General features: G+C 47.4%; 1 protein-coding gene across 2 annotated transcripts; it reads right to left on the bottom strand.

Annotated features, from left to right (window-relative positions):
- Positions 1–21735: 21735 nt before the first annotated feature.
- On the bottom strand, positions 21736–41345 carry LOC134966719 (cryptochrome-1-like). 2 transcript variants are annotated; one of them, XM_063943687.1, is made up of 11 exons: positions 41251–41345; positions 28730–28966; positions 28085–28279; positions 27884–28002; positions 27098–27252; positions 26673–26813; positions 25790–25957; positions 24557–24697; positions 24023–24174; positions 23690–23925; positions 21736–22250 (listed from the first exon to the last, which is right to left on the bottom strand). In XM_063943687.1, exons 2-11 carry the CDS (start codon positions 28942–28944, stop codon positions 22195–22197), a joined length of 1578 nt encoding a protein of 525 aa, XP_063799757.1. In that variant the 5' UTR covers positions 28945–28966; positions 41251–41345; the 3' UTR covers positions 21736–22194. The 2 variants fall into 2 exon arrangements, with proteins under 2 accessions (XP_063799757.1, XP_063799756.1); XM_063943686.1 differs by lacking the exon at positions 41251–41345 and adding an exon at positions 40842–40929.
- Between the last annotated feature and the right edge of the window lie 25888 nt (positions 41346–67233).

Raw genomic sequence — 67233 nt, 5'->3', positions numbered from 1 at the left:
GCTGGCCGGCGGTCGGGCTCCCGGCGACCAGCATCCCGGCGCCGGGAGCCCGACCGCCGGCTTACCGACAGCTTGGCGAGCGCAAATGAGCCCCTTGCGGGCTCGCCACGCTACGGGCACGGTGGCGCGCTACGCGCGCCACACTATTTTATTCTCCCTCTATGGGGGTCGTGGACCCCCGCGAGGGAAAATAATTGTCGGTATGCCGGCTGTCGGGCTCCCGGCGCCGGTATACTGAGCGCCGGGAGCCCGACCGCCGGCAAACAGAAGACCACCCCTTTTTTTCCCCAACTGTGAAGAACCCTTTCCTACATTGTGTACGGAATTTTCTCTCCTCCAGCCTTAGCGAGTGCCCACGTGTCCTATACAGTTTTTTTTTTTTTTTAATGAACAAATCCCCTGATAACACCTTGTATTGTCTCTTTACATATTTAAAGATATTAATAATGTCTCCTCTTAGATGCCTCTTTTCTAGAGTATACATATTCAACCTAGTAAGTCTTTCTTTGCAATCCAGTGCCTCTAGCCCTTTAATCAATTTAGTAGCTCGCCTTTGAACTCTTTCAGTTTCCCAGATACCTTTTTTTATAATGCGGTGCTCAAAACTGAACACAATATTCCAGGTGCGGACGTACCAATGATTTATATAGCGGCAGGATTACACTCTTCGGTCCTTGCCTCAATTCCCCGTTTTATGCACGCTAGCACCTTACTTGCCTTCTTTGTTGCACTTTGACATTGTATACTGTTGCTAAGCTTATTATCTATGAGTACCCCTAAGTCTTTTTCCACTAATGTTACCCCTAGATTTTCCCCAGTTAATGTGTAGGATGCAAGTTTATTCTGTGTCCCAAAATGCATAACTTTGCATTTTTCTATATTAAACCTCATTTTCCACTTGGTTGCCCAAATTTCAAGTTTAAATAAGTCATTCTGTAGAGACTCCACATTGATTTCCGAATGAATTACCCTACACAGTTTAGTATCATCAGCAACGATTGACACTGTGCTTTCCAGGCCTGTTCCTGGACTACGATTTGGAATAGTAACCTGTGCCCAGCGGTAGCGGAGAGAGACACCTTGCTCGAAGTTAGCTCACCATGCGAGGAGACACGGTGCACTAATTGGGGTTCCAGGTCATTTTACGAAGAAAACGTCACAAAAAATATGTAGAAAAACTCATGTTGACCCTTTCCATATCAACCTAATGACCGTGTCGACCTAGACACGGTCTTACCCTATAATCCACACCCCTCCAACCAGCTTGATGTTCCTATAACTACTGTTGCAAATATTATGAACAAATTTAGAGTCCATGAGACTGTAGCCAACCTCACAGGACGTGGCCGCAAGAGGTCCTCCACCAGGATACTGATTCAAAATACACAGCTAAAAGCAGCCAAGGAGAAGTAAGAACAGAACATTGGAATATTCTGAAGTGGCTTCTGTAAGCCATGACCTGAGTCTTATGGACCATCTATGGAAAGAGTCTCATTGAGTGTTGGATCAAAGATCTAATGTAAAGCCTGAATTCTATTAAATATGGAAAAAACAATGCTGGATTTCAATTCAATTTGTAACTTCCAAGTTATTGCAGTGAAAAACATGAGATCTTCTGTTTCTCTGACGTCCTAAGTGGATGCTGGGGACTCCGTAAGGACCATGGGGAATAGCGGCTCCGCAGGAGACTGGGCACAAAAGTAAAAGCTTTAGGACTACCTGGTGTGCACTGGCTCCTCCCCCCATGACCCTCCTCCAAGCCTCAGTTAGATTTTTGTGCCCGAACGAGAAGGGTGCACACTAGGTGGCTCTCCTGAGCTGCTTAGTGAAAAGTTTAAGTTAGGTTTTTTATTTTCAGTGAGTCCTGCTGGCAACAGGCTCACTGCATCAAGGGACTAAGGGGAGAAGAAGCAAACTCACCTGCGTGCAGAGTGGATTGGGCTTCTTAGGCTACTGGACATTAGCTCCAGAGGGATCGATCACAGGCCCAGCCATGGATGGGTCCCAGAGCCGTGCCGCCGGCCCCCTTACAGAGCCAGAAGACAGAAGAGGTCCGGAAAATCGGCGGCAGAAGACGTCCTGTCTTCAACAAGGTAGCGCACAGCACTGCAGCTGTGCGCCATTGCTCTCAGCACACTTCACACTCCGGTCACTGAGGGTGCAGGGCGCTGGGGGGGGGCGCCCTGAGACGCAATAGAAACACCTTGGATGGCAAAAAATGCATCACATATAGCTCCTGGGCTATATGGATGAATTTAACCCCTGCCAGAATTCACAGAAAAACGGGAGATAGGCTCCGCCCCCTTCTCGGCGGCCTTATCTCCTCAGCACACTGGCGCCATTTTCCCTCACAGCTCCGTTGGAGGGAAGCTCCCTGGCTCTCCCCTGCAGTCACTACACTACAGAAAGGGTTAAAAGAGAGAGGGGGGCACTAATTACGCGCAGTATTAAAAATACAGCAGCTATAAGGGGAAAAACACTTATATAAGGTTATCCCTGTATATATATATATATAGCGCTCTGGTGTGTGCTGGCAAATCCCCCTCTGTCTCCCCAAAGGGCTAGTGGGGTCCTGTCCTCTATCAGAGCATTCCCTGTGTGTGTGCTGTGTGTCGGTACGTTTGTGTCGACATGTATGAGGAGAAAAAAGATGTGGAGACGGAGCAGATTGCCTGTAATAGTGATGTCACCCCCTAGGGGGTCGACACCTGAGTGGATGAACTGTTGGAAGGAATACGTGACAGTGTCAGCTCTGTATAAAAGACAGTGGTTGACATGAGACAGCCGGCTACTCAGCTTGCGCTTGTCCAGACGTCTCATAGGCCGTCAGGGGCTCTAAAGCGCCCGTTACCTCAGATGGCAGATATAGACGCCGACACGGATACTGACTCCAGTGTCGACGGTGAAGAGACAAATGTGACTTCCAGTAGGGCCACACGTTACATGATTGAGGCAATGGAAAATGTTTTACACATTTCTGATAATACGAGTACCAATCAAAAAGGGGTATTATGTTCGGTGAGGAAAAACTACCTGTAGTTTTCCTGAATCTAAGAATTTAAATGAGGTGTGTGATGATGCGTGGGTTTCCCCCGATAACAACTGATAATTTCTAAAATGTTATTGGCATTATATCCTTTCCCGCCAGAGGTTAGGGTGCGTTGGGGAAACACCCCCTAGGGTGGTTAAAGCGCTCACACGCTTGTAAGAACAAGGGCTCTACCCTCTCCTGAGATGGCCGCCCTTAAGGATCCTGCTGATAGAAAGCAGGAGGGTATCCTAAAATGTATTTACACACATACTGGTGTTATACTGCGACCAGCAATCGCCTCAGCCTGGATGTGCAGTGCTGGGTTGGCGTGGTCGGATTCCCTGACTGAAAATATTGATACCCTAGATAGGGACAGTATATTTTTGCCTATAGAGCATTTAAAAGATGCATTTCTATATATGCGTGACGCACAGCGGAATATTTGCCGACTGGCATCAAGTCTAAGTGAGTTGTCCATTTCTGCCAGTAGAGGGTTATGGACACGACTGTGGTCAGGTGATGCGGATTCCAAACGGCATTTGGAAGTATTGCCTTATTAAGGGGAGGAGTTATTTGGGGTCGGTCTTTCAGACCTGGTGGCCACGGCAACAGCTGGGAAATCCACGTTTGTACCCCAGGTCGCCTCTCAACATAAGAAGACGCTGTATTATCAGGCGCAGTCTTTAAGCGGGCAAAAGGTTCCTCATTTCTGCCCCGTGACAGAGGGAGAGGAAAAAGACTGCAGAAATCAGCCAGTTCCCAGGAACAGAAGCCTTCTCCCGCCTCTGCCAAGCCATCAGTATGACGCTGGGGCTTTACAAGCAGAATCAGGCACGATGGGGGCCCGTCTCAATGAATTTCAGCGCGCAGTGGGCTCACTCGCAAGTAGACCCCTGGATCCTTCAGGTGATATCTCAGGGGTACAGATTGAAATTCGAGACGTCTCCCCCTCGCCGTTTCCTAAAGTCGGCTTTACCGATGTCTCCCTCTGACAGGGAGGCAGTTTTGGAAGCCATTCACAAGCTGTATTCCCAGCAGGTGATAATCAAGGTACCCCTCCTGCAACAGGAAACGGGGTATTATTCCACACTGTTGTGGTACCGAAGCCGGACGGCTCGGTGAGACCGATTTTAAATCTAAAATCTTGAACACTTACATACGGAGGTTCAAATTCAAGATCGAGTCACTCAGAGCAGTGATTGCGAACTTGGAAGAAGGGGACTACATGATGTCTCGGGACATCAAGGATGCTTACCTTCATGTCCCAATTTACCCTTCTCACCAAGGGTACCTCAGGTTTGTGGTACAGAACTGTCACTATCAGTTTCAGACGCTGCCGTAGGGATGGTCCACGGCACCCTGGGTCTTTACCAAGGTAAGGGCCGAAAAGATGATACTCCTTCGAAGGAAGGGAATTTTAGTTATCCCTTACTTGGACGATTCCCTGATAAGGGTAAGATCCAGGGAACAGTTGGAGGTCGGTGTAGCACTATCTCATGTAGTGTTGCGGCAGCACGATTGGATTCTCAATATTCCAAAATCGCAGCTGATTCCGACGACTCGTCTTCTGTTCCTAGGGAGGATCCTGGACACAGTCCAGAAAAAGGTGTTTCTCCCGGAGGAGAAAGTCAGGGAGTTATCCGAGCTAGTCGGGAACCTATAACCGAGCCAAGTCTCAGTACATCAATGAAAGGGTTCTGGGAAAAATGGTGGCTTCCTACGAAGCAATCCCATTAGGCAGATTCCACGCAAGAACTTTCCAGTGGGACCTGCTGGACAAATGGTCCGGGTCGCATCTTCAGATGCATCAGCGGATAACCCTGTCTCCAAGGACAAGGGTGTCTCTCCTGTGGTGGTTGCAGAGTGCTCATCTTCTAGAGGGCCGCAGATTCGACATTCAGGACTGGGTCCTGGTGACCACGGATGCCAGCCTGCGAGGCTGGGGAGCAGTCACACAGGGAAGGATTTTCCAGGGCTTATGGTCAAGCCTGGAGACATCACTTCACATAAATATCCTGAAGCTAAGGGCCATTTACAATGCTCTAAGCTCAGCAAGATCTCTGCTTCAAGGTCACCCGGAGTTGATCCATTCGGACAACATCACGGCAGTCACCCACGTAAACAGACAGGGTGGCACAAGAAGCAGGAGGGCAATGGCAGAAGCTGCAAGGATTCTTCGCTGGGCGGAAAATCATGTGATAGCACTGTCAGCAGTATTCATTCCGGGAGTGGACAACTGGGAAGCAGACTTCCTCAGCAGACACGACCTCCACCCGGGAGAGTGGGGACTTCACCCAGAAGTCTTCCACATGTTTATAAAACTCGACAAGTATTGCGCCAGGTCAAGGGACCCTCAGGCAATAGCGGTAGACGCTCTGGTAACACAGTGGGTGTACCAGTCAGTGTATGTGTTCCTTCCTCTGCCTCTCATACCCAAGGTATTGAAAATTATAAGATGGAGAGGAGTAAGCACTATATTCGTGGCTCCGGATTGGCCAAGAAGGACTTGGTAACCGGAACTTCAAGAGATGCTCACGGAGGATCTGTGGCCTCTACCTCTAAGAAGGGACCTGCTCCAGCAAGGACCCTGTCTGTTCCAAGACTTACCGCGGCTGCGTTTGACGGCATGGCGGTTGAACGCCGGATCCTGAAGGAGAAAGGCATTCCGGATGAAATCATTCCTATCCTGATCAAAGCCAGGAAGGATATAACCGCAAAACATTATCACCGCATTTGGCGAAAATATGTTGCGTGGTGCGAGGCCAGTAAGGCCCCGACGGAGGAATTTTCAACTAGGTCGATTCCTACATTTCCTGCAAACAGGAGTGTCTATGGGCCTGAAATTGGGGTCCATTAAGGTTCAAATTTCGGCCCTGTCAATTTTCTTCTAAAAAGAACTAGCTTCAGTACCTGAAGTTCAGATGTTTGTAAAAGGGGTACTGTATATACAGCCTCCTTTTGTGCCTCCAGTGGCACTTTGGGATCTCAATGTAGTTTTTGGGTTCCAAAAGTCACATTGGTTTGAACCACTTAAATATGTGGAGTTAAAATATCTCACATGGAAAGTGGTCATGCTGTTGGCCCTGGCCTGGGCCAGGTGCGTGTCAGAATTGGCGGCTTTATCCTGTAAAAGCCCTCATCTGATTTTCCATTCGGACAGGGCGGAATTGAGGACTCGTCCTCAGTTTCTCCCTAAGGTGGTTTTCAGCGTTTCACCTGAATCAACCTATGGTGGTGCCTGCGGCTACTAGGGACTTGGAGGACTCCAAGTTGCTAGACGTTGTCAGGGCCCTGGAAATATAGGTTTCCAGGACGGCTGGAGTCAGAAAATCTGACTCGTTGTTTATTCTGTATGCACCCAACAAGCTGGGTGCTCCTGCTTCTAAGCAGACTATTGCTCGTTGGATTTGTAGTACAATTCAGCTTGCACATTCTGTGGCAGGCCTGCCACAGCCAAAAATCTGTAAATGCCCACTCCACAAGGAAGGTGGGCTCATCTTGGGCGGCTGCCCGAGGGGTCTCGGCTTTACAACTTTGCCGAGCAGCTACTTGGTCAGGAGCAAATACGTTTGTAAAATTCTACAAATTTGATACCCTGGCTGAGGAGGACCTGGAGTTCTCTCATTGGTGCTGCAGAGTCATCCGCACTCTCCCGCCCGTTTGGGAGCTTTGGTATAATCCCCATGGTCCTTACGGAGTCCCCAGCATCCACTTAGGACATCAGAGAAAATAAGAATTTACTTACCGATAATTCTATTTCTCGTAGTCCGTAGTGGATGCTGGGCGCCCATCCCAAGTGCGGATTGTCTGCAATACTTGTACATAGTTATTGTTAACTAAATCGGGTTATTGTTGTAGTGAGCCATCTTTTCTAGAGGCTCCTCTGTTATCATGCTGTTAACTGGGTGCAGATCACAAGTTGTACGGTGTGATTGGTGTGGCTGGTATGAGTCTTACCCGGGATTCATGAATCCTTCCTTATTGTGTACGCTCGTCCGGGCACAGTATCCTAACTGAGGCTTGGAGGAGGGTCATGGGGGGAGGAGCCAGTGCACACCAGGTAGTCCTAAAGCTTTTACTTTTGTGCCCAGTCTCCTACGGAGCCGCTATTCCCCATGGTCCTTACGGAGTCCCCAGCATCCACTACGGACTACGAGAAATAGAATTATCGGTAAGTAAATTCTTATTTTTTCATACAAGGGTACCAACAAATTAGTCCTGGTCTGTGTGTCCGTTCAGTACCTTCACCCATCAAGGCTGCGGTCTCACCAACCCCTTGGAGTGTTGCGTCTAGATGTAAGTCTGACTGTTGTCATTCTGCTGGACCCTGGACCTAGAACTTCGTTTTACATTTTAATCCCTTTAGTGGACTACAGGTTGGAGGCTTTAATCTGTTTTTAGCAGGAGCATATAACGCAATGACAGATTCTGGCATGAGCAGAAGTAGATGGCCAAGTAATTGTGGTACCTTATTTCTCAGAGGTGGAAAACGTAACAGCTGGGTTGGAGAAGAACCACATATGAGGCAGCTGAAGCAACCTCATGTCATGGAGTCAACATGAGGCAGCACTGTGGCGTAATGTTCAGCCTTGCTGTCACAGGTCTGGGGACCTGGGTTCAATTCCAAGCAGTGCCTTATCTGTGTGGCGTTTGTATGTTCACCCTGTGTTGTTGCAGGTTTCCACCCACACTCTAAAAACATACTAGCACGTTAAACTGCTCCTAACAACAAACAAAAAATAAGAATTTACTTACCAATAATTCTATTTCTCGTAGTCCGTAGTGGATGCTGGGAACTCCGTAAGGACCATGGGGAATAGCGGCTCCGCAGGAGACTGGGCACAAAAGTAAAAGCTTTAGGACTACCTGGTGTGCACTGGCTCCTCCCCCTATGACCCTCCTCCAAGCCTCAGTTAGGATACTGTGCCCGGACGAGCGTACACAATAAGGAAGGATTTTGAATCCCGGGTAAGACTCATACCAGCCACACCGTACAACCTGTGATCTGAACCCAGTTAACAGCATGATAACAGCGGAGCCTCTGAAAAGATGGCTCACAACAACAAAAACCCGATTTTTGTAACAATAACTATGTACAAGTATTGCAGACAATCCGCACTTGGGATGGGCGCCCAGCATCCACTACGGACTACGAGAAATAGAATTATCGGTAAGTAAATTCTTATTTTCTCTGACGTCCTAGTGCAGGCCTGGCCAACCTGTGGCTCTCCAGATGTAGTGAAACTACACATCCCAGCATGCCCTGCCACAATTTTATCATTCCCTAATAGCAAAACTGTGGCAAGGCATGATGGGACTTGTAGTTTCACAACAGCTGGAGAGCCACAGGTTGGCCAGGCCTGTCCTAGTGGATGCTGGGAACTCCGTAAGGACCATGGGGATTATACCAAAGCTCCCAAACGGGCGGGAGAGTGCGGATGACTCTGCAGCACCGAATGAGAGAACTCCAGGTCCTCCTCAGCCAGGGTATCAAATTTGTAGAATTTAGCAAACGTGTTTGCCCCTGACCAAGTAGCTGCTCGGCAAAGTTGTAAAGCCGAGACCCCTCGGGCAGCCGCCCAAGATGAGCCCACCTTCCTTGTGGAATGGGCTTTTACAGATTTTGGCTGTGGCAGGCCTGCCACAGAATGTGCAAGCTGAATTGTACTACAAATCCAACGAGCAATAGTCTGCTTAGAAGCAGGAGCACCCAGCTTGTTGGGTGCATACAGGATAAACAGCGAGTCAGATTTTCTGACTCCAGCCGTCCTGGAAACATATTTTCAGGGCCCTGACTACGTCCAGCAACTTGGAGTCCTCCAAGTCCCTAGTAGCCGCAGGTACCACAATAGGCTGGTTCAAGTGAAACGCTGAAACCACCTTAAGGAGAAATTGAGGACGAGTCCTCAATTCTGCCCTGTCCGTATGAAAAATTAGGTAAGGGCTTTTATAGGATAAAGCCGCCAATTCTGAGACACGCCTGGCTGAAGCCAGGGCTAACAGCATTACCACTTTCCATGTGAGATATTTTAAGTCCACAGTGGTGAGTGGTTCAAACCAATGTGATTTTAGGAACCCCAAAACTACATTGAGATCCCAAGGTGCCACTGGAGGCACAAAAGGAGGCTGTATATGCAGTACCCCCTTGACAAACGTCTGAACTTCAGGAACTGAAGCCAGTTCTTTCTGGAAGAAAATCGACAGGGCCGAAATTTGAACCTTAATGGACCCTAATTTTAGGCCCATAGACAGTCCTGTTTGCAGGAAATGCAGGAAACGACCCAGTTGAAATTCCTCTGTAGGGGCCTTCCTGGCCTCACACCACGCAACATATTTACGCCAAATACGGTGATAATGTTGCACGGTTACATCCTTCCTGGCTTTGATCAGGGTAGGGATGACTTCATCCGGAATGCCTTTTTCCTTCAGGATCCGGCGTTCAACCGCCATGCCGCCAAACGCAGCCGCGGTAAGTCTTGGAACAGACAGGGTCCCTGCTGGAGCAGGTCCTTTCTTAGAGGTAGAGGCCACGGGTCCTCCGTGAGCATCTCTTGAAGTTCCGGGTACCAAGTCCTTCTTGGCCAATCCGGAGCCACGAGTATAGTCCTTACTCCTCTCCTTCTTATGATTCTCAGTACCTTGGGTATGAGAGGCAGAGGAGGGAACACATACACTGACTGGTACACCCACGGTGTTACCAGAGCGTCCACAGCTATTGCCTGAGGGTCCCTTGACCTGGCACAATATCTGTCTAGTTTTTTGTTGAGGCGGGACGCCATCATGTCCACCTTTTGGTTTTTCCCAACGGTTCACAATCATGTGGAAGACTTCTGGGTGAAGTCCCCACTCCCCCGGGTGGAGGTCGTGTCTGCTGAGGAAGTCTGCTTCCCAGTTGTCCACTCCCGGAATAAACACTGCTGACAGTGCTATCACATGATTTTCCGCCCAGCGAAGAATCCTTGCAACTTCTGCCATTGCCCTCCTGCTTCTTGTGCCGCCCTGTCTGTTTACGTGGGCGACTGCCGTGATGTTGTCCGACTGGATCAACACCGGCTGACCCTGAAGCAGAGGCCTTGCTTGACTTAGGGCATTGTAAATGGCCCTTAGTTCCAGGATATTTATGTGAAATGACGTTTCCATGCTTGACCACAAGCCCTGGAAATTTCTTCCCTGTGTGACTGCTCCCCAGCCTCTCAGGCTGGCATCCGTGGTCACCAGGACCCAGTCCTGAATGCCGAATCTGCGGCCCTCTAGAAGATGAGCACTCTGCAACCACCACAGGAGAGACACCCTTGTCCTTGGAGACAGGGTTATCCGCTGATGCATCTGAAGATGCGACCCGGACCATTTGTCCAGCAGATCCCACTGAAAAGTTCTTGCGTGGAATCTGCCGAATGGAATCGCTTCGTAAGAAGCCACCATTTTTCCCAGGACCCTTGTGCATTGATGCACTGACACTTGGCCTGGTTTTAGGAGGTTCCTGACTAGCTCGGATAACTCCCTGGCTTTCTCCTCCGGGAGAAACACCTTTTTCTGGACTGTGTCCAGAATCATCCCTAGGAACAGCAGACGTGTCGTCGGAATCAGCTGCGATTTTGGAATATTTAGAATCCACCCGTGCTGTCGTAGTACTACTTGAGATAGTGCTACTCCGACCTCTAACTGTTCCCTGGACCTCGCCCTTATCAGGAGATCGTCCAAGTAAGGGATAATTAAGACGCCTTTTCTTCGAAGAAGAATCATCATTTCGGCCATTACCTTGGTAAAGACCCGGGGTGCCGTGGACAATCCAAACGGCAGCGTCTGAAACTGATAGTGACAGTTCTGTACCACAAACCTGAGGTACCCTTGGTGAGAAGGGCAAATTGGGACATGGAGGTAAGCATCCTTGATGTCCAGAGACACCATATAGTCCCCTTCTTCCAGGTTCGCTATCACTGCTCTGAGTGACTCCATCTTGAATTTGAACCTTTGTATGTAAGTGTTCAAGGATTTCAGATTTAAAATAGGTCTCACCGAGCCGTCCGGCTTCGGTACCACAAACAGCGTGGAATAATACCCCTTTCCCTGTTGTAGGAGGGGTACCTTGATTATCACCTGCTGGGAATACAGCTTGAGAATGGCTTCCAATACCGCCTCCCTGTCGGAGGGAGACGTTGGTAAAGCAGACTTCAGGAACCGGCGAGGGGGAGACGTCTCGAATTCCAATTTGTACCCCTGAGATACTACCTGCAGGATCCAGGGGTCCACTTGCGAGTGAGCCCACTGCGCGCTGAAATTCTTGAGACGACCCCCCACCGTACCTGAGTCCGCTTGTAAGGCCCCAGCGTCATGCTGAGGACTTGGCAGAAGCGGGGGAGGGCTTCTGTTCCTGGGAAGAGGCTGCCTGCTGCAGTCTTTTTCCCCTTCCTCTGCCCCGGGGCAGAAATGAGTGGCCTTTTGCCCGCTTGCCCTTATGGGGACGAAAGGACTGAGCCTGAAAAGACGGTGTCTTTTTCTGCTGAGAGGTGACCTGGGGTAAAAAGGTGGATTTCCCAGCCGTTGCCGTGGCCACCAGGTCCGATAGACCGACCCCAAATAACTCCTCCCCTTTATACGGCAATACTTCCATATGCCGTTTGGAATCTGCATCACCTGACCACTGTCGCGTCCATAACCCTCTTCTGGCAGAAATGGACAGCGCACTTACTCTTGATGCCAGAGTGCAAATATCCCTCTGTGCATCTCGCATATATAGAAATGCATCCTTTTAAATGCTCTATAGTCAATAATATACTGTCCCTGTCCAGGGTATCAATATTTTCAGTTAGGGAATCCGACCAAGCCACCCCAGCACTGCACATCCAGGCTGAGGCGATTGCTGGTCGCAGTATAACACCAGTATGTGTGTATATACTTTTTAGGATATTTTCCAGCTTCCTATCAGCTGGCTCCTTGAGGGCGGCCGTATCAGGAGACGGTAACGCCACTTGCTTTGATAAGCGTGTGAGCGCCTTATCTACCCTAGGGGGTGTTTCCCAACGCGCCCTAACCTCTGGCGGGAAAGGGTATAATGCCAATAATTTTTTAGAAATTAGCAGTTTTTTATCGGGGGAAACCCACGCTTCATCACACACCTCATTTAATTCATCTGATTCAGGAAAAACTACGGGTAGTTTTTTCACACCCCACATAATACCCTTCTTTGTGGTACTTGTAGTATCAGAAATGTTCAAAACCTCCTTCATTGCCGTGATCATGTAACGTGTGGCCCTACTGGATATCACGTTTGTTTCCTCACCGTCGACACTGGAGTCAGTGTCCGTGTCTGGGTCTATGTCGACCATCTGAGGTAACGGGCGCTTTAGAGCCCCTGACGGTGTTTGAGACGCCTGGACAGGTACTAACTGATTTTCCGGCTGTCTCATGTCGTCAAGTCTTTTGTAAAGTGCTGACGCTATCACGTAATTCCTTCCATAAGACCATCCAGTCAGGTGTCGACTCCCTAGGGGGTGACATCACTATTACAGGCAATTGCTCCGCCTCCATACCATTTTCCTCCTCATACATGTCGACACAAACGTACCGACACACAGCACACACACAGGGAATGCTCTGATAGAGGACAGGACCCCACTAGCCCTTTGGGGAGACAGAGGGAGAGTTTGCCAGCAAACACCAGAGCGCTATATATATACAGGGATAACCTTATATAAGTGTTTTCCCTTATATAGCTGCTGTATTGATTAATCTGCCAAATTAGTGCCCCCCCTCTCTTGTTTTACCCTGTTTCTGTAGTGCAGGACTGCAGGGGAGAGTCAGGGAGACGTCCTTCCAGCGGAGCTGTGAGGGAAAATGGCGCTTGTGTGCTGAGGAGATAGGCTCCGCCCCCTTCTCGGCGGCCTTTCTCCCGCTTTTTTAAGGAAAACTGGCAGGGGTTAAATGCATCCATATAGCCCAGGAGCTATATGTGATGTATTTTTAGCCATCTAAGGTGTTTTTATTGCGTCTCAGGGCGCCCCCCCCCCAGCGCCCTGCACCCTCAGTGACCGGAGTGTGAAGTGTGCTGAGAGCAATGGCGCACAGCTGCGGTGCTGTGCGCTACCTTATTGAAGACAGGACGTCTTCTGCCGCCGATTTCCCGGACCTCTTCTGTCTTCTGGCTCTGTAAGGGGGCCGGCGGCGCGGCTCTGGGACCCATCCATGGCTGGGCCTGTGATCGTCCCTCTGGAGCTAATGTCCAGTAGCCTAAGAAGCCCAATCCACTCTGCACGCAGGTGAGTTCGCTTCTTCTCCCCTTAGTCCCTCGGTGCAGTGAACCTGTTGCCAGCAGGACTCACTGAAAATAAAAAACCTATACTTAAACTTTTTCATTAAGCAGCTCAGGAGAGCCACCTAGTGTGCACCCTTCTCGTTCGGGCACAAAAATCTAACTGAGGCTTGGAGGAGGGTCATAGGGGGAGGAGCCAGTGCACACCAGGTAGTCCTAAAGCTTTTACTTTTGTGCCCAGTCTCCTGCGGAGCCGCTATTCCCCATGGTCCTTACGGAGTTCCCAGCATCCACTAGGACGTCAGAGAAAATTGTGGTAGAGAATATAGATTGTAAGCTCCACCAGGGTAGGCACTGATGCGAATGACTATTCTCTGTAAATGGTTGTGGTTTGGTACTAAGAAACCCTAGCCAAGGGTGCAGAGGCCATGTAGGTTTCGGAGGCAGTGTTGCCCATTCTTAGGCACTCCATCTTTCTCTGCTACACAACCTTAGGACCCAAACTTGGTCCTCTGAGTCAGACCTGTCAACAGAAGTCTTGGGTACACGTTTTTGGGTTCCATCCCGCACCGGTATATACAAAGGTATGATACAGTTGGGTCCAATTACATCTACCCTACGTGCACGTTAAACAGCCCTACTAGTCACACCATGCCGTGGCGTATCTCTGTGGCGATGAGCGTCTTTACATGCAACTTTTTTCCATTAAAATGCATCTTATTTGCATTGCTATGTGCATAGGACGTACAAATAGTTTATGCTGATTAAATAATGTGGCATTCCTATATTGTGTGTGTGTGTGACAGCGGCCGTATCTTCATACGAAATGGTACATTAGTGTATCATAGAAATCACTGTATCGTAGCATGTAATCTGCAGATACAGTCGCACACAGAATATAGGCATGCTGTATTTCATTTTAATCAGCAGAAGCTGCTTGTGCGTCTCATTTGCACAGCAATGCGAATAAAACGCATTTTTGGCAAAAACGTTCAACGCTAAAGGAGTTGCACGGGACCTGTCAGCTCACTTACACCCGGCATCTCCCGCTTCATGGTGTATTGAGGCAAGATGTCCACATACTCTGATGGAGAATCTGCCCCTATCATGTAGCTGGTGCAAGTGTGGATGGTGCAACCAGACGCTCAGTCCACAAATAGACATACGTATATACACCGGAAAAGGGCCACACAGTCACACACGAACGTACACTGGGGAAGGGCCACAGCAGTTTTTGCAAAACGCAAAAAATTGCAGACATGTGCCCAGCAAAAGGCGCAGACATGGACCCTGCTTCGCGCAACTTCGAACAAAGTGTCAAATACATCCTATAAAATAACACAAGACGTCACTAAGAAAAACCCAGAGCAACGTTATTGTCCATAGCAACCAGATAGAAATCCTGCAGAAACACCACAAAGCCACACCGAACGCTCAGTGCGACCGTCTTTAGTCCTCGCTGGCTCTCGGCTTGTGGTGAAGGGTTGGGGATGGGTATTTATTTAGTGAGCGGTCTACTAAAGGTGGAGTTCCCCCTTTTCCCACACAGGGGATGGTGTTATTTTGGGAGCTGACCCGCAGCCATCAGTTGGGCACATTTTCTATTTGTCCGGCCACTGGTATGAAGGCGATGGGTACGTATCGCAGTACTAAGGAAAGAATTTAAATGATGGCCCTTTTGCAAACTTCTACAGAATTGTGCTCTGAAACCTCGGTACTGAAATTAGATGTTTATTCTCATTCAATAAACCGGATGGATATAAACAGAATATATTTTGCTTACAGCTGTAACAAACAAGATTTGGTGTAAAGAGGTAGAAAAGACACAAAAAGTCAGTGACAGAAACCCATCACCACAGTCAGGTACATGAACCGCCCACCCCAGCAATCCATTCAGTGTAACGCATTCTCCTGCAACATATATAGTATTTCTGCAGCAGGTTACATTGGTTTCCACAGGGAAACATCGGGGTGTAGAGTGGATCTTGATCCAGAGGCACCAACAGGCTAAAGCTTTAGGCTGTCCCAGGATGCATTGGGGCCTCCTCTATAACCCCGCCTCCAGGCACTGAGAGCTCAGTTTCGAGTTGGTGCCTGCGGCAGCAGGTCGCTGAACAGGAGGGCTGCACTGGGCGGCCCTGAAAAAGCTTTCTAATGAAGATTTCTAACTTCTCTGGGCTGTCAGCGCTGTATGTCTGTGTGACATTCAGCGCTGCGGCTCCATCACCTTCCAAGTGGCGTCGCATACGCCCGCTGGCCTGGTTCCTTACCCTTATGGGGTGGGTGTGGGGTGTGGTGGCCCCTGTGTCGGTGTGGCTGGGCTGCTTCAGGTCGGCACACCCTAACACTTTATTAACACTTATGATTTTCCCTATCACTTTGTATATATTTTTGTATTATTTTAATCACACCACTTACATAGCACTTCTGTGCTTCCTATTAACCCTTATTAATTTTCACCTGTGTGCTGACCTGGGGTGGCCGACCTGTGCCGACATGATGGGGTCCTGCACCCCGGACCCATACCTAGTATTAGGGACCCCCAGTGACGGAGAGGCCTTGTCGATCGGCCTGGGGGCTTAACCCTATATCTGCAGATATACGCAACCACGATCTCCGTATAATCTGACTATTATGTAGTAATATTTTTCACTCCGTGTGCATTAGGGAACCATTGTTTTTTCCGACGGAGACGTCCCGCCTTAGGCACACAGTCGCAGTCTGCTGTCCTGGTTCGCGTTGCTGCTATGAAGGGAGGAGGTAAGAGGGTCCCCCAGACGGGACCCGCCATTAAATCGCGTTCCAGACACGGTCTAGGGACACGGATCGCAATGCTCGTGTGGACACTGTCACCGAGCAGGGACCCCACTAGACTGCTAGGGCATAAGAGTGCAGGTTGGGTGTACTAACGCCACATTTAATAAGACTCTGTAGTACCAGCGGTGGAAGACAAGCGTAGGGGAGCCGCTGCTGGACCTGTAGCCCCTCCCCCACACAGGGCTCCATCTCGCAGATTTTCTGCCCTGGAGCTTCAACACACACTCTCCCTCATTCCCTGACAGAGATCCTGGGCGCCATCTTCTGATCATAGCTGCTGCTGGTCTCCGGTACTGTAGGGCAAGGTCTCCCTTGTAAAGCCGCCTGTCCACAGCGCTGAGACTTTACAGACACTTGAGTATTCTACATGTCTTTAAACAGACAGCGATGGTTAAGAAAGAGTGTACCTGTTACAGAATATTGTACGAGTATTCTGATGTATACCTCCGCTCTAGGACCGCGCTGTGTTTATTTTTATAAAACCTACTGGGTACTCCAGTGGAACACCTAGCGCCCCCTATGGGACCACCGGTGCCACTGCCATGTCATATTGTCCCTATGGTTAATCCGTCTTGGGCGGAAAATTTGTCTAACCAACTGCAGCAATTGAATCAGTCTCTGGTTAGACAGAAACCTACACCAGGTTACTCCTGTGTCTCTGGGTCCTCTAAGCGGGTGGCTTCCTCCTCACAATCCACTAACCTCTCTGATGTCTCATCTGAAGAGGAGGGGGGGGATACGGTCCTGTCAGACACTGACTCGTGTTACTGACGAGGATTCTCCCTTGCAGATTGATGTTCCTGCCTTAGTGGCTGCTATTAAGCATATCCTTCTAATCACTGAGGATGAGGATTCCACTACTGTGGCAAAGAAAACTGATATGTTTAAACAGCAGAAGGTGGTTAAAACTATATTACCCCATTCTGATCATCTTGTGGACATCAGACGGGAACCCTGGTCTAATCCAGGGAAGAAATTCCCTCTGCCTAAACGGGCCTTGGCTCGCTATGCTCTCCCTGCAGAGTTATGTAACAAATGGGAGACTCCACCGACAGTGGATTCTCACGTCACCCATCTCATGATGTCGTCCACTCTGCCTGTCACCACTGTCACCTCACTAAAGGAACCGAAAGATAAGCATGTGGAGGGACGCCTGAAGTCTATTTACTCCCTTACTAGAGCCATACATTTTATTTATTTATTTATTACCAGTTACTTATATAGCGCACACATATTCCGCAGCGCTTTACAGAGAGAATATTTGGCCATTCAAATCAGTCCCTGCCCCAGTGGAGCTTACAATCTATATTCCCTATCACATGTACACACATTCACACTAGGGTTAATTTTGTTGGAAGCCAAGTAACCTACCTGTATATTTTTGGAGTGTGGGAGGAAACCGGAGTACCCAGAGGAAACCCACGCAAGTACGGGGAGAATATACAAACTCCACACAGTTAGGGCCATGGTGGGAATCGAACCCATGACCTCAGTGCTGTGAGGCGGTAATGCTAACCATTACACCATCCGTACTGCCAAGACATAGACCCACTATAGCTGCCTCCTGGGCTGCAAAAGAAAATGAAGCATGGGTTCAGGCATTAGAGGAAGAGCTGCCTGAGGATATTTCTGACAGTGCCAGACAATACCTGTCTCACATTACCACAGCCACCTATTACATTCAGGAGGCGTCCTCTGAGGCGGGTGTAATGGCAGCCAAGTCGTTGACCACTTCTGTCCTGGCTCGCCGCATACTGTGGTTGAGGCCATGGAAAATGGACCTAGACTCCATAAAGACCTTGGAGGTACTTCACTTTACTGGGGACATTTTGTTTGGGGAAGACCTAAATAAAATAGTGTCAGAATTGGTAGCCGCTAAGACTGCATTTCTCCCCACTACTAATCCTTCTGCACAGAAGGTAAAAGGTACCATTTTCCGTTCCTTTCGGCCTCGAGGGAAAGCAAAAGGTCAAGCATACCCGACACAATCTCGTGCTCAAAAAACCACAAAGCCCAAGGCAAAACAATCCTGGCCCATCAGCCTGCTTCTAAACAAGACAAGCCTGCCGCATGGGGGGACACCAGGATGGGAAGCCGACTTCTACAGTTCGCCCAGGTCTGGTTAAAGACTACTTCAGACGCATGGGTACTGGAAGTTGTCTCTCACGGGTACGCTGTCTCGTTCAAAAGACGTCCCCCTCACCAGTTCTGCACCACGGATCTCCCTTCAGATACGTTAAAGGTGCGCTACAATTGTGGTGAGTTCCTTCCTGAGTACATGAATGGTTGTGCCGGCACCTCAGTCCCAGAGAGGCAGAGGTTTTGACTCGCCCCTGTTTCTGGTCCCGAAACCCAAAAATGGCCTATACTAAATCTCAAATCTTTGAACAAGTTTGTGAGAGTGCCCAAGTTTCATATGGAAACATTGCGCTCCATTGTACTGGCTATGGAACCCGGAGACCATATGGTATCCCTGGATATACAGGATGCATATCTGCATTTACCTATTGTCATGTCGCTTCAGCAGTTCCTGCGGTTTGCTATTGTCAATCTTCACTACCAATTCCAGGCTCTGCCTCCGTCATCAGCAACTGACAGTAACCTTCCTGCAAGTCCACGGGTGGCTTATCAATTAGAAGAAGTCCTCGCTGATCCCAGCCCAGAGAATGGGGGCACTCCTGGACACACACACAGTAAGAGACTGTTTCTGAAGCTTCAAGACAGGATACAATGCTTCCTTCGTCGCCCCAGAGTGTCAATATACTCGGCGATGCAAGTACTTGGCCTGATGGTGTCAGCCTTCGACATGGTAGAGTACGCTCAGCTTCATTCCCCCCGCCCACTACAGAAGTTAATCCTTTCCAAGTGGGACGGCCTGCCTCATCGGATCAGATCTCACATGATTTCTCTGACTCCGGAGATTCGTCTGTTGCTGACCTGGTGGCTCCAGGACCAGCAATTAATCAGGAGCCATCCTTTCTGGATCCTGGACTGGGTCCTGCTGACAATGGACGCCAGTCCGAGGGAATAGGGAGTGCGGTGTTGGAGCAACACTCTTTTCAAGGTCGCTGGACCAAGGAGGAATCAGTCCTCCCGATAAATATTCTAGAGCGGATGGCAGTGTTCAATGCACTCTCACCCTGCCTCTAGTATTGAACAGGCCTGTTCAAGTACGATCAGACAACGCCACCGCGGTGGCATACATAAACCATCAAGACGGCATGCAAAGCTGCATGGCAATGATGGAAGTGTCAAAAATCCTTTGTTGGGCAGAACGCCATCTGCCAGCCATATCGGCAGTGTTCGACCCAGGTGTCCTGAACTGGGAAATGGACTTCCTCAGTCGCCATGAAGTGCACGCCAGAGAGTGGAGTCTTCATCAAGAAGTCTTTCAATTCCTAGTGGACAGGTGGGGCCTACCGGACGTAGACCTGATGGCGTCTTGACACAATCACAAGGTTCCGGTCTTCGGATCAAGGACCCTCAAGCAGCGTTTGTGGACGCACTGGCGGTTGCATGGAAATTTCGTCTGCTCTACGTATTCCCTCCAGTGTCACTCCTACCCAGGGTACTAAGGACGTTCAAACAAGAAGGAGGAATACTACTTCTGGTCGCTCCACGGTGGCCCAGATGGCATTAGTTCTCACACCTGCAGGGTCTGTCATCAGAGCATCCCCTTCTAATTCCTCAATGCCCAGACCTCCTCATAGAGGGCCCTTTTCTTTACCCAGACTAGCTTTTGACGGCATGGCTCTTGAAGCATCACTCCTGACAGCCAAAGGATTCTCCGAGGCGGTTATCCAAATTATGTTGAAGGCCCGCAAACCAGAATCTGCCCGGATTTATTACAGGGTCTGGAATTCTTACTTCACCTGGTGTGCTGGTAAGAATTATGATACATACAGATTCAGAACTTCCAGAATTCTGGCTTTTCTGCAATGAGGCCTGAACTTAGGCCTTCGTCTGGCATCCCTCAAGGTTCACATATCTGCCTTGTCGATATTGTTTCAGAGAAAACTTGCATCTATACCTGATGTTCATACATTTACTCAGGGTGTACTGCGGATTCAGCCTCCCTATGTCTCTCCTGTGGCTTCAAGGGATCTAGCTGTTGTACTACATGCCCTGCAAGAGTCTCCATTTGAACCTCCTGAATCAGTGGACCTTAAATGGCTCACAGCCAAGGTCCTGTTCTTGCTGGCTATTGCCTCTGCAAGACTGGTGTCAGACTTAAGCACTTTGTCCTGTCATCCACCCTTTCTGATATTTCACCGTGACCGGGCAGTTCTACGAACTCGAACAGGTTATTTCCCTAAGGTGGCGTCTTCTTTTCACCTTAATCAAGAGATTGTGGTTCTTGCCTTTATCTCTTCAGACTTGTCTCCCAAAGAACGGTCTTTGGATGTGGTACGGGCTCTCCGTATATATGTGTAGAGGACTGCCTCTATCAGGTGGTCAAATACCCTTTTTGTCCTGTTTGGTTTCCACAAATGTGGCTGGCCTGCGAATAAGCAAACCTTGGCCAGATGGATTAGACTGGTGATTGCACAAGCCTATGCGCAGGCTGGACTCCCAGCTCCTGCTGCGATTAAAGCCCATTCTACTCGGTCTGTTGGACCTTCTTGGGCGGCCCACCGTGGTGCGTCCGCTGAACAATTGTGCAAGGCGGCTACATGGTCCTCTGTGAACACGTTTATTAGGGTCTATGCCTTTGATACTTCCACCTCCCAGGATGCTTCCTTTGGACGCCGGATTCTCATACCCGCTAAGGCGCGTAACCTCCCTTTGGGAACTGCTTTAGGACATCCTCGATGTTTTCCCTGTGGAAACCAATGTAACCTGCTGCAGAAAAGGAGAGTTATGGTAGACTTACCATTGTTAACTCTCTTTCTGCGAGGTACATTGGGTTCCACAGGGCGCACCTAGCTTCTATAGGTTTGTATGGCATTAGCCGCTGGTCCCTTCTCCTGTCATGAGAACGTGGTTCTATGTGACTAACATCTGCCTTCTCTCTTACCTGCTCCTGAATTGGACTGGTTAACGAAACTGAGTTCTCAGTGCCTGGAGGCGGGGTTATAGAGGAGGCCCCAATGCATCCTGGGACAGCCTAAAGCTTTAGCCTGTTAGTGCCTCTGGATCAAGATCCACTCTACACCCCGATGTTTCCCTGTGAAACCCAATGTACCTCGCAGAAAGAGTTAACAATGGTAAGTTTACCATAACTCTCCTTTTATAACTGTAACAGTATATATTATAATTATGGTTCTCCAACACCTCCTGTATAGGAGGGTTTGATGAAACAACACACATGCTTAGAAGGGACAGCCAGCGAGATTAATCGTGAGATGTTCTGGAGTAAAAGATCAGGTAGTTTCCCTACAATCCTGTATCTTAAGACATGTCGCAGGGTAAAACCATGTCACAGAGTCCTCATCAGATAAATAGATCCTTGGTCACTTTCTGGGCGTATGCAGAGATCAGTCTGTGATTTGCTAAATATTTTTTATAAAAATCCACAACTCGTGTGCAGGTGTGTCTAGTGCGAGTTTGAAGGAGCTGGACTTCACTTACATAGCACAGATGTCCACCACCGTGCGTATATGCAGACATCTGCGTAATGGGAGGAGTGATGGCGGTGTAAGTTCATTTTACACAGACCTAATGGTCATCTTTATGTATAGTACCAATATATTACACAGCACCTTATATACTCATACATATAGAGCAAAGGTTCTCAAATTCGGACCCCAAGCAGTTCATGTTTTCCAGGAGTCCTCACAGAATCACAGGTGAAATAATTAGCTGCACCTGCGGATCTTTTAAAACATCTCAGTGAGCAATGACTACACCTGTGCACCTGCCGGACTGGAAAACATGAACTGTTTGGGGTCCTGAGAACAGAGTTTAAGAACTACTGATACAGAAGGAATCCCTGAGTAAGAAAACACCCACAGGCTGTGCCCTGGTTGGACGCTGGCACTGTGCCACCTACACATTCTGCGGCAGATAACAGACATTTGTTAGTGTGATTTGTCCGAGGTAAAACCAGAGTGTTCTCCGCTATAAGGGACCGCTGTAATTGGGGGCTCAGTAACTTTTACTTTTTCTTCTTCTTAAAGAGCTCAGCCACAGACGGCCCCTTCCTCTTCTCTCCTGCAACAGAAAAACACAGATCAGATTATTAATCATTTAGCCCCATCACAAAATATTGCTTCTAAAGAGACACAATCTTGTGTGTGCGGTTACTCTGTGCGGCGAGCAAGGTACAAAGGACAATTGTAATCTTTTTGTAGCAGTAGAACTTTCTCTGAAAGTGGTGTCTGCTCCTAGATAGGGTTATACAGCACAAACGTTCCCAAATACCAAGTGATACTCACTGTGCCCCCAGACAGTCTCACTCCAGAGAGGGCCACGTTTTACCACAAAAAGTAATGCATGGGGAGGGGTAGGCCATGTGCGGCCCTCCTGCTGTTGTGGAACCACAGATCCCGGCATGCCCTGCCGCAGTTTTGCTATTAGGGCACACTATAACTGTGGCAGGGTATGCTGGGATATGTAGTTCTATAGAAACTGGAGGGCCACAGTAAACATACAGAATCCCCCCTCCCTTTCCCCATCAGTTTCTTACACAGCAGCTGAGGGCAAGACAAAGCAAAAAGATAAAACAACAAAGCATGTCATGTCAGTTATACCTGCTGTACGGCTTATACCCTTGTGCAGTTTTGCAACTCAACAGTTACAGTCCAGGTTTTAGGGAAATCCTTGGTTGACTCCAATCAAATTGAATGAGGTACTAATTCAATCACCTGTGCTCAACCATGGATATCCTTAAAACCTGGACTGTAATGGCAGTTTGGAACCCTCTGCCCTTACAAATCCGCCATAAAACAGGCTGTATCATTGCCCAAAACCTTGTTCTCACGCAACTTTGCACCAGTCATTGCTTTATCTTTCACTCTCCTGAATGTGTTTTCAGCAAAGCCTTTATATGATCCAGGCAGTTTTGTGTAACATTCCACTGCTAACCCGGCAGCCAAAGCACAGAACCGTGTGCAACCCAAGGCAATGCATATATACAGAATGATAAAGCAGAGTATCCAGCGACAATTGTAGGAGGGTGTATACAGATCACACGTTAAAGTTGTCTGAAGGATACGTAACGATTTCCATGGCGGTTGCGTCTGCTGTGCGACTGGCGTATTCACCAATACCCTGGTGGCCACAATGGATTGGGATACCATTTTGAATATTTTAATGTAGCATTTTTTAGGTTCAAAATGAGTCACGAGGATAATGGTAGAAAAATAATGCCCTCAAATGAATAAAATGATTTGCAAACATCGATAGTTAAAATCTACATTTACCCTGTAGTGCTACAGAAACTTCTTCTTACACGATTACGTTTCCAGACTGAACTGGTACAACGGAGGTCACAGGTCAATAGAACGGTCTTTTGCGCTGTCTCCTCCCACGATGGAGCAGAAATGTGGATAAATTGCACATGCTCTCATTGTCAGCTGCGGGAATCTATCGGGGCTTCCAGTGTTAGTGCTTGCTTTGTATAATCACCCGGCGATCACTTGTTTTCTTACCCTTCTTATTCTTATCGCTTGATCCTTGCGTCTGTTCGGCGCCGGCCCCCGATCTCCTGGCATAAGCCGCCTTCATGCGCTGGATGTTCTGCTTACTGACCGTCTCATGCACCACGATAGGTTTGGGGTAATCTTTCCCGACGATGCAACCGGCCCTCTCCTGCAGGCTGCGGGGCGCTTTCCAGGGCTCGTATATATACTCCGCTGGAAACTTCCTCAGAATCGGCAGGTACTTCCTATCAGGTGCGGGAAACGCATGCAAGAGTTAGATTGCATTGTAATTCACAAATCCTGAACATCTGCTAAAGGATAACGCAAGTCACTTGTACCCACTTTATGTAATCACCGTTTTTGTCTGTCTTCTTTCCAAACGCCACCGGGGAGTACACCCTGAAGAACTGGTGGAAGAAGGCGCTTGCCGAAAGCCACTGCCAGTTCCCAGCGTTCAGAGACCAGTCCGCGTCCAGCAGAAGCAGCTCAAATACCTGCAGGTAGAGACATACATGTCAATTCCAAGTCCTGCCATGTTTCAGTTTAAGCCAATCCCTTTCATATTGACCATCTGTAACATTAGAGGACTCTGAAGAACCATCACCCTAACACACCAGCAGAAAAGCACGCCACCTTGAGTGGGAAAAGAGGTGCTGCAACAGCATGCCCACTAAGGAATACAAAACCTGGGAAGCTATGTAAAGGTCTTGTACCACAACATAAAACCTCATTTATCTTGCCAAGCCTTCATTTCACTAGATACACCCTGATCCGCTGAGATGGCACTCCTCATACACAACAGCGGGCCCTAGTGGTCATATAAGACTATACTGTAAAGATAAGGTTTTAAGGTTTATGATGAACTTTTAACCTGACCTTTTGACCTTCTTCCCACGATATCCACAAGTCTCCACGTGTCAAAAAACACGCAACGGCGTGCCGAGCCAGGTGGTGGATCCAGCCCTCCGTCCGTAGCTGCGTCATTATGGCGTCAATGAAGGGATAGCCAGTTCTGCCCTGGGAGTGAGAAGACCGTTTATTGAGGACTGGCGTGAGAATGAATCAACCATCTTCCAGCAAGGAAATCCTGAATAGATGCACTGTCCTATTAGCATGCAACACATCTTTCCTGTAAATGATGCACGGATGTACGTACGAGAGTGAGGACCGATGGAAGAATTCTACTTCCATCCATTGGGCTCATTAGGACATGCAGATTAAATCGGCCTAGCTTTATATCTATCCCAATGGGATCCGGTCTCTAAGTCGACAGTAACTAGGTCGACAATGTCTAGGTCGACCACTATTGGTCGACAGTAACTAGGTCAACCACTATTGGTCGACAGTAACTAGGTCGAGAGGGTCTTTAGGTCGACATGTCAAAAGGTCGACATTAGCGGTGCACTAATTGGGGTTCCCGGTCACTCTACGAAGAAAACGACACCAAAATAACATAAAAAACTCATGTCGACCTTTTGACCTAGACACCCTGTCGACCAATAGTGGTCGACCTAGACATTGTCGACCTAGTTACTGTCGACCTTCAATACCACACCCTACCCCAATTGCCCCATCAAGATCTGTGCTGCCACATATCCATATTCCTACCCCCTGCTGCTCACCATGGTCAGAGACCCACCACGCCCCATCTAAGGGAAATAAAATGAAATCAATCAGCAATAGAACAATCCAATGATGCATGTCTGTAATATGTATGTGATCTAGTATTAATCCATGTGTCTGGCCCAGTATGACCAGTACAATACTCTAATAATATCCTCGCTTGTAAATCATCCACCCAAGTGAATTTTCCTTGCTTTTAGCATCATGCTGGAATAAAAAATAAAAACATTTTTATTTTATTTTTTTACATATGAATATTACAGGGGATGAAAAGACCAAAAACCAGGAAAACGCCCCAGAGCACAGCTTTGCCCTCTGTTATTTTTACACAGTGAAACCTCCCAAATATCAGCAAGTAGGCAGCGTTCTGCAGATGGGAACGGTCAGGAAGCATCCCAGTTCCTATAGGGGGAGGACAGACTGACCCCCACCCCTTACAGGGCTTTCACACAGATCCGGGTCAGCAAGTGCCCCTACGTTAATCACCTCACTCCACGCCTGGAGATGTTCCTTGTTCTCAGCCCAATCCACCTGGACGCAGACGGGATTCCCTTCCATCTTGTTGAAGTTGGGGATCCCGACCCCCGCTGTGTAGAAGAACTCGCGCCACAGCAGCTGCCCATGAAGTGACACTGGGGGGGCGGAGTGCTTTTTCTGGGAGACACAATGGTAACTCGGATTAACCTTTACATACAGACATGCAGGAGGTAGCAGGCGTGCTAGAACCCACAGTAACCAATCACAGCTTAGCTATCATCTGTATGGAGCAAGTCAAGATAATAAAAGCACTCAGGCTATTGGCTGGTACAGGTTACTAGCAGTATGCACTGGTGTAGAAGGGATAGATGCTGCAGTCACTTATATGATAGGAATTTGCTATGTGCAATGTGCAAGTGCTGGATGCTTAGGGCTGGAATACACAAAGGGGTCTAATTATGAAACAGTGAAAAGTGTGGAGAAGTGAGCCAGCGGAGAAGTTACCCATGGCAACCAATCAGCACTGAAGTAACACTTATAATTTGCATACTATACAATTGTACGGAGCAGCTGATTGGTTGCCATGGGCAACTTCTCCATAGGCTCACTTCTCCACTCTTTTCACCGCTTCATGAATAGACCCCAAAGTGCCTGCAATCCACTAGGGAGGGATCATAAAACTGTATTCAGGTAACAAAATTGCACCCACAAAACAACAAGCTTTGATGTTAGAGATGAAACGCGTCGAAGCGCACAGAGGGTAGGTACACAATTTCCATAACTCGCCATAATGCGTTCTGCTGCAGGCCACTAGCACCTGCACTTACAGTATAAAGCGGTCACTGGATGTGTTTGCATCACGTTGTCTATGAGCTGCTACTGGTTGTCTCACCCCCTGGTAGATCTCCACCAGCTTCCAGTAAAAGGTCCGCGCCGACAGACATCCAAACTTCATGTAGGGGCTCAGCACGGTGGTGCTGGGGGTCAGAGTGTTGGGTTCGGTGTTTGGCTTTTGAAAGTTACACACCCAGGCCTGAGGGGAAAGAGTCACAAATGTCACAATGCTGACATGTACTACACCGCTCTAGTATTATTACTATTATTATTGGACCGATTACCTCCTCCCACCCATATTATAACTCCCCCCGAGACTGCACAGTCTATCAGGTCAAACTGCACATACGCTTATTCCATGTTTGATCATCCACCAGAGAGGTCACATTGCCAGATACTGCCCGGCCAGAACCCCAATAACCTAAGGCACTGCTCCGGTAAATGTCAGGGATGCCCAACTGCCGGTATGGGCCGAGTCCTCACCGTTCTCTTCATGTGAAGGTCCAGCCGGCGCAGTGCCTCGCTCTCCCCGCCGGGGTACAAGTGAGGTCCGAGCTCCTGGGCGTCTTGTCCCAGCTCCTCCAATGTGGGGACGCCATACTCCTCTTCATACGAGGCTTTCCACGGCCTGCAGCAACCTGACGGAGCACAATGAGTAGTGACTATTAATTCATTCATTCGCTCTAAGGGGTCTATTCAATTCATGTCGGAATTCAAACTTGTCGGAAAAACATCAGTCTCCGACAATTTCAGGTCAAATCCAGATTTGTCCTAGTCAATGAAACTGACGTTTATCCGACAAGTCAGAAATTCTGACTTGCCAGAAAACACGGATTAGCCGCGGATCCGTGTGTTTTGTCGGATTTGCGGCCAATTCCGACAGGTTTTAGCCCCGTTTCCGACAATGTCAATACGACTTTAAAAAAAATGGAATACTGAAACATCGGATCCTTTCCGTCGGAAAGGATCCAGTATCAATTGAATAGACCTGAAGGAAACCCCCACTGTATAGGCCAATGCCAGGTGTGAGGCCATAGCCTCCTGTGGAAAGGACTCAGAGGGGGGAATTCAATTGTTTGAAAAGTCAGTTGGGTGTCTCTTTCTCCCTGTTTATTAGATAGGAAAAACAGACACCCAACTGACTTTTCAAACAATTGAATACCCCCCAGAGTGTTAATGTTTTATAAAATATGAAAAAATTGCTATTATTAGCTGCGCAGTGATTGGATGAAATGACACTTGGCGGAGAGGGAAACTATCATTCTGTACCTGCCATGGTTTCCTGTGTCGGCGCATGGCACGGTCGCTTCGGGGGGCCCATAGACGCCAAGACCGTCTGCAGGCGGACATACGTCAGAGGGGGCTTCCCATTGTTTTCAGCGATCACTCTGTGGCACAGGGAGCGGTATTACATACAGCACTGGGCAACAACAATGGACAGCTACTCGGCAGCAAACAGGCAGTACCCACCTGTCTATATCATACAGGGTGTTCGACACCCTCTGAATGACCTCCACATTGTGCTCAGCCGCAAGCCTTTCCACCTCTGCGTCACGCTGCCTTGAGTACGGCTCCGTGTCCACTTCAAAGGTCAGGCGAGTCACCTTCCACTTCTTGAACAGCAGGGGGAAGACCTCGGCCGGTTTCCCTCTCACCACAAACAACCTGCAGGGAACATAACAGGATGAGCGTGAACCAGGAGAAGCGCCAATTTCACACGCAGCACCTCATGCAGAGCCCTGTTCCGGCACTCTACAGGAGGCGCGGGAAACGTGTCAGTGGTTAGCGGTTACCCCCCCCCTCCACAATGACGCTGTCTAATGCAAAGTATTATGCCAGGAACTAGGAATGCTATTATTAGGCAACAGGTGTGGAGCAAGGTAACCCATTAAAGGAAATTCAGTGCAGAGGTCACGGTGAGCTGTCCGGATAGAGGGGGGTGGGGGGGTTTAAATGCCAAAATGAACACCTTGTATTCACATAACAAACCCTTATACGCTAACCCATGGTCAGCTGAACGAAGTGGTGCCTCCAGACCATCAGGGCCACAAGGTACCTTACAGAGGGCTACTAAGCTGCCCCCTGGGTACGAGCCACTGTAACAGTATCTTGTACCTGCTGTTGATTTTCTTCAGGCTGTCATCTAGATCCTTCAATGTCTCGATGAGGAATCTCCAGCGGTTGGCACTAACACTCATGTTTTTGGGGAACCACGGATCCAGAATGAAAATGGGATGGAGCTCCACAGAGTCCTTCATCGCTGCCAGGAGGGCGGGGTTATCGTGGAGACGCAGCCCCTTCCTGAACCAGTGGATTGAGCGGTGCGTCATGGCGTCCGCGTCCTCTGCAGTACTGTAAGGTTATAGGTTAGTGTCACACATACCACACATGGGTAAAGTCCTAAATTAGAAGAATTACATTATTTGGGAACAGTTACCATGTATTGCACCCCTCTCTCCCTTCCCAATAACAGTACACACTCCCCCCTCCCTTCCAAGAACAGTACACACCCCTCCCTCCCTTTCCGATAACAGTACACACCCCTCCTTCCCTCCCTCCCTTCCCAATAACAGTACACACCCCTCCCTCCCTTCCCAATAACAGCACACACTCCTCCTTCCCTCCCTCCCTTCCCAATAACAGTACACACTCCTCCCTCCCTTCCCAATAGCGGTACACACCCCTCCCTCCCTTCCCAATAGCGGTACACAACCCTCCTTCCCAATAACGGTACACATCCCACCCTCCCTTCCCAATAGCGGTACACACCCCTCCCTCCCAATAACGGTACACACCCCACCCTCCCTTCCCAATAACGGTACACACCCCACCCTCCCTTCTCAATAACGGTACACACCCCACCATCCCTTCCCAATAACGGTACACACCCAACCCTCCCTTCTCAATAACGGTACACACCCCACCCTCCCTTCTCAATAACGGTACACACCCCACCCACCCTTCCCAATAACGGTACACACCCCACCCTCCCTTCCCAATAACGGTACACACCCCACCCTCCCTTCCCAATAACGGTACACACCCCTCCCTCCCTTCCCAGCAACGGTACACACCCCTCCCTCCCTTCCCAGCAACGGTACACACCCCTACCTCCCTTCCCTGTAACGGTACACGCCCCTCCCTTTCCAGTAACGGTACACACCCCTCCCTCCCAATAATGGTACACACCCCTCCCTCCCTTCCCAATAGCGGTACACACCCCTCCTTCCCAATAACGGTACACATCCCACCCTCCCTTCCCAATAACGGTACACACCCCTCCCTTCCCAATAACGGTACACACCCCTCCCTCCCTTCCTTCCCAATAGCGGTACACACCCCTCCTTCCCAATAACGGTACACATCCCACCCTCCCTTCCCAATAACGGTACACACCCCTCCCTCCCAATAACGGTACACACTCCACCCTCCCTTCCCAATAACGGTACACACTCCACCCTCCCTTCCCAATAACGGTACACACCCCACCCTCCCTTCCCAATAACGGTACACACCCCACCCTCCCTTCTCAATAACGGTACACTCCCCACCCTCCCTTCCCAATAACGGTACACACCCAACCCTCCCTTCTCAATAACGGTACACACCCCACCCTCCCTTCTCAATAACGGTACACACCCCACCCACCCTTCCCAATAACGGTACACACCCCACCCTCCCTTCCCAATAACGGTACACACCCCACCCTCCCTTCCCAATAACGGTACACACCCCACCCTCCCTTCCCAATAACGGTACACACCCCTCCCTCCCTTCCCAGCAACGGTACACACCCCTACCTCCCTTCCCTGTAACGGTACACGCCCCTCCCTTTCCAGTAACGGTACACACCCCTCCCTCCCAATAATGGTACACACCCCTCCCTCCCTTCCCAATAGCGGTACACACCCCTCCTTCCCAATAACGGTACACATCCCACCCTCCCTTCCCAATAACGGTACACACCCCTCCCTCCCAATAATGGTACACACCCCTCCCTCCCTTCCCAATAGCGGTACACACCCCTCCTTCCCAATAACGGTACACATCCCACCCTCCCTTCCCAATAACGGTACACACTCCACCCTCCCAATAACGGTACACACTCCACCCTCCCTTCCCAATAACGGTACACACCCCACCCTCCCTTCCCAATAACGGTACACACCCCACCCTCCCTTCCCAATAACGGTACACACCCCACCCTCCCTTCTCAATAACGGTACACACCCCACCCTCCCTTCTCAATAACGGTACACACCCCACCCTCCCTTCTCAATAACGGTACACACCCCACCCTCCCTTCCCAATAACGGTACACACCCCACCCTCCCTTCCCAATAACGGTACACACCCCACCCTCCCTTCCCAATAACGGTACACACCCCTCCCTCCCTTCCCAGCAACGGTACACACCCCTACCTCCCTTCCCTGTAACGGTACACACCTCTCCCTTCTCAGTAACGGTACACACTCCTCCCACCCCAGTGATGGTACACACTCCTCCCACCCCAGTAACGGTACACACTCCTCCCACCCCAGTAACGGTACACACTCCTCCCACCCCAGTAACGGTACACACCCCTCCCTCCCTCCCAGTAACGGTCCACACCCCTCCCTCCCTTCCCTGTAATTTTACACGCCCCTCCCTCCCTTTCCAGTAACGGTAAACACCCCTCCCTTCCCAGTAACGGTACACACCCCTCCCACCCTTCCTAGTAACGGTACACACCCCTCCCTCCCCTCCCAGTAACGGTACACACCCCTCCCTCCCAGTAACAGTACACACCCCTCCCTCCCTTTCCATTAACAGTATACACCCCTCCCTCCCAGTAACAGTACACACCCCTCCCTCCCTTTCCATTAACAGTATACACCCCTCCCTCCCAGTAACAGTACACACCCCTCCCTCCCTTTCCATTAACAGTATACACCCCTCCCTTCCCAGTAATAGTACACACCCCTCCCTCCCTTTCCATTAACAGTATACACCCCTCCCTTCCCAGTAATAGTACACACCCCTCCCTGGTGAGTTATGTGTGACATTGCTAAAATACATTAGTACTTTGGTATTACTCCAGTACTACTCTCACCATGCTTCTCAATACTACATGAGTAGTCTGGTAATACTACACTACTGCTCATATAATATTACCTCCTATTTCCTGCACTGTCTAGTACTGTAAGTCACTATTTTTTTGTTTTGCTCATTTGCTTCTGCACTTGGGGGTCATTCCGAATTGATCGCTTGCTAGCTGTTTTTAGCAGCTGTGCGAACGCATAGTCGCCGCCCACAGGGGAGTGTATTTTAGCTAGTGTGTGAACGCCTGTACAGCCGAGCAGTACAAAAACAGTTTGTGCAGTTTCTGAGTAGCCCAGGACTTACTCAGCTGCTGCGATCACATCAGCTTGTCCAGGACCAGAATTGACGTCAGACACCCGCCCTGCAAACGCTTGGACACCTGCGTTTTTCCAAACACTCCCTGAAAACGGTCAGTTGCCACCCACTAACGCCCTCTTCCTGTCAATCTCCTTTGCTATCGACTGTGCGAATTGATTCTCTGTTAAATCCATCGCTCAGCAATGATCTGCTTTGTACCCGTACGACGCGTCTGCGCATTGCGGTGCATAAGCATGCGCAGTAGTGACCTGATCGCTGCGCTGCAAAAAACGGCAGCGTGCGATCAGGTCGGAATGACCCCCTTTGTTGTTAGGCGCTGGGGAACCTTTGTGGCTTCATATAAAGGATGAAAATAATAATTGCCAGAATAGTAATTATTAATAATTAATAAGTAGTATTACCTGCGTAGTAATGTACCATTATCTGTCAATGTAGTGTTAGTAATAGAAAATCAATCAGTACCTCTCCTTTACTACGGGCCATTTACGCGGGTGGTTCGATAAATAAGATAACAGGACCTCTCACTGCGTAATGTATTCACTTCATACATATACAGTACGTATAATCAATAGTATGGCTTTGGTACAGATTATCTTTCCCGTAGTCCCCATACTTGTCTCAGCATTTGTTCCAACGGTACACCAAGGCATCTATCCCGGCATAGAAGAAATCAGCGTCAGACGCCTGAAGCCAGGACATGACGGCTGATCTTCACCGTCGGTTGCTATCGTCTTCCCCTTCAGTGGTCCAAAGAGATGGAATCAGTCAGTGTCAGGTCAGTGCTGCAGGGAGGATGATGCAGTACCTCCCAATGGTAGCGCCGTAACATAATGGGAACGTCTGTCCTGCCGTTATCGCAGGCAGTGCAGCAAACCCCAACCTGTTTCCGTGACATGGCGCTATCACCGTACACCGCGACAGGTTGGCGATGAATGTCAGCTGTGGATGCGCCCTATACATGCGGAGATCTGACCACACGACGCACCTCAATCTGTGACCATGTCTCCACCAGCCCCACCACCTTACACCTGATGCTGGGACAGTATGGCCGGTATGAGGCGCAGTGTAATGGCCGTGAGGGGAAGCAGCGGTCTACCTGCTCTGGCCTGGCGGGGAATTAGCATGAAATAGAGAACATAACACATGTGACAGGTCCTGTTCCCTTACTTATTGCACCGCCCTGGTACACTGGGATTACCTGACGCCATAATATTAGTACTTGTCCTAAAAAGCAGCTGGACTGAGTTCTAATCCGGATTACACGCTCTTTATAACCAACAGCAAAATAAAAAAAGAAAATATGAATGAAATTGTATCTATTTGGTGATATTATTGTCTATCCAAATATTAGTTTGTGTTTAATAAATGTAAGAATGTTTCCATTGAGAAGTCTCCCTTATTCTCGTTACACAATGGGCATGATTCCGATTTGTACACAAAATCTTACGCAGCTGCGATTGTTCAGGCTACGGAACGGCTAATCATCGCAAGAAATGAATAAAGATGCGCACCGGAGCCATGGCAGGGTCATCAGCAACTGCGCACACATATGCAGAGTCTATGGCCATGGAAGTAGCGATGTTGACGCCATGTTTCTCAATGTACACGATCGCAGCTGAAGGCAGAAACGTGCCCCCGTAAACGGACGTGACACGCCTGTGCTTCTGACGCCAATAATAAATCCACACAGCGAGCGGCATCACAGAGGCACCTTGGCGTGTACGTGCAGGGGCAAGCGCAGGATTTTAAGGGGGGGTCCGTATAGATTAGATATAGATATAGATAGATAGATAGATAGATAGATAGACATACATATATATATATATATATATATATATATATACACACACACACACACACACACACACACACATATCACATCTCTAGGAGGAACACCTGAGCCACAGTGTCCAGAAGCATTCCCAGGAACAGGAGTCGCTGAGTAGGCTCCAGGTGGGACTTCTGCAAATTGAGGATCCACCCATGGTGTGATAGAAGGTGGATAGTGTGGTCTACATGGAACAATAAAAGCTCCCTGGATCTCGCTTTTATCAAGAGATCGTCCAGGTAAGGGACAATACTGACCCCGTGGACCCGGAGCTGGAACATCATCTCCGCCATCACCTTCATGAAGACCCTCGGAGCTGTGGACAGGCTGAAGGGTAGCACCTGGAACTGGTAGTGATCGTTCAGCAGGGCAAACCGCAGGTAAGCCTGGTGAGGTGGCCAAATTGGAATATGGAGATAAGCATCTTTTATATCCAGCGAGACCATGACCTCCCGTTCTTCCAGACCCGCAATCACTGCTCGCAAGGATTACATCTTGAAATTGAAAACCTTTAGGTAAGGGTTCGAGGATTTTAGATTTTAGAATGGGTCTTACCGGACTGTCCAGTTTCGGTACCACGAACAGGTTGGAGTAGTAACCCTTTCCCTGCTGTTGTAGTGGCACTGGCACAATGACTTGGGACTGGACCAACTTTAGGATGGCCTGTTGCCGCATAACTCGTGTATCCTCCAAAACTGGTAAGCTTGATTTGAAAAATCGTTGGGGAGGAGCACCGTCAAACTCCAGCTTGTAGCCCTCAGAAATAAGGTCTCTTTCCCAGGCATCCTGGCAGGAGCTTTCCCAGACTCTGCTGAAGTGACGCAGTCGAGCTCCCACCTCAAGGTCCCCTCAGAGTGAGGAGGCACCGTCATGCTGAGGCCTTTGTGGAAGCTGAACTGGTGATCTGTTCCTGAGAACCTGCGGCTGCTGGTTTTTTTGTCTTACCTCTGGTGCCTCTCGTCGCACTGGAATCTGCGTCCGCTATCCACTGACGCAGCCACAGGGCTCTGCGCACCAACACTGCCATGGCAGTAGCCCCAGCATAGAGCGCCTATTTCCTTGAGAGAATCACAGAGGACGCGTGCAGTGTCTTGGATGCGTTTTATGAGAGTCACCATAGTGACCAGGGGCATGTCCCCCGCAAGGCCCTCTTGAATGAGTCGCCCATGTATGAATGGCATGTGTCATCCAGCAACCCGCAAGCACAGGTCTTTGTGATACACCAGCCGCTGTGTAAACAGACTTTAATGTAGTCTCTATTGTCCTATCCCCAGGGTCCTTTAATGTAAAGGAGCCCGGAGCTGGCAGTACCACCTATTTTGATAGGCAGGAGACTGATACGTCCATGACCTGGGGTTCTTCACAATTTTTCCTGGGGCAAATGGGAAAGTGTGCAAAAACCGTTTTGTCACCTGATATTTTTTATCAGGATTTTTCCAGGATTGCTTAAACATGTCATCTCGTTCCGGAGAAACAGGGAAAGTGACACAAAGTGGGTCATTCCGAGTTGATCGCTCGCTAGCTATTTTTTGCAGCGCTGTGAGCAGATAGTCCCCGCATATGGGGGAGTGTATTTTCGCTTTTCAAGTGTGCAAACGCTTGTACAGCCGACCACTACAAAAAAGTTTGTGCAGTTTCTGAGCTTACTCACCCGCTGCGATCACTTTAGCCTGTATGGTCCCGGAATTGACATCAGACACCCGCCCTGCAAACGCTTGGACACGCCTGCATTTTTCCAACCACTCCCCGAAAACGGTCAGTTGACACCCACAAACGCCTTCTTCCTGTCAATCTCCTTGCGATCGGCTGTGCGAATGGATTCTTCGTTAAATCTATCGCCCAGCACCGATCCGCTTTGTACCCGTATGACGCGCCTGGGCATTGCGGTGCATATGCAGTTTTGCCAAGTTTTGACCTGATCGCAGCGCTGCAAAAAAATAGCTAGCGTGCGAACAGGTCGGAATGACCCCGAGTTTTTTCTGTGCCAAGAAAAAACGACTGCGGTCCTGCAGCGTCTTCTAAAGGGATTTTTAACACGTCCCGGATAGCCAGTATAAGGGGCTCAATACCCTGTGCAGAAGTTGAATCCTCCGTAGTAGTAGGATCTAATTCCTCCCCCTCCACCTGTACCTCTTCCTCAGAATCTGAGAGTAAATCAGGCAGTCCACGTTTATGTGGCCCTGAACTAGGGAGGGGGGGGTTGTTTATCATCTGCCTTTGCAGCTAGGTCTGTGACAGCCTGCTGCAGCTGGTGTGTCTTCTGATTATTAGCAGTGAACTAGGATGACATATCTGCCGTCATAGTTTTTATGGCACCGAGCCAGGACGGCTCCTGACCTACCCCTCATCCTCCTCACTAACTTGGGAGGACTGACTTCATTGTTCACATGAGAGGGAAGCAGCTGTAGAGGGAGAGAATCTGGTGTGACATACACTGCATAATTGGTGTTTCACCATGTTCACAGTAGACAACACACACAAGTCTGACAATAGCAAGCCTGCCCTTACTGTATGTGAGGAGGAGACATAAAATTAGAGAGTTACAGCACACCCAAGCTTATCACGGTGAAACACCGGAGTTCTGTCCTTTTTAGGACATTAGTTTGTGTACAATAGCAGATCTCCCCCTTTTTTATACCCCTGTACCAGTTTCCTGCGTATCCTGAGTGTCTGGAGGAGCGGTGTGTACTTACTGCTGCAGCTGTAAGCAGAGGAAGGCGCCAACACGCCGCTGGTCCCGCTCTGAGGAAGCTCCGCCCCCTGTAATTGCGCCGGAGCTATGTAATTATTTATACTGGCGATGTCTCCTATTTTGTGTAAAACATCACAAATACTAGTTTTCACCACCACTGCCAGTGTACACAGGGGGGCTATAGCAGATCCCCCCAGGGAGGGTTCCGTATGCTGCCCCTGCAATAGCACCGCAGTTTGTACTCACCACTCTTCTCACCTTCAGGCTATGTTAGGAGTGTGCAGCGTGTTGCGATTGCGTTCGCTAATGCGCAATGCCCCGCTGTACAACCACCTCTCAGGACGGTGGTACTGCAGCGGGGAAGCGGCTCTGACGCCTTAAGAGACCGGTAACCGTACCCCCCCTAACTCCCACGGTGCAGGTATACTGTTGCCCAAACAGTATACCGAAAATAAAAAAGTTTAACAAAAACTGAAGAAAAAATCCTCTGGAGCTGCAGAGTGTGCATCCTCTCCTGAGGGCACTTTTTTCTAAACTTGCTGTGGGAGGGGGCATAGAGGGGAGGAGCCAGCACGCCCAGTTGAAGAAATTTAAAGTACACCGGACCCTTTGGACCCCATCTATACCCCATCGTATTAAGTGAATCCCAGTATCCCTTATGGATGTTAGAGAAATATAGGTTAACAAGTTGTATGTAGATATATATATATATATATATATATATATATATATATATATATATACAGTATTTGCTGGCGTATAAGACTACTTTTTTGCCCTGAAAAACATGCCTCCAAGTGGGGGGGTCGTCTTATACGCCGGGTGCACTTCAGTTGGGATAGACATAGCTGCCATAGTGGCCTTCCGATACTCGCCCGGTGCCCATAGTGGCCTCCCGATGCCCGCCCACCTCATTCTACATACCATCCAGTATCGCGCGGTATCCAGTGCGGCCGCGGCGGGTCACTAGTGCCAATTACAGGGAGATGCAGGGACTGGCCGGAGGCGCTGCAGTCGCGTTGTGGCCGTACAATGGTGACAATGACAGGTACTGTAATGGCACTAATACTAATGGCACTCATGTGAAACCGGTAACCATAAATGCACACAGGGGTATACTTTTATACATTTTACAACTTTCTCCTCGCCCCCTCCCCCCTTCTTATGCATACCTTGATAAATACTCCCTATCCAAATCTCTTATCAGGTCATAATATACAGTATGTCACAAATCTGATGTTCTTTTACGTTTTATTTGGTGTGTGGTAGGGGGTAGTCTTATACGGCGAGTATATAACAAACTCTATATTTTGAGTGGAAATGTTGGGGGTCGTCTTATACGCCCAGTCGTCTTATACGCCGGCAAATACGGTATATATATATATATTTTATGGAACCCCCCTGAAAATCCTGCGCTCGCCCCTGCGCGTACACGCCAAACACGTAGTTTGCTGCAGGAGGTACTCCGTAACTGCTGGCAGTGATGGGCGGAGCAGAAACTCTTCCTGTCAGCGCTGTACTCGCGACATGCTGCCCGGCCACCGCCAATTCAGCTGTGAGCGCTTCCGCTTCAGGTGGAATGGATATGAAAGCAACCTGACACGGAAGCGCTGACAGCTGAACTGGCAGTGACCAGGCAGCAGCAATGGGGTGAGGGTACGCGCCTGGTGTCTCTGAAAAAAAGAATTTGGTCCGTCGGGGGATGGGGGGGGGGGGGAGGGGTTCTGGGTACTCGGAAACCCCACCTGCGTGCGCTACTGACGCAGTATACCGATAATCACTCAGTTGCGAGAGCACCGGCATGGCGTACAATTAGGAATCAGGCCCAAGGTTATTAATTAGCATTCTATCTGCAAGCGCAGTAGAAAATAATTTTTCTGTCAAATTAATAGTAATCTGTAGCATTACCCAAGTATCAGAGTAGCATTAGTACTGTGGCAGGTTAGTATTAGTAAAATTTAGCATTACCGGAGTGTCAGCGTAATATTATTAGAACTCAGGGCCTAATTCAGATCTGATCGCAGCAGCAAATTTGTTAGCAGTTGGGCAAAACCATGTGCACTGCAGATGGGGCAGATGTAACATGTGCAGAGAGAGTTAGATTTGGGTGGGGTGTGTTCAAACTGAAATCTAAATTGCAGTGTAAAAATAAAGCAGACAGTATTTACCCTGCACAGAAACAATATAACCCACCCAAATCTAACTCTCTCTGCACATGTTATATCTGCCCCACCTGCAGTGCACATGGTTTTGCCCAACTGCTAACAAATTTGCTGCTGCGATCAGATCTGAATTAGGCCCTCAGTCTGCAGCATTACCTGATTGTCAGTGGAGGACTATTAGTACTCAGTCTGCTACATTACCTGAGTGTCAGTGTAGGATTAGTTCTCTGTAGCATTACCTGAGTGTCAGTGTTGTATTAGTACTCCGCAGCATTACATGAGTGTCAGTGTTGTATTAGTACTCCGCAGCATTACCTGAGTGTCAGTGTAGGATTAGTACTCTGTAGCATTACCTGAGTGTCAGTGTAGGATTAGTACTCTGTAGCATTACCTGAGTGTCAGTGTAGGATTAGTACTCAGGTGCATTACCTGAGTGTGAGTGTAGGATTAGTACTCTGTAGCATTAACGGAGTGTCAGTGTTGTATCAGTACTCCACAGCATTACCCGAGTGTCAGTGTAGAGTTAGTACTTTGCAGCATTACCTGAGTGTCAGTTTAGGGTTAGTGCCGTAATATGTTGGTATTAGTACTCTGCAGTGTTACCTGAGTGTCAGTGTAGGATTAGTACTCTGCAGCATTACCTAAGTGTCAGTGTAAGATTATTAGTGTAGTATGTTGGTATTAGTACTCTGAGTGTCAGGGTAGGATCAGTACTCTGCAACATTACTAAGTGTCAGTGTAGCATTATTAGTATTCATTCTATAGCATTAGCTGAGTGTCAGTGTAGGAACAGTAGTTTGCAGCAATACAGTCAGAGTTGTATTAGTACTCTGCAGCATTACCTGAGTGTCAGTGTAGGATTAGTACTCTGCAGCATTACCCGAGTGTCAGTGTAGGATTAATATTCTGTAGCATTACCTGAGTGTCAGTGTTGTATTAGTACTCTGATGCATTACCTGAGTGTCAGTGTTGTATTAATACTCTGGTGCATTACCTGAGTGCGAGTGTAGGATTAGTACTCTGTAGCATTAACGGAGTGTCAGTGTTGTATTAATACTCCACAGCATTACCTGAGTGCACAGGCGTGCGCAGAGACTGACTGGCGGGTGCCGCTCCGGACTTCCCCCCCTCCACGGCATTATAGTGTTCTCTCACCTCCCCTGTCCTGGATATAAACTGCTCACCTGGGTGGTGGGGGGGGAGTTCGGAGCGGCACCCGCCAGTCAGTCTCTGAGCACGCCTGTGCCTGAGTGTCAGTGTAGGATTAGTACTCTGCAGCATTATCTGTCAGTGTAGTATTATTAGTATGCCGATTGTAGCATTACCTGAGTGCCAGTGTAGGATTAGTGCTCTGCAGTATTACTTGTGTCAGGGTAGGATTTGTACCGTAGTATGTTGGTATTAGTACTCTGCAGCATAACCTGAGTGTCTGTGTAGGATCAGTACTCTGAAGCATTACCTGAGTGTCAGTGTAGTACTACTAGTACTTAGTCTTTAGCATTATCTGAGTGTCAGTGTAGGATTAGTGCTCTGCAGCATTGAGTGTCTGTGTAGGATTAGTACTCTGCAGCATTACCGGAGTGTCAGTCTAGGATTATTAGCGTAGTATGTTGGTATTCAACTCTGAGTGTCAGGTAGGATCAGTGTACTCTGCAACATTACTGTCAGTGTTGTAGTAGTACTCTGCAGCATTACATGAGTGTCTGTGTAGGATCAGTACTCTGCAGCATTACTGAGTGTCAGGGTAGGATTAGTACCGTAGTATGTTAGTATTAGTATATGCAGTGTTACCGGAGTGTCAGTGTAGGGTTAAGTGCCATAGTATGTTGGTATTAGTACTCTGCAGCATTACCTGAGTGTCAGTGTAGGGTTTATACTGTAGTATATTGAAATTAGTACTCGCAGCATTTTACCCGAGTATCAGTGTAGGGTTAGTACAGTAGTATGTTGATATTAGTACTCTGCAGCATTACCTGAGTGTCAGTGTAGGGTTAATGATGTAGTATTTTGAAATTAGTACTCGCAGCATTACCTGAGTATCAGTGTAGAGTTAGTACTGTATTATGTTGATATTAGTACTCTGCAGCATTACCCGAGTGTCAGTGTAGGATCAGTATATTGGTATTAGTACTCTGCAGCATTACCTGAGTGTCAGCGTAGGATCAGTGCTGTAGTATGTTGGTATCAGTACTCGCAGTGTTACCCGAGTGTCAGTGTAGGGTTAGTACTGTATTATGTTGATATTAGTACTCTGCAGCATTACCTGAGTATCAGTGTAGGGTTAATACTGTATTATGTTGATATTAGTACTCTGCAGCATTACCTGAGTGTCAGTGTAGGGTTAATATTGTAGTATTTTGAAATTAGTACTCGCAGCATTACCTGAGTATCAGTGTAGAGTTAGTGCTGTAGTATGTTGATATTAGTACTCTGCAGCATTACCTAAGTGTCAGTGTAGGATCAGTATATTGGTATTAGTACTCTGTAGCATTACCTGAGTGTCAGCGTAGGATCAGTGCTGTAGTATGTTGGTATCAGTACTCGCAGTGTTACCTGAGTGCCAGCAGCCGGGAATAAGGAATCAGTGAGTGACGTCACGCTACACGAGGTTGTTACAAAACATTCGGCCACGTAACGAGGCGGCGCTTCCACCAGACCTACCAATGGTGACCGTGTATGAGCGTAGCCCCGCCCCCGCCTCCAGGGGGCGTCCGTCCGCTCGCGCCGTGCTAAATCTGCAACAATAACCGGGGGAAATAAATGATCCAATCAGATGGCGACTCAGATCCCGGAGAGTGATGGAACTCAGTTAGAATCAACTTGATTGGTGTATCAGCAGGGGCTCAGGGGGCACAGTGGGCTGTGCTGTGGGATAAGGTAGGGGCTCAGACACCTGTAGGTAAATTTACTAAGATGGGAGTTCTATTTAAGATGGGATGTTGCCCATAGCAACCAATCAGCTTCTACTCATTTATCTAGCACCTTCTAGAAGATAATACCTGGAATCTGATTGGTTGCTATGGGCAACATCCCATCTTAAATAGAACTCCCATCTTAGTAAATTTACCCCCTGGAGGGGGTATTAGGTAGGATCTCAGACACTGGAGGGGGGTATTAGGTACGGGCTCAGACACCTGGAGGGGGTATTAGGTAGGGGCTCATACACTGGAGGGGGTATTAGGTAGGGGCTCAGATACCTGGGGGGTATTAGGTAGGGGCTCAGATACCTGAAGGGGGTATTAGGTAGGGGTTCAGATACCAGGGGGGTATTAGGTAGGGGCTCAGATACCTGGAGGGGGTATTAGGTAGAGGTTCAGATACCTGGGGGGTATTAGGTAGGGTCTCAGACACTGGAGGGGGGTATTATGTAGGCTCTCAGACACTGGAGGGGGTATTAGGTAGGGGGTATTAGGTAGGGGCTCAGATACCTGGGGGGGTATTAGGTAGGGGCTCAGATACCTGGGGGGGGGTATTAGGTAGGGGCTCAGATACCTGGGGGGTATTAGGTAGGGGCTCAGATACCTGGGGGGGTATTAGGTAGGGGCTCAGATACCTGGAGGGGGTATTAGGTAGAGGTTCAGATACCTGGGGGGTATTAGGTAGGGGCTCAGACACTGGAGGGGGTATTCGGCAGGGGCTCAGACACTGGAGGGGGTATTAGGTAGGGGCTCAGATACCTGGAGGGGGTATTAGTTAGGGGCTCAGATACCTGGAGGAGATATTAGGCAGGAGCTCAGATACCAGGAGGTGGTATTAGGTAAGGGTTCAGATACCTGGAGGGGGTATTAGGTAGGGGCTCAGATACCTGGGGGGTATTAGGTAGGGGCTCAGACACCTGGAGGGGGTATTAGGTAGCGGCTCAGACACATGGAGGGGGTATTAGGTAGGGGCTCAGACACTGGAGGGGGTATTAGGTAGGGGCTCAGACCCTGGAGGGGGTATTAGGTAGGGGCTCAAATCCTGGAGGGGGTATTAGGTAGGGGCTCAGACACCTGTAGGGGGTATTAGGTAGGAGCTCAGATACCTGGAAGGTGTATTAGGACAGGTGCTCAGAATGGGTTTTGGGGAATCAGGCTGTGGCTCAGACACTGGAGGGGGTATTAGGCAGTGGCTCAGACACTGGAGGTAGGGGCTCAGATACATGGAGGGGGTATTAGGTAGGGGCTCAGACACTGGAGGGGGTATTAGTTAGGGGCTCAGACACTAGAGGGGGTATTAGGTGTGTGCTCAGACACTGGAGGGGTTATTAGGGGCTCAGACACTAGAGGGGGTATTAGGTGTGTGCTCAGACACTGGGGAGGGGTATTAGGCAGGGACTCGGACACTGTAAGGGGGTATTAGGTAGGTAGGGGCTCAGACACTGGAGGGGGCATTAGGCAGGGGCTAAAATAATAAGATGTATTAGCAGGGTACGATTATAAGGCAGCACCACTGTGACCAGCCAATAAGCCACTGATTTACTCTTTTAGATAGATGCATTTTGGGCGGGGGGGGGGGAGATGCAGAATTTTTGTTTGTTTCACGACCTAACTTTTGTAAGCAGTGAATAGTATAGGCTTAGGGGGTCATTCCGAGTTGATCACTAGTGAAAAATGTTTGCGGCGCAGCGATTAAGTGAAAAAGCGCATGTGTACATGCGACGTACTTTCACAACGGCCGATGTACTTTTACACAAGGTCTAGCGACGCTTTGCAGTCGCAATGCCAGCCGCAGAGTGATTGTCAGGAAGTGGGCGTTTCTGGGTGTCAACTGACCGTTTTCAGGGAGTGTTCAAAAAAACGCAGGCGTGCCAGGAAAAACGCAGGCGTGGCTGGCCGAACGCAGGGCGTGTTTGTGACGTCAAATCCAGAACTGAACAGTCTGAAGTGATCGCAAGCGCTGAGTAGGTCTGGAGCTGCTCTGAAACTGCACAAATTATTTTGTAGCCGCTTTGCAATTCTTTCGTTCGCACTTCTGCTAAGCTAAACTACACTCCCAGTGGGCGGCGGCTTAGCTTTTGCACGGCTGCTAAAAACTGCTAGTGAGCGATTAACTTGGAATGACCCCCTTAGTCCTAAATGTAGTATGCTATTAAAAAAGAAATTTGCGATCCAAAAAAAGTTACATATAACTAAGTTAATTGATATCGGACATGTGTAGATGACCTTATACACCACTATGAAACTTAGATCGAAAGTGGAACAGCAGCTAATGTCCGATAACATCGATCATCGATGGCACCCAAGCAGATGCCCGCATTGATCATTGTTTTTGATCATTAGGGCTTAAAAACAATAACGATTTTATATTGATCAATTTTCACCAATCAGTAAGGTTATTATGATAGTCCTTTGTCGATAATCGATATTCTGAGGCACAATACCAAACCCACAGAAAGTTTTTCGATAATCGATTGCGAGCGGACTTCTGTGATCACGTTTATTGATTTCCAGCATCGATGTTTTAGCAATGATCGGTAATAGAATATCGTTGTTTAGCTGTACTGCTGGAAACATGCCGGCATACTCATATATCTGTCAACAATATGAGCTGTCTTTATTATGAATGTCGTCAGTTTGACATGTTGACATTGTGCCCATGTCAGTTTTTCGACTGTCTGCATTTTTTTTCATGTCATCCTTTTGACTGTCTAAGATATGACCCTGTCGACTTTTTGGTTATAGACCCTTTGACCATGTTGACCTTCTGGCGGCCATTTTGTGTCTACCATTTGACTGTTGATCTCTTGGCTACACCCTGCCTCAGATCACCTCATTATAGATGATGCATGTTTATAAATTACCAGAACTATGTGATTTACGCCCTGTGTCGGTGACTAATAGGCAGCATGAGAGACGGGCACGGCTGCCAAACTTTAGTACATTTATAGTGGCACAAAGTAAATAAAAGAGAATATAAATAAAGTGACATATATGACACTACCGGGGACAGGATGAATCGAAGTAGTGTAATAAAAGGTTCTGACACAGCAGATGGCATGAATGATTGTGGTGAGGGCAGTGCGCCTGGCAGGGGAAATACAGGCTGGCATCCTCTCTGTCATTACTAATTGCTGTGTATTGTTGCATGTTGAAATGTGTTATTTTGTCGGCTCTTGCATGTTGCCAGGTGACTTCTGGAGGCGCATTCCCCAAAGTGCCCCCTAAAAGATCTCTCTCCGGCCGCTGTTTCCTGCGCTATTGTATCCTGCATGGTTATATATAGGGGTGTGGTTCATCAAATCGACAGTATCTAGGTCGACAATGTTTAGGTCGACAGTCAGTAGGTCGACATGGATGGACGGTCGACAGGGTTTCTAGGTCGACATGTGCTAGGTCGACAGGTCTAAAGGTCGACATGAGGTTTATTTATTTTTTGGCTGTCGTTTTCTTCGCTCGCCATGCTTCGGGCATGGTGCCTTCGCTCCGCTACCGCTTCGCTCGGCACAGATTACCGTTCCAATCGTAGTCCACGTAAATCGTTAAGTATGAAAAAATTCAAAAAAAATTGAAAAACTCATGTCGACCTTTAGACCTGTCGACCAAGCACATGTCGACCTAGAAACCCTGTCGACCTAGTGACTGTTGACCTATCGTGGTCGACCTAAACATTGTCGACCTAGACAGTGTCGACCTTCAGACCGGATCCCATATATAGGATTGGGACATTCTGCTCCATTTGTCATATTACTTACTGGCCCTCATTCCGAGTTGTTCGCAGCGGATCATCGCATCGCAAACGGCAGGAAAACCTCAAACTGCGCAAGCGCAAAAGCGGAAATACGCATGCGCAAAGATAGCGATACGACACTTGTACAGAATTACTATAAGAAAAACTGCTCGTAATACACAAACGAAAACGGGGAGTGACGGAGGCGTGGCAGAGGCACGGCTTCGCAATCCTACGAAATGGGCGTGAAAGTGGGCGGCTAGTGTGGGAGTATGCATCCAGCAGTAGGCGTGTTTTTGGCAAAAATGCGTATCCTATGTTAAAAGTACATAACAAATGTTCGCTATCTTGACGCAGCCGAAGAGTGAGTCTGCAGCTACTCAGCACTTGCGAAGTACTGTTACAAGTGTGTGTCTGCTCTAATTAGCAATTAATTAGCAACTGAATTCACCTGTTGAGCATTTACTCGCAAAACACTGCTCTTACAAAATAATACAAACAGCAATTATATGGCCACTTAATATTTGTATTGTTAGCACAAACAAATCTGACACACTCACAAATAATGCACTGTATTTTTTGTACAAATAAAAATTAACTGATGTTAAATGCATGTTTTAATTATTTGTTTAATAATCTCAAATGTGACTAAACAAACTTATAAACTACATCAGCTAAATCTTCTCGACATAGACATATTCCTTTGTACATACCAAATAACATGAGCACCATAAGGCAGCCTACATTTAATGTGACTTAATATGTTTGTGTTTTTTTTTTTATTGGGAATATGTGTCCATATCTAATATACTATGGCATGTTGCCCCTAGTAACCCAAGTTTGTTTGTTTTTTGTGTTTTTTATATGGTCAATTAAGTGTTGTGCAAGGCATACAGTTTTAAAATTACACTATGCAATGTTTGTCTTAATATTCTGATTGTTCCCTTGTTCCACAAATGTCAATATGCCATGTTCAAGTTTACAGGGCACAGTTTTCATGAGTGCATAACCTTTAATAAAACACACAAACAATTGTAAAGTAATTTTTTTTTACTTCAAAAAAAGATCAAAATCAACAACACAACATGGCTACAAATGAGCATCACATACAGAGATGGACATAGCAGCAAGCAGATGGCATTGTGCAAATGCACGTAGCAGAACCCAGTACTATGGTAACCCCTTCTTCTGACAAAATATGATGTTTTCAATTAAGTAAGTGAACCCCCAGCCAGACTAAACTTTTAGGGGAACTGAGGTAGATTCCGGGACAAACACACAAACACAAACATACACAGCACGCTAGGAAGAGGAAGATGGCTCAGGTGTAGGCACAAATAACTCACAGGCTACAATTTAAAGAAAACCTTTCACTTTGAGGGAGTTCTACATTCTGGCCACACAAGCCAAAATAAAAAAATACATCGAGGCAACATGTAAAACATGGGTGCTGCCCATCTGGAGAGACATCACTTTCTCTTTTTTTCCCCCGCCTGATGATGTTCTTCTTGGCTTGGTCTGCGGAGCGACCTTCGAGTGCCCTGCCCAGTGGGATGTTCTTCCTGGGCAGGGGGAGGGGAGGGAGCCGATGTGGCTGGCTCTCTGTCACTGTGGGCAAGGGAGACAGCGATGTCCTGGAGCCCTTGCCGAATCGAATTGGCAAGTTCATGGAAGGAGGAGACGAGTTGATCTTGGCCCTGCCTGATCTCTGCCAGACCTTGGCAGAGTTGAGCTACACCTTGCTCCACACTGGTTCTGTGCTCAGTGAGCCGGACAGGTATCTGGCTTACCTCCAGGAGCATCCTGTCCTGAAAAGCATTCAGGCTCTCACCATACCTGGCTATTTCAGTCAGGATTTCCGGGATAGCAGAGGGTTGGGTGGGGGGGCCAGTTGGAATCTGGATGGGTGGGATTTGTGGTCCCACACTGCCAGACACACTAGGTCCCTCCACCTCAGCCTCAGCCACATAACCCTCCTGTGACTCTACCTGCTCACCCCCCTGTGCTGTGTTATGTACAAAGCAAATAGAAGAATGAGTGGAAAAAGAGTAGAAAAAAACAATATGAGACTTTTGTATCCAAAAAAAAAAAAAATATGTGTGTAAACTTACCTGGCAAGTCATGTGCATGGAGTATTTCAGGCAGGTCCGTGTCCATATAAGACACCCCAACCCCCTCCTCGTAGCTCACACAGTCCATCGCTATCTCCTCCAGATCTGTGTATTCCACAGTGGCAGCTGGTCCTCCCCCTGTTGCCCTCGAGGCATTCCACTCCGCAGACCTCTTGCCCTTTAGGTGAGATTTGAAGTCGGCCCAACTACATATGTGGGGAAAAATAGGGGCAAGGTAGTGTTAAATTATGAAAACCTGCTTTAATATATAGTACACATGTTATGCATTTGGTTGCTATAGGCAACATCACATCTAAGTAACTTTTTAATAATACTTGGCACAGAAAATGGACTGGCAATATACACTTACCGTCTTCGAACTTCCTGCGAGGTGCGGACTATTGAGCCGACTTCATTAATAGAATTAGTGATGTCCCTCCAAATTCTGTCTTTGGTTGCAGCACCCATGTTTTTGGGTCCTCGATGTATTTTTTGCATGGCCTGTCTGACCAAAATCCGTAACTCCCTCTTAGTGAAGGCGGGCTGTCTTTTCTTTTTTTTTGGAAGTAGCCTGTGAGCTATCGTCCTGACCTTCCTCACCATCTTCCTCTTCACTAGCTGCTTGTGTAGTTTGTGTTTGAGCTGCTAGTCCGGAATCACCCTCAGTTTCCCCACTAGCTATGTCTGGCAGGGGATTCACTCCTAACTCCTGGGTAGCAGAAGAAGGAGTTTGTATAGTACTGGGTCCTGCTATTTCAGAGTCAGCATTGGCAAACTCAAGCATCTGCCTCCGCAGTGCTAAGCTTCTGTGTGCTAAAGCTGCCATCTGCTTCTGCACCTCGTCCATCTCTGCTGCCGTCTGCTCACGAGTAGCCATGTTGCTGGTGGCATGTGTGTATGCGCGAGTGTTTAGCTATTTATAGCTGCGTGTGTTTTCCGGTGCGGAATTCCGCGCAGGTGTATATTATGCAAATTGGTCCACTAATTGTTGCACTGGCTATATAAGCGCCCTGCATGCAGCCTGTGTGGGTGTGGGTGTGGGTGTATGCTGAAAATTACTGAATCACGGTGGACATTTCTGAGAGCACATTTCTGAGTGAGTTTAGAGAGTATTTTGTATTGTTTCAGTACAGTTTTTTAATGTAATGTTCTCCTTTTCATGTATGTTGTGTAAGATTGTTACATACAATGGTTTTTAATTTTTTCTTTTGTATATATATGTGAAGACTAATATGTTTATGATTTAAAGCCATATCCGAATGATGTGTGTGTGTGTGTGTGTGTGTGTGTGTGTGTGTGTGTGTGTGTGTGTGTGTGTGTGTGTGTGTGTGTGTGTGTGTGTGTCCGCGGGTGCGAATCTCCGCCCATGAGAACTGTACAAACTATCCTGCACATCAATGTACACATATCAATAAAGTTTATTACAGATGGCACCATACATTTCCAACCAATCACATGCAACCACAAACTATAAATATAAACCCATATATGAAAAATGCCATTGCCATGATGCGCGCAGCAGCTTTCACGCGCCGCGAGCTGCACGTCCTGGTAGCGGTGATGGACCGCCGCGTAGGCCGCGCAGGGCCCTTTGTCCCAAATAGGGTAAAGCGCGAGGCCTACGCAGAGGTCCGCCACTTATTGAGATCCCGCGTCCGCAGCAGGAGGACCATAATCCAACTGGAGAGGCGCTGGAGCGATATCCGCAGGCGGACGCCGGACCTGTTGGCGGAACTCCGCCAACAAATCCGGGATTTACGTAGACGCAGTAAGTTTATCACATTACATAACACTGAGATTATTAGCATAAACTTTGCATATTTTCACTAAGTGATAGTGTGAAAATTTGCACACTGACAATTAACTATTGTAGAATAAACATGACAGTGTGTGTGGTTAGGGCAAGCAGTACTGACTGTGTAGCAAGGTGCTTCTGAAAAAGTGCATGTTGTTGTACAGAGTTGCTACACAGGCTGTCAACTGAACCCAATAACTTGCTCAGTGGTGTAATTTTAATAAGGTGGGAGGTTTTTAGAACTGGTGATGTTGCCTATAGCAACCAATCAGATTCAATCTATTAGATTCTATAAGCAGCTTAATAAATGTTAGATATAATCAGATTGGTTGCTATGGCCAACATCACCAGTTTTAAAATTCGAAAAACCTATTAATGTTACCCCTGTGTCTTTAACATGGGACAGAACAGTGTAATTGAAAAATGGTGTTGTTAAAATTTGTCATTCTACAACCTAAATATTACATATGTCATTCTAGGACCACCACAACGGCAAGCTGCTGCTGGGAGCCCTGACCAAGCCCCTTCTAAGCCCCCCTCCCCTTCTGTTGCCCAATCCCCTTCTCCTTCCCAGTCCCCTTCTCATCCCCCCTCCCCTTCTGTTGCCCAATCCCCCTCTCCTTCCCAGTCTCCTTCTGAGCCCCCCTCCCCTTCTGTTGCCCAATCCCCCTCTCCTTCCCAGTCCCCTTCTGAGCCCCCTCCCCTTCTGTTGCCCAATCCCCCTCTCCTTCCCAGTCCCCTTCTGAGCCCCCCTCCCCCTCTCTTTACCAATACCCATCTCTGTCCCCCTCCCCCTCTGAAGGCGGACAAACAACCACTCCGGCCATCTCTCCCTCTCTTTCCCAGACCCCCTCTCTGGCCCCCTCCCCCTCTGTTGCCCAAACACCCTCTCCGCCCCCCTCCCCCTCTCAATCAGACCCACCCTCTGAAAGCAGGTCCCCAATCCCTCCTTCCCCAATCCCTCCTCCTTCCCCAATCCAGCCTCCTTCCCCAATCCAACCTCCTTCCCCCATCCAGCCGCCTTCCCCTATCCAGCCGCCTTCCCCCATCCAGCCGCCTTCCCCACCCAGTGAATGGGCCGAAGAAGCCCCTGCGGATATTCCGGGGAGTCCGCATGTGGCAGATGCGAGTAAGTTTTTAAACATTTAAAATGTATTGGTTACCCACTTACACTTACAATTACAAAACATGCAGTGTTGTACTGTGGGCAATCTTGGCCCAAGGAAAAATGTTTGTGTTCTTCTTCATGGTCTAGATGTTGCGTTTACATTTATGTGAGTATCATTAGATGTACATTGTCTATGTGTGCAATGTTTTGTCTGTCCACTCTAGGTCGACACTGTGACAGGACGGTTCCGTACGAAAGCACTCGCCGCTTTCGCGTCCCGTCTCCTGCGCACAGAATGGAGAGTCAGGTCATACGAGGCCTGACTACATAGGGGATTCCCGCTTACCGCCAGTAACCGCCTGTTACTGACTCCACCCACTGCGCTGTGGGCGGGTTTATGCTGCCACCACCAAACTCCTAATCTGCCGTGGCGTTTGGAACCACGGTTCTGCTCTGTATGTGCCGACGCACTGCCTTACCACACCTGTGTGGTGTTGACGAATCCACACTAGCCACTTGCTAGGCCTCTACCGGTAGCTGGGGGAAGGCGGAACTTGGAGACGTTAGGTGCTTCCCTGGACAGCCGGAGGACGGGGCTATGTTTGGCATAACCCTGTAGGTCACAAGATGAAGCAATCTTCTTGAGGCAAATGGTATTTATTTGCAATAGTTCTAAAGAGAACTCTTCCCTATTGCTAGGGGCAACAGCATACAGCAAGATGTTCCAGCAGAATAAGATGGTACAACTACAAATCTGGAGGCACGCAGGCCTCCTTTTTATGTCAAATTTCCACACAGTACCACAGGGGGGTAAGCCCTCCCTGTCTTCTCCAACCAATCAGGATAACTTAGAAAATACAAGTAAATAAATTCCTTTTCAAAAGGAGATAAGTGCAATAAAACAATATCCTCCTTCCTGTCACACAGACGTTTGGTATCAGATTAACATTCACTATTGATAAATTTATCACATAGCTTCAAAATACAAATGTTTCTGTCTCAGTCACATCTCCAGGCAAACCCAGTGTTTGAGATTACAACAGGAAAGGCTACAATACAAACAAACAGTCTTCCTTCCTGCATCTGCCATTCAGGGTTCGTATATCAATTAAATCAGGTACATGAAACAGGTTCCAAGCCCATAGACCCCGTGATTAGCATCTTTACACATCAAAAGGTTTTGTCATTCACACCTCTCTGCTAGGACAGGGCCATTCGTCCACAAACGTAAATGCATTTTAAAACCAACACAGCTTACACATTCCTTCTAAGTGCTGGCATTTGCATGCAATGTAAATTTGTAATCCTACAACTGTGCCTATTGCATTAAATATAACATTGGTGAAAACACAGTGGCGCCGGTCACTGAGGGTTAACCCCTTCAGTGCCGCGCCACCATTGTCCACGTGGGCTGGGGGTCTCTCCGGCCACAGACACTCATTAGGTCGACAGGGTTGCCAGCACAACAGGGTTTATATGTGCTAGGTTGTCAGTGAAACAGTTAGACCTGAGTGGAGTTTAGTATGTTGTTGTTCTTTTACACTTGTGCCTGGGTATTCATAATATTTGCACTTTCAACTCGCATGCTTCACTTTGTTAGCCAGGCTAAGGACACAATGATTTGTGCTGTGAAAGTTACACTCACAAAATGCTTATTTGATTTATCAAAACCTGTTTGGCCTTATTTAGAAAGGCAGGCTTTCAGGGAGTGTGGCCATGCTAGGATATGTTGTCCTTCTGAAGATGTTGATATGCAGTGTGATGATGCAGGGCCAACCCCCAAAAAAATAAGTTGGCTTCACTCTAGATGTGAAGGAATGGCAACATGGTGTTACATTTACTAAGATGGTAGTTCTCTTTAAGATGGGGTGTTGCCCATAGCAACCAATAAGATTATACTTGTAATTTTTTTGACCACTTCTACAAGATAATATGTAGAATTTGATTGGTTGCTATGGTCAACGTCCCATCTTAAATAGAACTCCCATAGTAGTAAATGTACCCCATGGTGTGGTACACTTTCTTAAAAAAAAAAAAAAACATTGCTGAGCAGGCTTGTGTGTTGTTCTGCTACTGATTTATCCTTAAAACAGCCATGATGTAGTCACTTTGGCATTAAAGTGTGCTTTCTGCCTTGCTTGTATAATAGGTAATGTGAGTAAGTTAGTAATGTTTTCTTTGACTCTTCTTTTCAGATGCTGCAGTTGGAGATCCCAACAGTTTGCCGGCACTTTTCCAGCGCCTACAAGGAAATTTGAGGCAGTAATTGCCGATATAGAGGCAATCGAGACATTTTTTTAATTTTTACATTTTTATTTGGTTAACAGTTTTATATCTGAAAAACAAAAAAATATTTTTACAAAATAAATACAAAAATTGATTAAGTTAAGCGGATGTTGTGTTTATTTATGCTATAAAGGAACAGCACATTGGCGTGCAGAAATTGGTGACCTAAAACAGTTCACACATCTTACTTTAGAAACATTTTCAAAAAATATACCAACAATAATTTTACCCAAAAAAACCCGTTAGGAGGTTATGGATTATAAATACATGTAAACACATTTATTCACACACTACACATCTACACAATACTTCAAACATTTGCATTAGACCAGGCACATTTCCCATATCTATATTTGTAATTTTCTCTAACGTCCTAAGTGGATGCTGGGGACTCCGTAAGGACCATGGGGAATAGCGGCTCCGCAGGAGACTGGGCACATCTAAAGAAAGCTTTAGGACTATCTGGTGTGCACTGGCTCCTCCCCCTATGACCCTCCTCCAAGCCTCAGTTAGATCTCTGTGCCCGAACGAGAAGGGTGCACACTAGGGGCTCTCCTGAGCTTCTTAGTGAAAGTTTTAGTTTAGGTTTTTTATTTTCAGTGAGACCTGCTGGCAACAGACTCACTGCATCGAGGGACTAAGGGGAGAAGAAGCGAACTCACCTGCGTGCAGAGTGGATTGGGCTTCTTAGGCTACTGGACATTAGCTCCAGAGGGACGATCACAGGCCCAGCCTGGATGGGTCCCAGAGCCGCGCCGCCGGCCCCCTTACAGAGCCAGAAGGCAGAAGAGGTCCGGAAAATCGGCGGCAGAAGACGTCCTGTCTTCAACAAGGTAGCGCACAGCACTGCAGCTGTGCGCCATTGCTCTCAGCACACTTCACACTCCGGTCACTGAGGGTGCAGGGCGCTGGGGGGGAGCGCCCTGAGACGCAATAATAAACACCTTGGATGGCAAAAGAATGCATCACATATAGCTCCTGGGCTATATGGATGCATTTAACCCCTGCCAAAATACATAAAAAAACGGGAGATAAGGCCGCCGATAAGGGGGCGGAGCCTATCTCCTCAGCACACTGGCGCCATTTTCCCTCACAGCTCCGTTGGAGGGAAGCTCCCTGTCTCTCCCCTGCAGTCACTACACTACAGAAAGGGTTAAAAAAGAGAGGGGGGCACAAATTAGGCGCAGTATTAAAGATACAGCAGCTATAATGGGAAAAACACTTATATAAGGTTATCCCTGTATATATATAGCGCTCTGGTGTGTGCTGGCAAACTCTCCCTCTGTCTCCCCAAAGGGCTAGTGGGGTCCTGTCCTCCATCAGAGCATTCCCTGTGTGTGTGCTGTATGTCGGTACGTTTGTGTCGACATCTATGAGGAGAAAAATGATGTGGAGACGGAGCAGATTGCCTGTAATAGTGATGTCACCCCCTAGGGGGTCGACACCTGAGTGGATGAACTGTTGGAAGGAATACGTGACAGTGTCAGCTCTGTATAAAAGACAGTGGTTGACATGAGACAGCCGGCTACTCAGCTTGTGCCTGTCCAGACGTCTCATAGGTCGTGAGGGGCTCTAAAGCAGATGGCAGGTATAGACGCCGACACGGATACTGACTCCAGTGTCGACGGTGAAGAGACAAATGTGACTTCCAGTAGGGCCACACGTTACATGATTGAGGCAATGAAAAATGTTTTACACATTTCTGATAATACGAGTACCACCAAAAAGGGGTATTATGTTCGGTGAGGAAAAACTACCTGTAGTTTTCCTGAATCTGAGAAATTAAATGAGGTGTGTGATGATGCGTGGTTTTCCCCCGATAACAACTGATAATTTCTAAAATGTTATTGGCATTATATCCTTTCCCACCAGAGGTTAGGGTGCGTTGGGAAACACCCCCTAGGGGGGATAAAGCGCTCACACGCTTGTAAGGGCTCTACCCTCTCCTGAGATGGCCGCCCTTAAGGATCCTGCTGATAGAAAGCAGGAGGGTATCCTGAAATGTATTTACACACATACTGGTGTTATACTGCGACCAGCAATCGCCTCAGCCTGGTTGTGCAGTGCTGGGTTGGCGTGGTCGGATTCCCTGACTGAAAATATTGATCCCCTAGATAGGGACAGTATATTTTTGCCTATAGAGCATTTAAAAGATGCATTTCTATATATGCGTGATGCACAGCGGAATATTTGCCGACTGGCATCAAGTCTAAGTGCGTTGTCCATTTCTACCAGTAGAGGGTTATGGACACGTCAGTGGTCAGGTGATGCGTATTCCAAACGGCATTTGGAAGTATTGCCTTATTAAGGGGAGGAGTTATTTGGGGTCGGTCTTTCAGACCTGGTGGCCACGGCAACAGCTGGGAAATCCACGTTTGTACCCCAGGTCGCCTCTCAACATGAGAAGACGCTGTATTATCAGGCGCAGTCTTTTCGTGGACAAGCGGGCAAAAGGTTCCTCATTTCTGCCCCGTGACAGAGGGAAAGGAAAAAGGCTGCAGAAATCAGGCAGTTCCCAGGAACAGAAACCCTCTCCCGCCTCTGCCAAGCCCTCAGTATGACGCTGGGGCTTTACAAGCAGAATCAGGCACGGTGGGGGCCCGTCTCAATGAATTTCAGCGCGCAGTGGGCTCACTCGCAAGTAGACCCCTGGATCCTTCAGGTGATATCTCAGGGGTACAAATTAGAATTCGAGACGTCTCCCCCTCGCCGTTTCCTAAAGTCGGCTTTACCGATGTCTCCTTCTGACAGGGAGACAGTTTTGGAAGCCATTCACAAGCTGTATTCCCAGCAGGTGATAATCAAGGTACCCCTCCTTCAAAAGGGAACGGGGTATTATTCCACACTGTTGTGGTACCGAAGCCGGACGGCTCGGTGAGACTGATTCTAAATCTAAAATCTTTGAACACTTACATACAGAGGTTCAAATTCAAGATTGAGTCACTCAGAGCAGTGATTGCGAACCTGGAAGAAGGGGACTACATGATGTCTCGGGACATCAAGGATGCTTACCTTCATGTCAAAATTTACCCTTCTCACCAAGGGTACCTCAGGTTTAGGGTACAGAACTGTCACTAGCAGTTCAGACGCTGCCGTATGGATGGTCCACGGCACCCCGGGTCTTTACCAAGGTAATGGCCGAAATGATGATATTCCTTCGAAGGAAGGGAATTTTAGTTATCCCTTACTTGGACGATTCCCTGATAAGGGTAAGAGCCAGGGAACAGTTGGAGGTCGGTGTAGCACTATCTCAGGTAGTGTTGCGGCAGCACGATTGGATTCTCAATATTCCAAAATCGCAGCTGGTTCCGACGATTTGTCTTCTGTTCCTAGGGATGATCCTGGACACAGTCAAGAAAAAGGTGTTTCTCCCGGAGGAGAAAGCCAGGGAGTTATCCGAGCTAGTCAGGAACCTCCTAAAACCGTGCCAAGTCTCAGTGCATCAATGCACAAGGGTTCTGGGTAAAATGGTGGCTTCCTACGAAGCAATCCCATTCGGCAGATTCCACGCAAGAACTTTCCAGTGGGACCTGCTGGACAAATGGTCCGGGTCGCATCTTCAGATGCATCAGCGGATAACCCTGTCACCAAGGACAGGGGTGTCCCTCCTGTGGTGGTTGCAGAGTGCTCATCTTCTAGAGGGCCTCAGATTCGGCATTCAGGACTGGGTCCTGGTGACCACGGATGCCAGCCTGCGAGGCTGGGGAGCAGTCACACAGGGAAGGAATATCCAGGGCTTATGGTCAAGCCTGGAGACATCACTTCACATAAAAATCCTGAAGCTAAGGGACATTTACAATGCTCTAAGCTTAGCAAGACCTCTGCTTCAAGGTCAGCCAGGATCCAGTCGGACAACTTCACAGCAGTCACCCACGTAAACAGACAGGGTGGCACAAGAAGCAGGAGGGCAATGGCAGAAGCTGCAAGGATTCTTCGCGGGGCGGAAAATCATGTGATAGCACTGTCAGCAGTATTCATTCCGGGAATGGACAACTGGGAAGCAGACTTCCTCAGCACGACCTCCACCCGGGAGAGTGGGGACTTCACCCAGAAGTCTTCCACATAATTATAAACCGTTGGGAAAAACTCGACAGGTATTGCGCCAGGTCAAGGGACCAACAGGCAATAGCTGTAGACGCTCTGGTAACACCGTGGGTGTACCAGTCAGTGTATGTGTTCCCTCCTCTGCCTCTCATACCCAAGGTACTGAGATTGATAAAATGGAGAGGAGTAAGCACTATATTTGTGGCTCCAGATTGGCCAAGAAGGACTTGGTAACCGGAACTTCAAGAGATGCTCACGGAGGATCCGTGGCCTCTACCTCTAAGAAGGGACCTGCTCCAGCAAGGACCCTGTCTGTTCCAAGACTTACCGCGGCTGCGTTTGACAGCAGGGCGGTTGAACGCCATATCCTGAAGGAAAAAAGGCATTCCGGATGAAGTCATCCCTATCCTGATCAAAGCCAGGAAGGATGTAACCGAAAAACATTATCACCGCATTTGGCGAAAATATGTTGTGTGGTGCGAGGCCAGTAAGGCCCGACTGAGGAAATTCAACTGGGTCGATTCCTACATTTCCTGCAAACAGGAGTGTCTATGGGCCTGAAATTGGGGTCCATTAAGGTTCAAATTTCGGCCCTGTCAGTTTTCTTCCAAAAAGAACTAGCTTCAGTCCCTGAAGTTCAGACGTTTGTAAAAGGGGTACTGCATATACAGCCTCCTTTTGTGCCTCCAGTGGCACTTTGGGATCTCAATGTAGTTTTTGGGTTCCAAAAGTCACATTGGTTTGAACCACTTAAGATCTGTGGAGTTAAAATATCTCACATGGAAAGTGGTCATGCTGTTGGCCCTGGCCTGGGCCAGGCGCGTGTCAGAATTGGCGGCTTTATCCTGTAAAAGTCCTTTTCTGATTTTCCATTCGGACAGGGCGGAATTGAGGACTCGTCCTCAGTTTCTCCCTAAGGTGGTTTCAGCGTTTCACCTGAACCAACCTATTGTGGTGCCTGCGGCTACTAGGGACTTGGAGGATTCCAAGTTGCTAGACGTTGTCAGGGCCCTGAAAATATATGTTTCCAGGACGGCTGGAGTCAGGAAATCTGACTCGCTGTTATCCTGTATGCACCCAACAAGCTGGGTGCTCCTGCTTCTAAGCAGACTATTGCTCGTTGGATTTGTAGTACAATTCAGCTTGCACATTCTGTGGCAGGCCTGCCACAGCCAAAAATCTGTAAGTGCCCACTCCACAAGGAAGGTGGGCTCATCTTGGGCGGCTGCCCGAGGGGTCTCGGCTTTACAACTTTGCCGAGCAGCTACTTGGTCAGGAGCAGATACGTTTGTAAATTCTACAAAATTGATACCCTGGCTGAGGAGGACCTGGAGTTCTCTCATTTGGTGCTGCAGAGTCATCCGCACTCTCCCGCCCGTTTGGGAGCTTTGGTATAATCCCCATGGTCCTTACGGAGTCCCCAGCATCCACTTAGGACGTTAGAGAAAATAAGAATTTACTTACCGATAATTCTATTTCTCGTAGTCCGTAGTGGATGCTGGGCGCCCATCCCAAGTGCGGATTGTCTGCAATACTGGTACATAGTTATTGTTACCAAAAAATCGGGTTATTGCTGTAGTGAGCCATCTTTTCTAGAGGCTCCTCTGTTATCATGCTGTTAACTGGGTTCAGATCACAAGTTGTACAGTGTGATTGGTGTGGCTGGTATGAGTCTTACCCGGGATTCAAAATCCTTCCTTATTGTGTACGCTCGTCCGGGCACAGTATCCTAACTGAGGCTTGGAGGAGGGTCATAGGGGGAGGAGCCAGTGCACACCAGATAGTCCTAAAGCTTTCTTTAGATGTGCCCAGTCTCCTGCGGAGCCGCTATTCCCCATGGTCCTTACGGAGTCCCCAGCATCCACTACGGACTACGAGAAATAGAATTATCGGTAAGTAAATTCTTATTTTTCCAGATCAATGTTTATGGCCAATTATGCCTACAAAGTGTTCTTCTGGTATTCTTTGAAGACTTAATTGGTCAGGACCATTGTCATTCATTACACTAATTGGATTCGTAATTGAGGAGGGCTGAAAGGTGTAATTTCACTTAATAGAAAAAAAAAACCAATGTTGTGCGTTTTTCCGCAAAAGTGTGCATTTTTAAGAAGAATGTGTAAATCTACGAAAACTTTGTATTTTTACGTTGAGGTTTGTGTTAATGCGATGGTTTCGCATTGCTGCGATGTCATTTGGCGTACGCCCACTTTGTGTAATACTGCGGACGAATTAGCAATAATACGTTGGGGGCGGATATTCGCAATTTTGCAACATGTTCGCAATTTTGCTCATACCTTGTGCGAACTAAAAAAATAGCGAACAACTCGGAATGACCACCACGGTCCAGTCGTGTTCTGTGCAGTGACTTTTGTTATATTTATAAATTATATTCTTATTCTTTCATTTGTCTTTTGGAGACATTGGGGGTCATTCTGAGTTGATCGCTCGCTGAAAATGTTCGCTGCGCTGCGATTAAATTAAAAAATGCACTTCTGCGCATGCGGCGCAATGCTCACGCGCGACTTACTTTCACAACGGCCGATGTATTTTCACACAAGGGGGTATATTTACTAAGATTCGTATTAGTACTGATTTGGAGTGAGAATCATCACGAATGACATCGAAAGTGTATTTGTGCAACTTTTTGAATTTGTTACCCTCATTTACTAAGCTGTCGTATTTTTTTTTTCCTGTTGTCCGATGTCGATGTCATTCGTATTTTTGTTAGGTATAATGCGGCCGATTTAGAGGTTTGTCGGCCGTGTTCTGAGGTTTTTGTTACGACTGCGTCACATTTCAGTTACGGCAGTGTTTGTCCGTTCACTGCCGCGTTTTTTCCTAAGTTTCGTTTTTGTCACTCGTCCGTGATTGGTTTGATTCGTGATGGAGGAGTGTCTGTGCACATTACTATAAAAACGCCCCAAACCGGCCGCACCTCGTGGGTTTAGCTAGTGGAGAGGAGAGAGGAAGGTGTGTTAGGAGTTGGTGAGTTTTGTGGAGTTTGTGGAGGATTTGAGGCGGAGTTTTGCGATTGTTGAGTGCTGTACGGTGTGTGTAAGTAGTCTTGTCATACTAGTTGTGTAGTTATTTAAAAGTCTGTCTAGTTTTTTGTCTTTGTTTTTTTTGTTACGTCTATTGTCATTGTTTGTGAGTGAGTGAGTGAGTGAGTGAGTGAGTGAGTGAGTGAGTGAGTGAGTGTGTGTGGTGTGTAGTGGTAGTGGAGAAGTGTGTTATTTGTTTTATTTTCTCAGTGTAATTTGTTGTTTGTCCTGATTATGTCCCAGTCAGAGGTGAGTGTGGTGGAGGAGGTGAGTGAGGTGGAGGAGGTGAGTGAGGTGGAGAAGGTGAGTGAGAGGGAGGAGGTTAGTGAGGTGGAGGAGGGGAGTGAGAGGGAGGAGGTTAGTGAGGAGGAGGGGGAGGTTTCTGCAGCTGCTTCCACTAATAGTGATAGTGATGGTGTTGTGGCTCCGCAGCCACGCACCACTACAAAGACGGGCCGCAATGTTAAGTTCAGTTACGCAGAAAATATGGCTCTGGTGCGGGAGCTGATGAGGCATCATCGCCAATTGTTTGGGTCTGATGCTGCAAAGGTGTCGACACGCAGGAAGACTGTTCTGTGGGGGAAGGTCGTTGCGGCTGTGAACAGTGAGGGTGTGGTGAGGCGGACCGAGGACACCTGTCGTAAGCGCTTCTACGACATCAAGCGCCGTGTGAAGGCGAAGATGGCGAAGGAGGCTAAATCTGCCCGCCAAACCGGGGGTGGACACCCCTTCCGAGCGTCTTATAGAGATTTGGAGGAGCCTGTTCGTACGCTGATTCCGCCTGAAGTGGTTTGTGCAACTCATGTCCGGGATTCGGATCGGCCAAGGCAGGAAGGTGAGTTTTATCATTTTTTGTCATTATTTGAAACATCTGTGCTTTGTCCTTAGTTGTGTGAAATGTCTTTGCGCTAATTGTGTTTGTTATTTGGTTATTTCTTCTAATGTGTTGGTGATGTAGTGCAGGCCTGGGCAACCTGTGGCTCTCCAGCTGTTGTAAAACGACAAGTCCCATCATGCCTTGCCACAGTTTTGATCTTAGTGAATGCCAAATGTGTTGGCGGGCATGCTGGGATGTGTAGTTTCACTACATCTGGAGAGACACAGGTTGGCCAGGGCTGAAGTATTGTTGCTCTTAATTCTGTTTTTTTTGGCATTATGTATTGTCAATGTTTCTGGTTGTGTTGGCCTTTTTCTGGTGTCTGCTTTTCCAAGTAAATGTTAGTCGGTGTTTTTTAATGAAGTGTGATGACTGTGTTTTATGCATATGTTTTCATATAATATCATTTTCAATGGATGTATGCTTATTTTGTGTTGTTCTGGGTTATCATTTGTGTTGATGATGTGTATTTGCATGCATTTGTAGGTTTGATGATTTCATTTTAGTGCAGATATTTGTGGCTACTGTATTCTTGTTAGCGTCTAAAATTGGTAACTGAGCATGCAATATTGTGGCTGTGTAAAGCTACGACGTATGTGTTTTAAGTAGTATAATATTGTGCATTATTTGCCTTTGTGTATGTATTGTTTGGTGAATTTGTTTTGCATTTAAAGTATACACACCCAATGTAGTCATGCATTCAAGGCTAAGCATCGCTTAGTTTAAGTCACAGCAGGTACCACATATGTTTTCATCCCAATAAGTATTTGGCATAAACATATCAACCAAAGAAGATAAAAAATTGGAATAGGATCGATAATTTCATTAAGCGCATAGAGTGAAATCAGATATTAACAATATTTAGTCACTTTCCTATTCAAAGATGGGTGAAGGTTTTTATATTTAGCGTACCCCCACTCACGCTGTTCGTGGGTATGTAAAATACATCAAGGTATCTTTGTTCTTCTAAACACGCAATCTAGATATTCACAGTATCAAATATCTAAGACGTAAACCTGGGTATCGTACCCCAACTCACACAGCTATGGGAATATGGACTCCTATCAAGGTTTCCTTTTCCCTCTTATTCCAAGGTCTGGTTCCTGATGTGCGCTTCTGTCTCAGGATCACCTCGTATGCAAGGGAAAATAACAACAAACAATGTGTAGTATCTTCTACACCTAGTTGGAATTTCTTATCTGTGATATTGTTCTCATATGGACACACACCCAAATCGATCTACACATGTATTAGGTCATTAATTGTGCACCATTGCGTAAAGAACCCTCCACCGATCTTTAAAATCGATTTGCGTACCCCAACTCATACAGTAATCAGTGGGGTGACTTCTATAAAGGTATCTTTATGGTGTTTCAGAAAATCTTGTGGGCGTACCCCAACTCACAGGTAAGTAGACAACGTCTTTCCCATCAAGGTATCTTTACTGTGTCCTCACATACAGCAGGTTCGACAGTAGAAACCAAGAGGCTTGTAGTCTCCAAAAAAGTTTAACAATTTATTTCCTCAAGGGAACATATAAAGCAATCCCAACAACATTAAATATGATGGTGGAACAATTCCATAAAAGTCTTTAAAAATTACAAAAATTCCAAAAAAAATGCAAAAAAAAAAATACATCAAACATAAAAAAGGTCCGTCACTGTTAAAAAAGGCTACTCACACAGCAGTCTGTCGACGCGTTTCGGTCCTTAGACCTTTGTCAAGAACCTTGACAAAGGTCTAAGGACCGAAAGATACCTTTATAGAAGTCACCCCACTGATTACTGTGTGAGTTGGGGTACGCAAATCGATTTTAAAGATCGGTGGAGGGTTCTTTACACAATGGTGCACAGTTAATTACCTAATACATGTGTGGATCGATTTGGGTGTGTGTCCATATGAGAACAATATCACAGATAAGAAATTCCAACTAGGTGTAGAAGATACTACACATTGTTTGTTGTTATTTTCCCTTGCATACGAGGTGATCCTGAGACAGAAGCGCACATCAGGAACCAGACCTTGGAATAAGAGGGAAAAGAAACCTTGATAGGAGTCCATATTCCCATAGCTGTGTGAGTTGGGGTACGATACCCAGGTTTACGTCTTAGATATTTGATACTGTGAATATCTAGATTGCGTGTTTAGAAGAACAAAGATACCTTGATGTATTTTACATACCCACGAACAGCGTGAGTGGGGGTACGCTAAATATAAAAACCTTCACCCATCTTTGAATAGGAAAGTGACTCAATATTGTTAATATCTGGTTTCACTCTATGCGCTTAATTAATTTATCGATCCTATTCCAATTTTTTATCTTCTACTTACAATAATTTGGATTAGGGGTGATATCCATTTGGATTGATATTTTCTATAAGCAGCATTTCTCCTGCGCCAAAGTGTGTGACCTACAATAAAACAATTTTTTATATCAACCAAAGAGTATGTTCATATCGACATTCTTCATCTTTCTACAGTACGCCAGAGAAGCAGCACAGCCAGGCCACATCCAACACTGCCTAGAGCTGCAGATGGTGGCAATGCAGGTAAGATTTAACTGTAACCACATATTCTGCAAACACATAGAAACACAAAATGTTAATGAAGATCTTATCACACAGGTTCTTCGTCTAATCCGCCTCCACTAAGGCGCCCATCACAGGGCTCGGTTACTGTGGCTCCGAGGCCACCCAAGAGGCCCCGTCTTGAGGCTCAAGCTCCAGCACCAGCATCACCACCCCAAAGGCGCATCTCCGCAGTGTCTGCCGTGCCACCACTCGCTCTTTTGGCCAGCCCCCAAAGTGAGGATCCACAATCCCCACAGTTGTCTGGTGAGTAAACCTAAAATTTATGTGTAAATAAGTTAAAAAACAGTGGAGTAGATTTAATAACCTGGAGAAGGCATAAGGAAGTGAAAAACACTGTTATGTGCAAGATGATAAAGGCAGCAGTACAAAATAAACACAACTGTTAATGTACATTTTGGAGCTGTTTGCCTTGTGCCTTTAGCACCTTGCACATATCACTGGTTTCTCACTTCCTTATGCCTTCTCCAGGTTTATACATCTGCACCACTGTTAGTACTGTAAAAACAAAACACAAAATGACCACTCATACTTGCAATAATAAACAACTACAAGCAGATGGTGTTAACGTATTTTTAGAAGGTTAATTGTCAAATTTGATGTTGCCCATATCAACACATTTTCGTAATTGCTTTTTTGCAACCTAAAAAAACAAAAAAATAAAAACCAATTGTTTGACATGGGCAAAAATACCACTTCAAAACATAGGGCACCTTAAATATTACAATAACATTGTTAATGTGTACATTTTAGTCCACTATATTAGTTAACGTTTTGGCCAGACCACTGACTGCCTTGACCAATGTATGAGTGTATTGTTCCACACATTTTTTGATTTGTGTGTGTTGTTCCAAAGGAAGCTTCATAATCAAAATGTAAATGTAGTACTTTGATTTTGTTAGAGTTCATGGTGTTTAAACAGTAATTATGACTCTGTCTGAATCCTACTATTTCCACAAACTTTAAACAACTGAGTAGTGAACGTTTGAAGCCACATCATTTAAATAAAAGGTGACCAACATAGTTAAGTTTAGTCCACAATCTATTTAGCTATTACATTAATATTAAGAAGTAATGCATGTTGACGTAAAGCTATCGTAAGACCAATGTGACATATGTACTAAATATTGCCTGTGTTCAACCCCATACAGACCCAGCCATCATGACCGAGGATGTCCAGCAGGACCGTGACCAGGAGACCTTCACACTCCACCTGCAGCCCATCGATCCAACACAGCCAAACATGCCTCAGGACATACCCCAACCACCACAAACATCACAAAGCCCCCAATTGAGCACAACACAAGGCCCAACACAAATGGGCCCAGAGTTTTGGTCCCGTTGGTCCTCACAACAGGCACAACACTACGCGTGCCTCACCACCCACAGCCAATACCTGTCAAGTCTGCCCCATCATTTGCCAAGACTGAGTCGCAACTCAGGCAGACTTATAGTGCAGGTGGGCCGAATTGCGAACTCTATGGAACAGATGAGGACAGACCACACCCAAATGCAGGCAAACCTACAACGCATCTTGGATGATCAGCAGCGGCAGCAACAAACACTCATCCAGATGATCCAGCATAATCAAATGATCAATGATAATCTGTCTAGAATGATCGCAAACAACACTGCCGCTAATACACAGCTCACGACAAGTTTGAACATTCTTAGCCAAAGTCTTTGTGTGTTGGCCTCACACCATGTGACCTCGAGCTCAGGGACAACAACACCAAGCCACACCCCAGTTCAATCTCCAGTTCGACGCTCAAGTCGAAGCTGCGCCCACGAGCCAGCACAATCCTCCGCACCCAGCACCCAAAAAAAATAATAATAATAATGCCTGGCCAGAATATGGTGACCATTTAATTTTTTTCTGTTTCTGTTATGCCAAAATTGGTGTGTTCTTAAAAATAAATTGTTAACACAGAATATGTGTATTGCTTAATTAGCAACACAAACAACCTCCACATTAGTGTCTAGGGCCAGATGAGTATTGGTATAAAAATATTGCCTACCCCTAGGTGTCCTCAGCTCAACGTATGTCTAATATATGACACCCAGCACATTGGCCATGGCCGCAAGATCACATAAAGCTACCCTGACTGCAGGCCACTGCGACTCCTGGGTAGGGAAGCAGAGAGAGGCATCTATGTAGCCATCCAAGACATCCAAAACGTGAGTGGGCCTTCAAAAATTAAAGGTGAGTGTCATGACCTGTAAGCAATTCAAAACTGTGTTCAATTACATTACAGAAGCAACACTTAGACGTAGACGTGTATGTATGTTTTCACTCACCTGAATTACATATTTCTAGAAGGTGGCCTGTGAGATACTACAGGTTGAGTATCTCTTATCCAAAATGCTTGGGACCAGAGGTATTTTGGATATCGGATTTTTCCGTATTTTGGAATAATTGTATACCATAATGAGATATCATGGTGATGGGGCCTAAATCTAAGCACAGAATGCATTTATGTTTCATATACACCTTATACACACAGCCTGAAGGTAATTTTAGCCAATATTTTTTATAACCTTGTACATTAAACAAAGTGTGTCTACATTCACACAATTCATTTATGTTTCATATACACCTTATACACACAGCCTGAAGGTCATTTAATACAATATTTTTAATAACTTTGTGTATTAAACAAAGTTTGTGTACATTGAGTCATCAAAAAACAAAGGTTTCACTATCTCACTCTCACTCAAAAAAGTCCGTATTTCGGAATATTCCGTATTTCGGAATATTTGGATATGGGATACTCAACCTGTAATTACATCGCCAGTCACAGGCTGGAAGCTGCCAGTAGCTATAAAGTGCAACACAGGAAGGAGTTTGTGCAGGCCTGAGACAGGGCGAAAGCGTGCTGTCTCAGGGTCTAGGGTCAGTTTGACCAGGTCATACAGAGTGAAAATATTTATAACATTTAGTCTGAGCATCTGTATAACATGGTCATCAGCAATTTTGTTTTCGTTTAAACGACCACTAAAAAATAAAGGCATGCCCAGCCTACGCGGAACATGTACAACCTGCTGACCCTGTTGATTTTCCTGGCCTGGGTTTATTGTAGCCTCATGGAGCAGGGTCAGGTATCCCCCAGCAAACAATACAGCAGTACGACACACAGTAGCAGCCATTTCAGATTGAGAGTGTTGAGAAATGTGTTGGGGCCCCTTTTAAAGGCCAAAAAAGTTCTACATTGACAACACATGTAAACACGCTTCTCAAAAGCAGGTCTACTTTTTTTTAGGCTTTTTGTACGATTAGTAATTTTTTACGACCGCAAAACCATTTTCACGGTAGAAAATACAAATACGAATGCTTAGTAAATGACCGAGTTCTATATCTAATCAGCCGCGTTTGACCGATGGTGTATTCATTCGTACTTTTACTACACAGCCGTAATAAAAATACGAATGCCCTCATCACTGCCGTGATTTGAGTTTAGTAAATTCCCGAGATGACACTTTGAAGAAAAAACACCATCTCGGTCAAAATCGGGACCTTAGTAAATATACCCCAAGGTCTAGCAAAGCTTTTCAGGCGCACTGGCTGCCGCAGAGTGATTGACATGAAGTGGGCGTTTCTGGGTGTCAACTGACCGTTTTCAAGGAGTGTTCGTAAAAACGCAGGCATGCCAGGAAAAACGCAGGCGTGGCTGGGTGAACGCAGGGCGTGTTTGTGAGGTCAAATCAGGAACTGAATGGTCTGAAGTCATCTCAAGCGCTGAGTAGGTCTGAAGCTACTCTGAGACTGCACAAAATATTTTTGTACCCGCTCTCCGATCCCTTCGTTCGCACTTCTGCTAAGCTAAAATACACTCCCAGTGGGTTGCGGCAATGCGTTTGCACGGCTGCTAAAAACTGCTAGCGAGCGATCAACTCGGAATGACCACCATTATTTATTGTTACTGTAGAATTGTGCTGAATATTGTGTTATACATATATAAAATAAAAATGATACCCTGATCTTAATGAGTGTGGTATAGAAGTCATTAGATCGACGCCAGTGCGGCAAAATGCAGCGAA

This window comes from Pseudophryne corroboree, chromosome 10 (genome assembly GCF_028390025.1).
Source record: "Pseudophryne corroboree isolate aPseCor3 chromosome 10, aPseCor3.hap2, whole genome shotgun sequence".
NCBI lineage: Eukaryota > Metazoa > Chordata > Amphibia > Anura > Myobatrachidae > Pseudophryne > Pseudophryne corroboree.
The sequence above is the reverse complement of the archived record's forward strand: the minus strand, read 5'-3'. Positions and strand labels throughout refer to the sequence as shown.

What these genes read in the sequence shown, in the direction of transcription:
- LOC134966719 (XM_063943687.1), bottom strand. Translation starts at nt 28,944, where the DNA reads ATGACGCACCGCTCAATCCACTGGTTCAGGAAGGGGCTGCGTCTCCAC. An exon ending in TGGTGGAGATCTACCAGGGG is followed by an intron (nt 25,958 to 26,672) that starts GTGAGACAACCA and finishes TGTGTCTCCCAG; the next exon opens with AAAAAGCACTCCGCCCCCCC. An exon ending in ATCTCCAGGCGTGGAGTGAG is followed by an intron (nt 24,698 to 25,789) that starts GTGATTAACGTA and finishes TCTCACTCCCAG; the next exon opens with GGCAGAACTGGCTATCCCTT.